Source organism: Scyliorhinus canicula, chromosome 7 (genome assembly GCF_902713615.1).
Source record: "Scyliorhinus canicula chromosome 7, sScyCan1.1, whole genome shotgun sequence".
Classification (NCBI taxonomy): Eukaryota; Metazoa; Chordata; class Chondrichthyes; order Carcharhiniformes; family Scyliorhinidae; genus Scyliorhinus; species Scyliorhinus canicula.
The window spans coordinates 125,485,777-125,546,724 of NC_052152.1; the positions used below are offsets into that span (position 1 = coordinate 125,485,777).

Consider the following 60,948-nt stretch of genomic DNA (forward strand, 5'->3'; position numbering starts at 1 on the left):
CTGAGGAGGATATCAAGGTCGCAGGAGTGTACCGGCAGACAGAAAGGTGGGTTGAAGTGTGTCTACTTCAATGCAAGGAGCATACGGAACTTGGAGCGTGGATTGGTACTTGGGACGACACTGTTGTGGCCATTACGGAGACATGGTTAGAACAGGGACAGGAATGGTTGTTGGAAGTTCCGTGGTGTAGATGTTTCAGTAAGAGTAGGGAAGGTGGTAAAAGAGGTGGAGGAGTAGCATTGTTAATCAAGGATAGTTTAACAGCTGCAGAAAGGCAGTTCGAAGGGGATCTGCCTACTGAGGTAATATGGGCTGAAGTTAGAAATAGGAAAGGAGCTGTCACATTGTTAGGAGTTTTCTATAGGCCCCCAAATAGTAATAGAGATGTGGAGGAAGAAATTGCAAAACAGGTTATGGATAGGTGTGGAGGTCTCAGGGTAGTTGTCATGAGTGACTTTAACTTTCCAAATATTGATTGGAACCTCGATAGGTAGAACAGTTTGGATGGGGCAGTTTCTGTACAGTGTGTGCAGGAGGGTTTCCTGACACAATATGTGGATAGGCCGACAAGAGGGGGGGTGGGGGGGGCACATTGGATTTGGTACTGGGTAGTGTTAGATTTGTTTGCTGGAGAGCACTTTGGAGATAGTGACCACAATTTGGTGTCTTTCACTATTGCAATGGAGAGGGATAGGACCATACGGCAGGGCAAGGTTTATAATTGGGGGAAGGGTAATTATGATGCGTTGAGACAAGAATTAGGGAGCATAAGATGGGAACATGAAACTGTCAGGGAAAGGCACAAATGAAAAGTGGAGCTTGTTCAAGGAACAAATAGTGCGTGTCCTTTGTAGGTATGTCCCTGTCAGGCAGGGAGGAAATGGCCGTGTGAGGGAACCATGGTTCACAAAAGAGTTTGAATGTCTTGTCAAGAGGAAAAAGGAAGCCTATGTCAGGATGAGAATACAAGGTTCAGTTGGGTCGTTTGAGGGTTACAAGGTAGCAAGGAATAAGCTTAAAAAAAAGGGCTGAGGAGAGCTAGGAGGGGGCATGAGAAGTCCTTGGTGGGTCGGATCAAGGAAAACCCCAAGGCTTTTTACTCTCATGTGAGAAATAAAAGAATGACCACGGTGAGGTTAGGGCCGGTCTAGGACAGTAGTGGGAACTTGTGCATGGAGTCAAAAGAAATAGGAGAGGTGTTGAATGAATACTTTTCTTCAGTGTTCACCAAGGAGAGTGGCCATGTTTTTGAGGATGAGAGTGTGATACAGGTGGGTAGGCTGGAGGAGGTAGATGTTCTGAGGAAGGATGTATTAGCAATTTTGAAAAACCTGAGGGTCGACAAGTCCCCTGGGCCAGATGGGATATATCCTAGGATTCTTTGGGAGGCAAGGGATGAGATTGCAGAGCCTTTGGCTTTGATCTTTGGGTCCTCACTGTCCACAGGGATAGTGCCAGAGGACTGGAGAGTGGTGAATGTTGTTCCTCTGTTCAAGAAAGGGAATAGGAATGACCCTGACAATTATAGGCCAGTTAGTCTTACTTCGGTGGTCAGTAAGTTAATGGAAAAGGTCCTGAAGGATAGGATTTATGACCATTTGCAAAGATGCAGCTTAATCCAGGATAGTCAACACGGATTCGTGAAGGGCAAGTCTTACCTCACAAATTTGATTCAATTGTTTGAGGAGGTAACTAAGTGTGAAGATGAAGGTAGAGCAGTTGATGTCGTATACATGGATTTTACGCAGGCGTTTGATAAGGTTCCCCATGGTCGGCTCCTGAAGAAAGTAAGGAGGCGTGGGATAGAGGGAAATTTGGCCAATTGGATAAGTAACTGGCTATCACATAGAAGACAGAGGGTGGTGGTGGATGGAAAATGTTCAGACTGGAGACCAGTTACCAGCGGTGTACCACAGGGATCAGTGCTGGGTCCTCTGCTATTTGTGATTTTTATCAATGACTTGGAGGAGGGGGCTGAAGGGTGGCTCAGTAAATTTGCTGATGACACCACGATTGGTGGAGTAGTGGATGAGGTGGAGGGCTGTTGTAGGCTGCAAAAAGACATTGATAGGATGTAGAGCTGGGCCAAAAAATGGCAGATGGAGTTTAACCCTGATAAGTGCAAGGTGATTCATTTTGGTAGAAAAAATTTGAATGCGGATTACAGGGTCAACGGCAGGGTTCTGAGGAATGTGGAGGAACAGAGAGATCTTGGGGTTCATGTCCAGAGATTTCTGAAGGTTGCCACCCAAGTGGATCGAGCCATGAAGAAGGCGTATAGTGTATTAGCGTTTATTAACAGGGGGCTTGAGTTTAAGAGCCGCGGGGTTATGCTGCAATTATACATGACCCTTGTGAGACCACATTTGGAGTATTGTGTGCAGTTCTGGTCACCTCATTATAGGAAGGATGTGGAAGCATTGGAAAGGGTGCAAAGGAGATTTACCAGGATGTTACCTGGAATGGAGAGTAGTCTTATGAGGAAAGGTTGAGGGAGCTAGGGCTTTTCTCTTTGGAGCGGAGGAGGATGAAAGGTGACTTAATAGAGGTTTATAGGATGATGAGGAGGATAGATAGAGTGGACGTTTAGAGACTATTTCCTCGGGTGGATATAGCTGTTACAAGGGGGCATAACTATAAGGTTCGGGGTGGGAGATATAGGAGGGATGTCTGAGGTAGGTTCTTTACTCAGAGAGTGGTTAGGGTGTGGAATGGACTGCCTGCTATTATAGTGGAGTCGGACACTTTAGGAATTTTCAAGCGGTTATTGGATAGGCACATGGAGCACACCAGAATGACAGGGAGTGGGATAGCTTGATCTTGGTTTCGGACAATGCTCGGCACAACATTGAGGGCTGAAGGGACTGTTCTGTGCTGTACTGTTCTGTATTCTGTGTTCTATCCAAACCTCTAGCAGTAGGTGTCTCCCAGTCAATGCAGGTGAGGTTAAAATCATCCACCACACCAACCCTGTTGCTTTTACATCTATTAAAAATCTGTCTAAATATCTGCTCTCCATCTCTCACTGGTTGTAGTGAGCCCCCAACATTTTGACTTGCACCCTTCCTATTCCTGAGGTCTACCCATGTTGCATCGCTGCATGAGCCCTCTAAGGTGTCCTGCAATACAGCTGTGATATTCTCCTTAATTAGTAGTGCAACTCCCCTACCCCTTTTGCATCCCCCTCTATCTCACCTGAAGCATCTAAATCCTGGAATGTTTAGCTGCCGATCTTGTCACTCTCTCAACCAAGTCTCTGTAATGGCAACAACATCATAGTTCCAAGTATTAATTCAAGTTCTAAGTTCACCTGCCTTATCTGTTATACTTCTTGCGTTGAAACAAATACACTTCAGATCGCCAATCCCGCTGTGTTCAGCAACCTCTCCCTGCCTGTCCTTCCTCTTAGTCTTACTGGCCTTATTCTCTAACTCTTCCTCAGTTATTTCACCTGCTGGCCTACTGCTCTGGTTCCCAACCCCCTGCCACACTAGTTCAAATCCTCCTGAATGATGCCAGCAAACCTTCTGGTCAGGATATTGGTGCCCTTGCAGTTTAGGTGCAATCCATACTTCTTGTACAGGTCCCATTGCCCCAGAAGAGATCGCAATGATCTAAATATCTGAAACCCTCCCTCCTACACCAGCTCTTTAGCCACGTGCTTAGCTGCACCATCTTCCTATTCCTAGCCTCACTGACATGTGGCACATTGAGTAATTCTGAGATTACAATCTTAGAGGTGTGTTTTTTTTTATCTTACTACCTGTCTCCCTGAACTCGCCCTGCAGGACCTTGTCACTCTTCCTGCCAATGTTGTTGATACAAATGTGTATCTTTGGCTGTTCATCATCCCCCTTCAGAATGCCCCATTCCTGTTCAGAGATATCCTCGACGCTGGCACCAGGAAGGCAACAGACCATCCTGGAGTCTCTTTCATGTCCACAGAAGCACCTATCTGTGCCCCTGACTATAGTGTCCCCTTTAACCATGTCTATTCTGCGCTTTGACCCTCCCTCCTGAACAACAGAGGCAGCCGTGGTCCCACCACTTTGGCTGCTGCTAGTTGTTTTCCACTGATAGGCCATCTGGCCCTACCGTACCCAAAACGGTATATTTGCCAGAGAGGGGGCAGCCACATGGGATTCCTGCACTGACTGCATACCCCGTCTAACCATCACCTATCTATCTGCCTGCAACCTGGGTGTGACCACATCTCTAAATCTGCTGCCTGTGATACATTCCGCCACCTGCATGCTCCTAAGTGTATCCAATGCTTCGCCAACTGATCCATGCAGTTTGTGAACTTCCATTGGTGGGGTTCCTAGGTATCTGCTGCATTTCTCCTTTTAGATGGTAGTGGTCATGGGTTTGAAAGGTGCTGCCAGAGGATTCCTGATGAGTTCAAGCAGTGCATCGTCCAGAAGGTACACACCGTGCAGTGGTGGAGGGAGTGAATGTTTGTGGAAGGGGTAGCAATCAAGCAGACAGGTTTGTCCTTGGTGGTGTCAATTGGCAACCACCCACATACCCACCGGAACCCTCTCAAACACTCCTAATATTAAACATCTTCATCTCAAAGGAGAAACAACAAACAATCAATGAATCCCTAAAGTGCAGAAGGAGGCCATTTGACCCCTCGAGTCTGCAGCGACCCTTTGAAAGAGCACCTTACCTTGGCAAACACCCCCACCCTATCTTCATAATCCAGTAACCCCACTTAACTTTTTGGACACCAAGGGTCAATTAGCATGGCCAATCCACCTATCTTTGGACTGTGGGAGGAAACCGGACCACACGGAGGAAACCCACACACACACGGAAGAACGTGTAACTCCAACAGTCACCTGAGGCCAGAATTACACCTGGACCCCTGGCACTCATTAATAAGAGTTCATTAACAAATTCTAACACCATCCCCTTCCTCCAGAAAATTTTCAAATGTCATTTTGAGGTCATTCCACCCTCAGTGGCCACCTTTAGGGGCAGCACGGTAGCATGGTGGTTAGCATAAATGCTTCACAGCTCCAGGGTCCCAGGTTCGGTTCCCGGCTGGGTCACTGTCTGTGCGGAGTCTGCACGTCCTCCCCGTGTGTGCGTGGGTTTCCTCCGGGTGCTCCGGTTTCCTCCCACAGTCCAAAGATGTGCGGGATAGGTGGATTGGCCATGCTAATTTGCCCGTAGTGTCCTAAAAAGTAAGGTTAAGGGGGGGGTTGTTGGGTTACGGGTATAGGGTGAATACATGGGCTTGAGTAGGGTGATCATTGCTCGGCACAACATCGAGGGCCGAAGGGCCTGTTCTGTGCTGTACTGTTCTATGTTCTAAGCTGCTTGTGACCAAGTGAAGTTTATTCAAGTTCACATCATTAGATTTTGCATCAAAACATTCATTTATTTTCATAAGTTTGTAAAACTTTTAATTTAATATCAATAAATGAGGAAAAGTCTTGAGATGACTCAACACATATGGAGATAGGGCTGGGGAATGGGACTAGCTTTGTGGCTCTTTCAGGGGCCAGTGCAAAAACAATGGGCTGAATCACCTCCTTCTGTGTTGTAAAATTCTATGATTCTATATTCTATTATTTTATATTCTATGATTCTATATTCCCATATATTTGACTCTATACTCTATGATTCTATATTCTACGATGCCATATTCTATATTCCATTTATTTGATTGTATATTCTATGATTGTATATTCTACGATTGTATTCTATGATTCCATATTCCATGATTGTATATTCTATGATTCTATATCCCCATTTATTTGATTGTATATTCTATGATTGGGCAAAGAAGTGGCAGATGGAATACAATATGGAAAAGTGTGAGATAGTGCACTTTGGTAGGAAGAGTGGTGGTATAGACTATTTTCAAATTGGGAAAAGGCTTAGGACATCAGAAGCACAAAGGAACTGAGGAGTCCTAGTTCAAGGTTCGCTTAAGGTTAACTTGCAGGTTCACTAGGCAATTAGGAAGGCAAATGCAATGTTAGCATTCAGTCCCCAGAGAGAACAAAAGCTGCGAAAGGTCAAACAGCAGCGAAACTAACATCAGAGGATGAACTGTAGATGTGGGGAAGGGGAAGGAGGAAGCAAAGAGGAGAAAGGTAAAGGAAAGGTGGATAAGATTGGGGGTGAATTAAATATTTATTAAGAAAGAAAGAAATGGTAAAAGACAGTTAAAATGAAATGGGATGAAAACAAATGAGTCGAGGTGGTAGAGGTGATCATCTGAAGTTGTTGAATTCGATGTTCAGGTGTGCCTAACCGGAAGATATGTTGTTCCCCCAGTTTGCGTTGAGCTTCACTGGAACATAGCAGCAGGCCAAGAACAGTCATGTGGGCATGGGAGCAGGGTCTTTTGTTAAAATGGCAAGTAACAGGAAGGTCAGAGTCCTGAATGCGCACAAACCGAAGATGCTCAGCAAAGTGATCACCCAGTCTTTGTTTGGTCTCTCCGATATAGTGGAGACCACAGTGGGAGCAGCGAATGCACACATCTACAGTTCATTCTCTGATGTTAGTTTCTCTGCTGTTTGCCTTTCACATCTTTTGTTCTCTCTGGGGACTGCCATTAGGTTTATGTGGCCATTAGCACCCAGTTTCCCTGGGTTTCTCTGGCTATGACTCATCTTTCATTCACACTCCACAGTATAAATATTTCCCACTTTCTCTGTCTGTTAGCTTTGACAAAGAGTCATTGGACTCGAAACGTTAGCTCTTTTCTCTCCCTACAGATGCTGCCAGACTTGCTGAGATTTTCCAGCATTTTCTCTTTTGATTCAGATTCCAGCATCGGCAATAATTTGCTTTTAACAAGCCTTGATTAAAAGGCAATGCAACTCAATGGGCGGAGTGGCCTAATTCGATCCCATATTTTATGGTCTTTTATTCTATGATGTTTGAACAAGTATTGGAAATAAGAGAATAATAACTGGCCAGGTCTAATGTCAATCAAGGTGCAGGGGCGGGGGTTCGCTGTCCATTGGTCAGTTTGAATCTCCCGGGCGAAATGGTCACATCCGGGCCACCGAGTCTGAATCCGGGTGGACTGTGCCAATGACATGATTGGGGGGGGGGGGGGGGGGGCGCGTTGGAACTTTCATTCCACTGCCCACACCCCACTGCGCTCAATGACCGGGAGGGGGTGTGACCGGACACTGATTTTCCCTCTCCCAAACCGCCCCCTCCCCCTCAACGGCCCCGGGCGGAGATAATCGGAACTCCCCCCCCTCCCCCCCCAGGCCCAATTTAGTGCAGTCCCGGGAGCGGAGTCCGGAATCCAGAGATAGCGGGAGACCCGGAAACCCCGACCCGGAAACGACCCGGACCCAGAGCACCCCCCACCCCGGAAACCTGGACCCAGAAACCCAGAACCCCCCCCCAATCCGGAGAATCTCCCCCCCAAACCAACCCCCCACCCGGATCCCAGAGAACCTGCCCCCGGACCCGCTCTCCAGGGCCGGAAAATCTCCACCCGGTGCCGGACAGACTCCTGCACCTGCTCTTCCCGGGCCTCCATGCTGCTCCGCCGGCCTCTCCTGCTCCACCTGCCGCTCTTCCTCTGGTATCTCTTCACTCTACACCGGGATGTGCTGCTCAGCTCCGGCGGGAGGCTCCTTGGAGCCGCCACTTACGGCGGTCGCTGGAAATATCTCACATTCATCAACATGGTAAAGGCCTAGGGCTGGATTAGAACTTGGGGCCGGGGGGAGCAACCAAACCGGGTCACAGTCTGGTCACGGAGATGGTAGCCAGGATGTGGAAATGCCGGCGTTGGACTGGGGTGGGCACAGTAAGCATACAACACCAAATACACCTGTTGGATTTAACCTGGTGTTGTAAGATCTTACTCCCAAAGAGCAGAGTGTAGACGGAGCTTTACTCTGTATCCAACCCCATGCACTCACTCTCCTGGAAGCATTTGATGTGAAAAGTGGAGAGGCAGCTTTCCTGCATGGAACCCTGTACTGTGCCTTCCCTGGAAGTGTTGGATGATGACAGTGTTTCCTTCCACAAGTGCTGAAAGACGTGCTTGTTAGGTGAATTGGACATTCTGAATTCTCCCTCAAGGCAGCACAGTAGCACAAGTGGATAGCACTCTGGCTTCACAGTGCCAGGGTCCCAGGTTTGAATCCCCACTGGGTCTGCAGAGTCCGCACGTTCTCCCTGTGTCGGTGGGTTTTCCTCCCACAGTCCAAAGACGTGCAGGTTAGGTGGATTGGGCATGATAAATTGCCCTCAGTGACCAAAAAGGTTAGGAGGGGTTATTGGGTTACGGGGATAGGGTGGAAGTGAGGGCTTAAGTGGGTCGGTGCAAACTCGATGGGCCAAATGGCCTCCTTCTGCACTGTATGTCCTATGTACCCAAACAGGCATCGGAGTGTGGTGACTAGGGGATTTTCACAGTAATTTAATTGCAGTGTAAGCCTACTTGTGGCAATAATAAGGATTATTATTGTGTGTTTGTCAAGGCACCCCTCAAAAGTCACTGTCGGACCTGCTTCCACCACCTCTTCTAGCAGAGAGTTCCAGGCACCTACTACCCTCTGTGTAAAAAGCTTCTCTCGCACAACTCTAAACTTTGCCCTGTGCACCTTTAAGCTATGTCCCCGAGTTATTGACTCTGCCACCCTGGGAAAAAGCTTCACTCTGTCCATGCCCCTCATAATTTTATAAACTCCTATCAGGTCGCCCCTCAACCTCCACCATTCCAGTGAGAACAAACCGAGTCTATCCAACCTCTCCTCGTAGCTAATGCCCTTCATACCAGACAATGTCTTGGTAAACCTCTTCTGTACCCTCTCCAAAGCTTCCACATCATTCTGGCAGTGTGGGACCAGAGTTGAACACTATATTCAATGTATGGCCGAACTAAGGTTCAATACAACTGCAGCATGACTTGCCAATTTTTATTCTCTGCCCTGGCCGATGAAGGCAAGCATGCCGTATGCTGCCTTGACTACCTTTCTGCCTGCGTTGCCTCTTTCAGTGACCGATGGACCTGCACACCCAGATCTCCCTGCCTGTCAATACATGAAATGAAAATCGCTTATTGTCGTGAGTAGGCTTCAATAAAGTTACTGTGAAAAGCCCCTAGTCGCCACATTCTGGCACCTGTTCGGGGAGGCTGGTACGGTAATTGAACCATGCTGCTGGCCTGCCTTGGTCTGCTGTAAAAGCCAGCGATTTAGCCCAGTGTGCTAAACCAGCCCCTAAGGATTCTGCCATTTACTATATATTTCCCACCTGTATTGGACCTTCCAAAATGCATTACCTCACATTTGTTTGGATTAAACTCCATCTGCCATCTCTCCGCCCAAGTCTCCAACTGATCTATATCCTGCTGTGTCCTCTGTCAGCCCTGATCACTGTCTTCAGTTCCACCAATCTTTGTGTCGTCCGCAAACTTACAACCCAGTTGCATTTTCCTCCAAATCATTTATATACACAACAAATAGCAAAGCTCCCAGCACTGATCCCGGCCGAACACCATGAGTCACAGCCCTCCATTCAAAAAAGTACCCTTCCACCGCTACCCTTTGTTTTCTATGACGGAGCCACCTCCGGGCAAACACTAACAATGACCCTCTCGAGGTGAACTTGATTTTCTCTAAGCCCAGGAAACTCACCTTGTCTGACAGCCAGGCTTCCGACTTCAGGAGCATTGAGTCTCCAAACTAGGAGTATCCGTCTCCGGGCTACCAGGGAAGCAAAGGCCAATACGTCGGCCTCTCTCCTTATTCTTCTGGGGCCTCTGAAACTCCAAAAATCGCCACCTCAGGTCTCATTGCCACCCTTGTGTTCAATACTGTAGCCATGACGTCCTTGAACCCCTGCCAGTATCTCCTAAGTTTTGGACATGCCCAAAACATGTGGACATGGTCTGCTGGTCCTTCCAGATACTTTACACACCTGTCCCCTACGTCGAAGAATCTGCTAATCCGGGACACTATCATGTGGGCCCGGTGGTCGACCTTAACTTGAATCGGGCCAAGCCTGGCACATGTTGCAGTCCCATTAACCCTGCTCATCGTGTCCGCCCACAGGCCTTCCTCAATCTCCCCTCCCAATTCCTCCTCCCATTCATGTCTCAGTTCCTCGGTCTGTCTCTCCTCCGCCCCCATGAGCTCCTTGTAAATATCCGAGACACTTCCCTCCCCCACCCATCCTCTAGACATTACCCTATCTTGGATCCTCCTTGGTGGCAAGAGTGGAAAAGATGGCACCTGCCTGCGCAAAAAGTCCCGCACCTGAATATACCAAAATTAATTCCCTCTCGTCAACCCAAACTTGGCCTCCAGCGCCCTCAAGATAGGGAAGCTCCCACCCAAAAACAAATCTCCCATCCGCTCAATCCCCATCCTCCGCCATACCCAAAAAAACCCCGTCCAACCTCCCAGGAGCATACCGATGGTTGTCACATATTGGGAACCAGACCGATGCTCCCGTTGCTCCCACATGCCTCCTCCACTGTCCCCAGATCCGAAGGGTCGCCACCACGACAGAATTAGTGGAGAAGTGCGCTGGCAGGAACGGCAGAGGTGCCGTCACCAACGCTCCCAGACTGGTACTCCTACATGAGGCTGCCTCAACCCGCTCCCAAGTCGACCCTCTTCTCCTCCTCCTCTCCCCCTCCCCCAGCACCTGATCATGGCTATGTTAGGCGCCCAATAATAGTTGCTGAAATTCGGCAGTGCAAGTCCCCCTTGCCCCCCGGTTCCACTCTAGCATCACCCTCTTCACTCGCGGGGACTTGCCCGCCCAAAATCTTCCTTACCCTCTTAAAAAAGGAACGTGGAATGAAAATGGGGAGACACTGGAACACGAATAAGAACCTCGGGAGGACTGTCTCCCAGCTAACGACAGCGGGAGCGCATCCCACCTCCGGGACTCCCCTCGGATTTGATCTACCAGCCGGGACAAGTTCAGCTTGTGTAGTGGACCCCAATCCCACGCCACTTGTATTCCCAGATACCTGAAACTGTCCCCCAACTAGCCGGAACGGCAGCTCCCTCAGCCGGTCCCCTTGGCCCCACTCCTGAACTACAAACATTTCACTTTTTGTCATATTCAATTTGTACGCTGAAACCTGGCTGAATTGCCCCAAAGTCGGCATGATTCCATCCATCCCTGCCATCGGGTCCGAAACGTACAAGAGCAGGTCATCTGCGTACAATGAAACTCTATGCTTCAACCCCCCTCCCCGAACCAGCCCCTTCCAACCCTCTGAAGCCCTCAGAGCAATTGCCAGCAGCTCTATAGCTAGCGCAAACAGCAATCGGGAGAGGGGGCACCCCTGTCTCGTCCCGCCGTGGTCTAAAATAGTCGGAAGTCGTCCTGTTTGTCCTCACACTCTCCTCCGGGGCCTGATATAGCAGCCTGACCCGGTCGATGAAACCCACCCAAATCCAAACTGTCCCTGAACCTCCCATAAGTAGTCCCACTCTACCCGGTCAAACGCCTTCTCCCCGTCCATTGCCACCACTGTCTTTCCCTCTGGGGGCATAATGATCACATTGAGCAATCTTCTTATATTCACCACCAGTTGCCTACCTTTAACGAACCCTGTTTGGTACTCCCTAATAATACTCGGCACACAATCCTCAATCCTAGTGGCCAAAACCTTTGCCAGCAGTTTAGCATCCACGTTAAGAAGGGAGATCGGCCTATGAGACCCACACCACTCGGGGTTCTTGTCCCGTTTTAAAATCAAGGAGAAGGTAGTTTGCGACATTGTCTGGGGCAGCACCCCTCTGTCCCCTGCCTCATTAAAAACCTTGGCCAGCAGCGGCCCCAATATCCCAGAGAACTTTGTATAAAATTCTACTGGGTACCCATCTGGCCCCAGGGCCTTGCCTGACTGCATGGCCTTTAAGCCCTCAAATATCTCCTCAGCTCTGATCGGGGCGCCCAGCCCTTCTACCAGCTCCGTGCCCACTTTTGGGAACGTCAAGCCGTCTAAGAAGCGTCTCATCCCCTCCGGCCCCGCGGGGGGGGCTCCGAGCTATAGAGTTTGCTATAAAAGTCCTTGAAAGCCCTGTTCACACCTGTCGCATCCCCTACCAAGTTACCGCCTCCATCCACCACTTTACCTATTGCCCTAGCTGCCTCCCTCTTTCTGAGCTGCAGAGCCAGCATCCTGCTGGCTTTCTTTCCTTGTTCATATACAGCACCCCTCGCCTTTCTGAGCTGCTCTGCTGCCTTACCCGTGGACACCACCCCAAACTCCGCCTGCAGCCTCCTCCGTTCCCTCAAGAGCTCCGCACTCGGGGTCCCCGCATACCTCCTGTCAATCTGCAGGATCTCCGCTAACAGTCGGTCCGTCTCTGCCCAATCCATCTTGTCCCTGTGAGCCCGGATTTAAATCAGCTCCCCTCTCACCACTGCCTTGAGCGCCTCCCACACCACCGCTGCTGAGACTTCCCCCATATCACTGACCTGCAGGTAGTTTTGTAGTCACTTCCTCACCCTCTCGCACACCTCTTCATCCGCCAGCAGTCCCACATCCAGCCTCCAGCCAGCCTGGAAGCTCTCTTCACTCACCTGTAGCTGAACCCAATGCGGGGCATGGTCGGAAATGGTGATTGCCGAATACTGTGCACCCACCACCCCTATCAGTAAATCTCTACTCAGTATAAAAAAAATCGATCCAGGAGTAGACCCTATGGACGTGGGAGAAAAAGGAGAACTCCTTCCCTGTCGGCCTTCTAAACCTCCGCGGGTCGACCCCCCCCCCCCCCCCCCCCCCCCCCCCACACACACCCATCGGCTCCATTAAATCCCACAGCTCTTTTCCCATTGCTGACACTGCCCGTTTTTGAGCACGACCCGTCCAGGCCTGGATCAATAACTGTAATGAAGTCTCCTCCCATAACCAGCTTGTGGGAATCCAGGTCGGGTATCTTCTCCAGCACCCTCTTTATGAAATCTGCAACATCCCAGTTTGGCGTGTATATGTTGACCAGGACCACCTTCCTCCCTTCCAGCTTACCGCTAACCATAACGTAGCATAAGAACATAAGAACTAGGAGCAGGAGTAGGCCATCTGGCCCTTCGAGCCTGCTCCGCCATTCAATTAGATCATGGTTGATCTTTTGTGGACTCAGCTCCACTTTCCGGTCCGAACACCATAACCCTTAATCCCTTTATTCTTCAAAAAACTATCTATCTTTACCTTAAAAACATGTAATGAAGGAGCCTCGACTGCTTCACTGGGCAAGGAATTCCATAGATTCACAACCCTTTGGGTGAAGAAGTTCCTCCTAAACTCAGTCCTAAATCTACTTCCCCTTATTTTGAGGCTATGTCCCCTAGTTCTGCTGTCACCCGCCAGTGGAAACAACCTGCCCGCATCTATCCTATCTATTCCCTTCATAATTTTAAATGTTTCTATAAGATCCCCCCCTCATCCTTCTAAATTCCAACGAGTACAGTCCCAGTCTACTCAACCTCTCCTCATAATCCAACCCCTTCAGCTCTGGGATTAACCTAGTGAATCTCCTCTGCACACCCTCCAGCGCCAGTACGTCCTTTTTCAAGTAAGGAGACCAAAACTGAACACAATACTCCAGGTATGGCCGCACTAACACCGTAAACAATTGCAACATAACCTCCCTAGTCTTAAACTCCATCCCTCTAGCAATGAAGGACAAAATGCCATTTGCCTTCTTAATCACCTGTTGCACTTGTAAACCAACCTTCTGTGACTCATGCACTAGCACACCCAAGTCTCTCTCAACAGCGGCATGTTTTAATATTTTATCGTTTAAATAATAATCCCGTTTGCTGTTATTCCTACCAAAATGGATAACCTCACATTTGTCAACATTGTATTCCATCTGCCAGACCCTAGCCCATTCACTTAACCTATCCAAATCCCTCTGCAGACTTCCAGTATCCTCTGCACTTTTCGCTTTACCACTCATCTTAGTGTCATCTGCAAACTTGGACACATTGCCCTTGGTCCCCAACTCCAAATCATCTATGTAAATTGTGAACAATTGTGGGCCCAACACGGGTCCCTGAGGGACACCACTAGCTACTGATTGCCAACCAGAGAAACACCCATTTATCCCAACTCTTTGCTTTCTATTAATTAACCAATCCTCTATCCATGCTACTACTTTACCCTTAATGCCATGCATCTTTATCTTATGCAGCAACCTTTTGTGTGGCACCTTGTCAAAGGCTTTCTGGAAATCCAGACATACCACATCCATCGGCTCCCCGTTATCTACTGCACTGGTAATGATCTCAAAAAATTCCACTAAATTAGTTAGGCATGACCTGCCCTTTACGAACCCATGCTGCGTCTTCCCAATGGGACAATTTCTATCCAGATGCCTCGCAATTTCTTCCTTGATGATAGATTCCAGCATCTTCCCTACTACCGAAGTTAAGCTCACTGGCCTATAATTTCCTGCTTTCTGCCTACCTCCTTTTTTAAACAGTGGCGTCACGTTTGCTAATTTCCAATCCACCGGGACCACCCCAGAGTCTAGTGAATTTCGGTAAATTATCACTAGTGCATCTGCAATTTCCCTAGCCATCTCTTTTAGCACTCTGGGATGCATTCCATCAGGGCCAGGAGACTTGTCTACCTTTAGCCCCATTAGCTTGTCCATCACTCCCTCCTTAGTGATAACAATCCTCTCAAGGTCCTCACCTGTCATAGCCTCATTTCTATCAGTCGCTGGCATGTTATTTGTGTCTTCCACTGTGAAGACCGACCCAAAAAACCTGTTCAGTTCCTCAGCCATTAGCGGTTCCTTAGCGACCTCCCCCATCCAAAACAATACTCTCCACCTCAAACTGCACCCGCTTGTTCACCAGAATCGCGATCCCCCTGGTCTTAGTATCTAGCCCTGAGTGGAATACCTGACTAACCCAGCTCTTCCTCAACCTAATCTGGTCCGCAACTTCTGGTGCGTCAATTGCAACATTATCACATCTGCCTTTAGAGCCCTAAGATGCGCAAACACTTTTGCCCTCTTCACCGGCCCATTTAGCCCTCTAACGTTCCACGTGACTAGCATAGTTGGGGGGAAATGCGCCCCCCCCCTTGCCGGTCAGCCATCCCCTTTCCTGGGCCTGCCCCCAGCCCCTGCCCCGCGCCTCTGTAGCCCCGCCTCCTGGCAGCGCCCATCCCCGACCTCTTCTCCGCTTCTAAAATCAAATCCCTCCCTCGTCGTTTTGTATCTGTCTTGCCAGGTCACCTCTGATCCCATGTGATTTCACCTTCTGTGCCATTCTGCCATGAAGGACCTTGTCAAAGGCCTTACTGAAGTCCATACAGATAACATCCACTGCCCTACCTTCATCAGGTCATCTTCATCACTTCCTCGAAATACTTGATCAAGTTACTGAGACACAACCTCCCTTTCACAAAACCATGCTGCCTCTTGCTAATGCATTCATTTGCTTCAAAATGGGAGTGAATCCTGTCTCGAAGAATCCTCTCCAATAATTTCCCTACCACTGACGCAAGTCACACCAGTATGTAATTTCCTAGATTATCCTTGCTACCCTTCTTAAACAAAGGAACAACATTAGCTATTCTCCAGTCCTCTGGGACCCCACCTGTAGCCAGTGAGGATACAAAGATTCCTGTCAATGACCCAACAATTTCCACCTTTGCCTCCCTCAGTAATCTGAGGTAGATCCCATCAGCCCTGGGGACTTATGTTTTTCAAGACACACAGCAGTATCAATGTGATCTCAATGTGACCTAGACTACATACTTTCCCCCAGACTCATCATCTACACGTCCTTTTCTTTGGTGAATACTGATGCAACGTACTCCTTCAGTACCTTACCCCTTTCTTCTGATTCCACGCATTGATTTCCCCCCCTGTTCCTGACTGGGCCAACCCTGGCTACCCTCTTGCTCTTCATATACGTGTAAAAGCCTTGGGATTTTCTTTAATTCTGTTTGCCAATGACTTTTCGTGACCCCTTTTAGGTCCTTGCTTAAGTTCCTTCCTACTTTCCTTATATTCCTCATGGGCTTTGTCTGTTCCCAGCCTTCTAGCCCTTACAAATGCTTCCTTTTTCTTTTGGACTAGGCTCACAATTTCCCTTGTTAACCAAGATTTCCGAAATTTGCCACACTTATCCTTCCTCACAGGAACATGCCGGTCCTGAATTCCTATCAACTGACATTTGAAAGCCTCCCACGTGCCGGATGCTGATTTACACTCGAACATCCACCCCTAATCTAGATTCTTCAGTTCCTGCCGAATATTGTTATAATTAACCTTCCCCCAATTTACCACCTTCACCCAAGGACTACTCTTCTCTTTAGCCAACAGTACCGTAAAATGTTATGGTCACTGTTCCTGAAATGCTCCCCTACTGAAACTTCAACCACCTGGCTGGGTTCATTCCCCAATACCAGGTCCAGTATTGCCTCTTCCCTAGTTGGACTACCTATGTATTGTTTCATGAAGCCCTCCTGGATGCTCCATATGAACTCTACCCCAGCCAAGCCCCTAGAAAGAAATGTGAGAGTACCTTTAAGAAATAGGTGTTGGAAATGGATGTTTATCAGTGATGTCAGAGTGTGGGTGGAGCTGGGCTGTCAGCTTTTTACTTTCGTTTTAGGCTGTTTGCTGCAGGGTGTGTTTTAGTTTCATTTTTGTATTGGAGCTGACGCAAGACCAAGCAGGTGGACTGCTGTACTCTCTGCCATCAAAAGACAATCACTTGATCATTTGGTGAATTGAAAATTATAAATATTCTCAATAGTGAATGTAAACCTAATGTGCTTCTGTTAAAAGGTGTTTTTTATGTCTTCTGGATGTTGTTTGGGAAGTTATTAAGGATTACTTAGTGTATTCTTTGGAGGTTGTATTTGAATTAATGGTTGCGAAAATGTTCACTATGTTTTAAAAAGGTGAACTTGAGTTCATAGAATAAACGTTGTTTTGCTTTAAAAATACTTTTCCATTTATGCTGTACCACACCTGTAGAATGTGCCATGTGCTCCCCATACCACAATTTTTTAAAAGTTGTGGGTCAGGTGAACTCCATGATACACTTTGGGGTTCTCTAAACCCTGGCCCATAACAATATAGGGGAAGTTAAAATTACCCACTAAGATTTTGACTGTGTCAGTTGAGGGATTTTGAAACCATCAATTCAAGGTTACCAGCTGCACTTGCAATTGCTGGAACTCAGTAGAAATTAAAGTTAAAACTTGTCAGGTGCAAATAAGAAATGTTTTATTTGTCTTTTATTGATTACAACTTGAAAGTAATTTAAAAGGCAATTCGTAGACAATTTGAAGCTTTCAAAGAATCACAGGAATTATCTTCTTAGTCAAACAGCTCAGAAACATAATTTTTAAAAGTCAAAGTCTGAAAATGAAATATGAATACAGGGAGACAGTGAATAGTTCAGATCAAAGTATAGATGCTTCTAACCTACCAACAAAAACTATCCTAAAACTCTTTCTCTCTCTCTCTAACCCTCTCTCTCTCTAACCTAACCCTAACCCAAAATGGCGGCAAAGTCTTCTATTGTTATACTGTTTCATATCTGTCTTAAGTGATCTGATCACACCCCAATATAATCCTAATTGGTTTGGGTTAGACTCAAACACATTTGATTTGATGACAAGCTGTCCATCTTCAATATGTAACATTACTTCTTAATTGTTGCCTGTCTGCCTACTTGTGCATGTTAAGGAATGCGATATTGTGCTTTATCAAAGCCAGCAAAAACTGGTTTTATGCTGACCTGACTACTGCAATAATGGAGACCTCATGCTATCTCGTCATGCCATGCTGGACATGACTCTGAAAATATAATTCAAACTGTCTATTTCAATCTAGTAAAGTAAATTATGCTGCTTTTATAAAATTGTTGTTTTGAGAATGTTGGAATCAAATATATATTTGATTCGATGTTCTAACTGCCCATTTATTAAAAACAAGGCAACAAAATGTTTCAGCTTGTATAAGTCATGGGTTGTGATTCGCTCTAATTTTGAATGGCGTGAGAACAGTAGAACCTTCACTCCTGCCACCTCGTTGCCATGGATTCAGCCCTTGTCCTTGGAGAAATGTAATGAAAAGTGTTTGTCTTATCAGACTTCTGTGTTACTTTAAAACTATGACAATGAGTTTGCAAAATATGTGTTTTCTTTAATTTTAAAACTGGGGCTTAATATTTACGCTCAAACAGCTATCTTTTACCTATATTAGGTGTATTAGAAATACCTGGCTTCTACACCCACCACAACAATCCTGTTCTTTTTACGCCTTTCCACAATTTGCCTACATATCTGCCCCTCTATCTCCTGCTGGCTGTTGGGAGGCCTGTAGTAAACCCCAACATTGTGACTGCACCCTTCCTCTTCCTGAGCTCTACCCATTTTGCTTTGCTGCATGAGCCCTCTGAGGTGTCCTCTTGCAGTAATCTGTGATGGTCTCCTGAACCAGTAGTGCAACTCCCCCACCCCTTTTACATTCTGCCTGAAACATTCAAATCCTGGAACATTTAGCTGCCAATCCTGTCCCTCCCTCAACCAAGTCCTGATGTGTTTTGCAACATCACCCTGCATGCTCTTCCTCTGAGTCCAACTGGCCCTATTCTCTAGTTGCCTCTTTTTTTTAGTGCTTTACTCTGGGCCTAACCCCATGCTGTACCTGTCCTGAGAGTGTTTGAGGGGACAGTGCCGAGGGAGCTTTACCGTATTTTACCCCAGGCTGAACCTGTACTGGGAATGTTTGATTGGGACAGTGTGTAGGGCGTTTTACTCTGTATCTAACCCCGTCCTGAACATTTCCTGTGAGCATTTGAGAGGAACAATGTGGAGGGAGCTTTACACTGTATCTGACCCCGTGCTGTAACTGTCCTGTGAGGTTTTGATGTGGACAGTGTAGAGGGAGCTTTACTCTGTATCTAACCACATTCTGTACCTGCCCTAGGAGTGTTTAATGGGATAGTGTAGAGGGAGCTTTATTCTGCATCTAACCCCGTGCTGAACTTGCCTAAGAGTGTTTGATTGGGTCAGTGTCGAAGGAGCTATACTCTATCTAACCCAGTTCCGGACTTGTCTTGGGAATGTTTGATGTGGCCAGTATAACAAAGACCAATACAGGATGGGAACTCGCCCTTTGGCCCTCCAAGACCATGATACCAACCTTTGCCAAAACCAGCAGCACTACCTTGTGCCGTAAAGATTGTGACAGTGAATTGTGAAGAAGATGCAGGGGCCCTATAGCAAGATCTGGACAGGTTGGGTGAGTGGGCAAACCAATGGCAGATGCAGTACAATTTGGATAAGTGAGGTTATTCGTTTAGGAAGCAAAAACAGATTACTACCTGAATGGTTGTAAATTGGGAGAGGGTAGTGTGCAGCGGGACCTGGATGTCCTTGTGCACCATTCGCTGAAGGTTAGCATGCAGGTGCAGCAGGCGGTAAAGAAGGCTAATGGTACGCTGGCCTTCATTGCGACAGGTTTGAGTATAGGAGCAGGGATTTGTTGCTGCAATTGTACAGGGCCTTGGTGAGGTCACACTTGGAGTATTGTCTGCAGTTTTAGTCTCGTTTTCTGAGGAAGGATGTTCTTGCTCTCAAGGGAGTGCAGCGAAGGTTTACCAGACTGATTCCAGGGATGGCGGGACTGTCATATGAGGAGAGATTGACTAGGTTGGGATTGTTCTCGCTGAGTTCAGAAGAATGAGGGGGGATCTCATAGAGGCTTATAAAATTCTAATGGGACTAGACAGGGTAGATGCAGGGAAGATGTTTCCAATAATGGGTGAACCAGGGGTCACAGCCTGAGGATTCAGGGTAAACCATTTTGGACAGAGATGAGGAGACATTTCTTCACACAAAGAGTGGTGAGCCTGTGGAATTCATTACCACAGGAAGTAATTGTTGCTGAAACTTTGAATATATTCAAGAGGTGGCTAGATATTGCACTTGGGGAGAAAGTGGGATAGGCTATTTAGTTGGATGATCAGCCATAGTTGTGATAAATAGTGGAGCAGGCTCGAAGGGCCTAAAGACCACTTACACTACTGCTCTTATCTTCTATGTATCTATGTAGGCACATGAACAGATGGGGTGTAGAAGGATACAGGCGGTTGGTCTAGATAGGACATGTGATCGGCGCAGGATTGGAGGGCCAAAGGGCCTTTCCTGTGCTGTATTCTTTGTTTCTAATCCCCTTGGCCTCACAACTCTCCCCTTTCTCTGCACCATCAGGTTATTGTTAGCTAGACCCCTTGTCTAGTGTTAAATGCTGGTGAAGCTGATTGATGTCATTTTCTCTCTAGATTCTGCAGACCACATATTTTGGAGTGTGTGTCCTCAGAGACCTGGTGTGGCTCCTCCCTCAGCATGGTAAACGTGTGCAGCGATTTTGCTTGAGGATCAGTGCTCTCCAAGACTGGCTTTTTGCAGCCCTCGCTTTCCCCATCGGCTTTGTACGTATTCACCATCGACAAAAATCCACATGGGTCTGGGGTTGAGTTCCAGAGTCGGGGGCGGTCTGGAAGTCTCAGTGTTGGGCCCATGGCTCTCAGGATCCCAGGCCTGGGGGGGGGGTCCCAGGGTCTTGACGGTGGGTCATTCTGGGGTCGGGTCCATGGGGTCCTCCAGGGGTTCGGATCCAGAGTTCGGGTCCAGGGGTCATCCCGGGGTCAAAGTTGGACCGAAGGTATAGAACATAGAAAAATACAGCACAGAACAGACCCTTCGGCCCACGATGTTGTGCTGTACTTTTGTCCTAGATTAAGAACCTCCATAATGGGGTAGACCCAGATTGCTGACCTGTGACAAATCCAGAATACCCTGAAACCAGGAAAAGGCAGCAGAGCCCACACAGAGATTAGCATCTCTCTCGCTATGCCTGGAATCCTCATGTTCGGGACTCAAGAGAAATCTTAAATATATACACAGCTTATATCAGTGATGGAGGTTCACGTGACAATGGATAAATCAGTATCTGGCTGGAGTTGGCAAGTTGACCCTTTTCTTCTCTTCCAGTTTGTTGTTGTAAGTTTCTGGCTCCTTTACGCCTTTGACCGAGAGCTTGTTTACCCAAAGATTCTCGACCAGATCATCCCCACTTGGATGAATCACGCCATGGTGAGTATTGTGTGTGTTTGGAGGACTCCGTCGCGCCATTTTGAATCACAGTTCCTCTCCCTTACTGTTTGTAGTCTGACTTGGAAAAAGTGTTGGTAATTTCTGTGTTTCACTTCCAGGAATTGCCCTTGCTCTCTGTGCGGGCACCCCCCCCCCCCCCCCCACCCCAACTTGATGTGCCCTTGCACCCTTTGCATCCTGCCCCCCCCCCCCCCCCCCCCAACGCCCTCTCACTTCTGCCCTGGCACCCCCTCCCACATGCTGTCTCCTGATCCTGACTGAGTGTTAATGATTCTACATTTTTCCCTCCAGCACTCGGTGGTGTTGCTGCTGCTGATGTTGGAACTGATCCTGGTGCCACATCGTTGGCCCAGTCACAAGAGAGGCATGGGCGTGCTCATTAGTTTTTGCTGCTCCTATTTACTGTGGTGAGTTTCTCTCGGTTGCCAACTTCAAGCGAGTGCCAATGGAATCAGGCCCAGCTGCACACCGTGCCAGCTAATAGTTGTGGGGACACTGGGATTGTGGTCGCAGTGGTTTGGGGACAGGGAGTGGATACAGCAGTTGGACTCTGACCAAGTGATTGTTTTCTCTCGCTCTCTCTGTCCCTCTCCTGTTCCAGACCAGGAAGAGATGTGGGAACAGGAATAGACAACTTTATGCGTGTTCAGATGGTGGTTGAAAACATTGTATGCATGAAGGATTCTTGTTGGTTTGTTGAGGCAGTTAAAGGTTGAAAATTGCTGGTGTTTAGTCAAAAGCAGGCTTGGCCAATCTTTTCACTTGGAGATGGTCACATTACAATTTTTTCTCATTCGAGGGGCCAATAAGTAAATTTTGGAAAGATAAGGTTTGACGCAACATTAAAGATATATTGCAAAAAACACATTCTCAATCTCTCCCACTCTCTCTGTGTGTACACACAGTCTTCTCTTTCAAGCTCATTCTCATCTCAAACACGCACACAGTCTTCTTGCGCTCTCACATTCTCATTTCACTCTCTCTGTCACACAGTCTACTCTCTCAAACATTCTATCTGTCTCTATGTTACACTCTGTGCACACAGTCTGCTCTCACATTCAGTCCGTGCACGCCCAAAGCCGCCTCTCTCTTGCGTTCTCACCCCTCTATCTTTCTCTGTCTCTCAACGCGCACACACAGCAGTCTCCTCTCTCTCTCTCTCACACAATCTCATTTCTCACTTCCTCCTTCACACTTGGTGTACGCACACAGTATCCTCTCGGCTTCTCCCTGCCCGTGGCGCCCTCTTCCCCTCCCCTCACCCCCCCCCCCCCACCTGCGGCGCCCCCTCTCTCTTCCCCCTCCCCACTCCCGCGACGCCCCCTCTCTGCTCGATGCAGCGCATTGATGAATTTATACCATATACCGTGCATTCCATCGACTATGTACAGGACAAGGTTGAACACAGTTTTACATGGGTCCGTCTTTCAGCTTTATCCATTGTCACGTGAACCTCCATCACTGATGTAAGCTGTGTATATATTTAAGATTTCTCTTGAGACTTGAACATGAGGATTCTAGGCAGAGTGCATAGTGAGAGGGATGCTAATCTCCGTGTGGGCTCTGCTGTCTTTTTCTGGTTTCAGGGTATTCTGGATTCGTCACAGGTCAGCAATCTGGGTCTACCCCATTATGGAGGTTCTCAGCCCTGTTGGCATGGGCATCTTTCTCGTAGCAGCTGTACTGGTGACCATCGCTCTGTACGCTGTGGGTGTGAAACTGCATCATTGGCGATGGGGTAAGTAACATTGATTTGAGTTTAACCTTTTTCAGGCTCATTCCCAGGATAGACTCCATTCACACAGACTGACCCGTGCTATCCCTATCCCAGGACAGGTACAGCATGTGGTTAGATAGAGAGTAAAGTTCCCTCTACTCTCCCCATCAAACACTCCCGGGACAACTACATCATGGGGTTGGATACAGAGTAAAGCTCCCTCTACACTGTCCCCATCAAACACTGCCGGGACAGGTACAGCACGGGGTTGAATACAGAGTAAAGCTCCCTCTACACTGTCCCCATCAAACACTCCCGGGACAGGTACAGCACTGGGTTGGATACAGAATAAAGCTCCCTCTACACTGTCCCTATCAAACACTCCTGGGACAGATACAGCACATGGTTAGATACAGAGTAATGCCCGCTCTGTACTGTCCCCATCAAACACTCCCGGGACAGGTACAGCAGTATTTAAATGTACAGACGTCTAGAATGATAACATGCAGAGATGCAACAGAAATGGGAAAAGCCCCTCAGCACTAACTGATGGTTGGTGAGGGTTTGGTGCTCTGCGATGTCTGGTGCTGGGAATTGAAGCTCAGTCGCTGTTGAGCATCACCCACTCTTTGGGTAGTTGAGTGATTGATGTATTGTAGAGATGTATTGTGCAGGCACAGTTACGGCATTCCCAGAACAAGTGGGCAACAATGAGTGAGAGAGGCAGGTCTCTGGAGTGGCTGAGCCAGTAATGCTGAAGCTTAGCATGTAGTCAGTGGCTATGAATGGATGTGTGGGTGTTGCTGATGGACCACTGGTCACTGTCCTCTGACTGGCTATTGCTGCTTATTGTACTCGGCTCTTGCTGCTTATTGTGCTTACTGTGCTTCTGCTGAGCTGCTTTCAGTGTCGCAGGAGTGAAGGCAACCTGCCGCCCACACAGTCTGGTATACAGCACGTCAGGATCATAACCAGGAGTTCCTGCCAAGGTAAGCACCTACCCCATACCCGTAACTCCCTTTCCCCAACCCTGGACCCTACCCACCTTTCCTTAGCCTAATGGCTCCCCGAGCCCTCCGCGGCGCCCCCGAGCCCTCCGCAGCGCCCCCGAGCCCTCCGCGGCGCCCCCGAGCCCTCCGCGGCGCCCTTCCCCCCCCGCCCAAATTCCCTACTTTCCGGCTCTAACTGGGTCTCTGATTGCTTTGCGTTCATTATGGTTTGTCTGTACCTAACACCCCTACCATTCCCCAAACCCTTGATTACTGTTTATGTTCCCCAACTTTGTGCAAGGCTTGTTGATTTCCCAACAACCCAGACTGCAGAGGGTATTGAGGGAGAGGGGAGACCCAGGGCAGTGGGTTAACGAAGACTGGGGTAAGAAGCAGTGGGAGGGAGCCACAATGGGCCCTGGCTGGGGGCCTGAGCTGGAGTTCCTACTTGGCCTGTTGCTTGTGGACAGTAGCTGAGAACAGGATCGTTGTAGACTCAGGATATCGAGTGTTGTCAATCGGCACCGGAGATGCCAATCCTGTTGCTCTTTTAACTGGATACTGATATGGCAGTTATTAATGATAATAATGCTTTTCAGAGTCGCCAGATATCAAATGATACCACCGCAAGGTTTTACCGGATATCGATCAAAGACCAAACAACCAGTTAGTTAGTTCAAGTTCAATGATAGTTTATTTACACACAAGAATTACTTCGACGTGCAACATAAAACACTACAAGCTAAATTAGACCAAACACTACAACAACCTGTACTTAACTTCAGGCACCCGGCTTTATGCAGAGGAACAAGGCCTTTGTTCGGATCTTGCGTGGCTGAGTCTGGAGAAGTGACTTTGTTTCTACTGGGCGCATCCATCTGGTAGCAATTGTTGGTTTTGAACTTGTCTTCTGGTCATGAGGTTAGAAACAGGAAAGGAGAGGTCACCCTGTTGGGAGTTTTCTATAGACCACCTAATAGTTCTAGGGATGTAGAGGAAAGGATGGCAAAGATGATTCTGGAAAAGAGCGAAAGTAACAGGGTAGTTGTTATTGGAGACTTTAACTTTCCAAATATTGACTGGAAAAGATATAGTTCGAGTACATTAGATGGGTCGTTCTTTGTACAATGTGTGCAGGAGGGTTTCCTGACACAATATGTTGACAGGCCAACAAGAGGCGAGGCCACATTGGATTTGGTTTTGGGTAATGAACCAGGCCAGGTGTTAGATCTGGAGGTAGGTGAGCACTTTGGAAACAGTGACCACAATTCGGTGACCTTTACGTTAGTGGTGGAAAGGGATAAGTATACCCCGCAGGGCAAGAGTTATAGCTGGGGGAAGGGCAATTATGATGCCATTAGACATGACTTAGGATGTGTAGGTTGGAGAAGTAGGCTGCAAGGGTTGGGCACACTAGATATGTGGAGCTTGTTCAAGGAACAGCTATTGCATGTTCTTGATAAGTACGTACCAGTCAGGCAGGGAGGAAGGGGTCGAGCGAGGGAACCGTGGTTTACCAAAGAAGTGGAATCTCTTGTTAAGAGGAAGAAGGAGGCCTATGTGAAGATGAGGCGTGAAGTTTCAGTTGGGGCGCTTGATAGTTACAAGGAAGCGAGGAAGGATCTAAAGAGAGAGCTAAGACGAGCAAGGAGGGGACATGAGAAGTCTTTGGCAGGTAGGATCAAGGAAAACCCAAAAGCTTTCTATAGGTATGTCAGGAATAAAAGAATGACTAGCGTAAGAGTAGGGCCAGTCAAGGACAGTGGTGGGAAGTTGTGTGTGGAGGCTGAGGAGATAAGCGAGATACTAAATGAATACTTTTCGTCAGTATTCACTCAGGAAAAAGATAATGTTGTGGAGGAGAATGCTGAGACCCAGGCTATTAGAATAGATGGCATTGAGTTGCGTAGGGAAGAAGTGTTGGCAATTCTGGACAAGGTGAAAATAGATAAGTCCCCGGGCCCTGATGGGATTTATCCTAGGATTCTCTGGGAAGCCAGGGAAGAGATTGCTGAGCCTTTGGCTTTGATTTTTATGTCATTATTGGCTACAGGAATAGTGCCAGAGGACTGGAGGATAGCAAATGTGGTCCCTTTGTTCAAGAAGGGGAGTAGAGATAACCCCGGTAACTATAGGCCGGTGAGCCTCACGTCTGTTGTGGGTAAAGTCTTGGAGAGGATTATAAGAGATACGATTTATAATCATCTAGATATGAATAATATGATTAGGAATAGTCAGCATGGTTTTGTCAAGGGTAGGTCACGCCTCACAAACCTTATCAAGTTCTTTGAGAAGGTGACTGAACAGGTAGACGAGGGTAGAGCAGTTGATGTGGTGTATATGGATTTCAGTAAAGCGTTTGATAAGGTTCCCCACGGTCGTCTATTGCAGAAAATACGGAGGCTGAGGATTGAGGGTGATTTAGAGATGTGGATCAGAAATTGGCTAGTTGAAAGAAGACAGAGGGTGGTGGTTGATGGCAAATGTTCAGAATGGAGTTCAGTTACGAGTGGCGTACCACAAGGATCTGTTCTGGGGCCGTTGCTGTTTGTCATTTTTATAAATGACCTAGAGGAGGGCACAGAAGGTTGGGTGAGTAAATTTGCAGATGACACTAAAGTCGGTGGAGTTGTAGACAGTGTGGAAGGATGTTGCAGGTTACAGAGGGACATAGATAAGCTGCAGAGCTGGGCTGAGAGGTGGCAAATGGAGTTTAATGTAGAGAAGTGTGAGGTGATTCACTTTGGAAAGAATAACAGGAATGCGGAATATTTGGCTAATGGTAAAATTCTTAGCAGTGTGGATGAGCAGAGGGATCTCGGTGTCCATGTACATAGATCCCTGAAAGTTGCCACCCAGGTTGATAGGGTTGTGAAGAAGGCCTATGGTGTGTTGGCCTTTATTGGTAGAGGGATTGAGTTCCGGAGCCATGAGGTCATGTTGCAGCTGCATAAAACTCTGGTACGGCCGCATTTGGAGTATTGCGTACAGTTCTGGTCGCCTCATTATAGGAAGGACGTGGAAGCTTTGGAACGGGTGCAGAGGAGATTTACCAGGATGTTGCCTGGTATGGAGGGAAAATCTTATGAGGAAAGGCTGATGGACTTGAGGTTGTTTTCGTTAGAGAGTAGAAGGTTAAGAGGTGACTTAATAGAGGCATACAAAATGATCAGAGGGTTAGATAGGGTGGACAGTGAGAGCCTTCTCCTGCGGATGGAGGTGGCTAGCACGAGGGGACATAGCCTTAAATTGAGGGGTACTAGATATAGGACAGATGTCAGAGGTAGGTTTTTTACGCAAAGAGTGGTGAGGCCGTGGAATGCCCTACCTGCAACAGTAGTGAACTCGCCAACATTGAGGGCATTTAAAAGTTTATTGGATAAGCATATGGATGATAATGGCATAGTGTAGGTTAGATGGCCTTTAGTTTTTGACTTCCCATGTCGGTGCAACATCGTGGGCCGAAGGGCCTGTACTGCGCTGTATCGTTCTATGTTCTATGCTACACTTGGTTTTAGGCGTAGGTCAGGGCCAAGAGAGACCGAACACATGGCTGTGTCTCTTTTTATCTTTCTGGGATTTTGCGCTCTTTTGGGTGGTCCCTCGCTTTGGACCCAATAATTTGGCAGGCTTCGATTACTGCCTTCGATTTTGGCCAATAAAGGGGCGGGTGCCTTGATGGCGGCGTGTGTCCTGAGTGGTCATTGACCTTAGTTTTTTAACCTCCCTGAGCAAAGGGTGTGGCACCGATGAGTCTGTTTCAGTATCTGTTACCTGAGTATAGGTCTTTTGTTCTGGGAAAATGGGCCATTAGAATGCAAAGTAGCTGGGGGTTTTGATAGAGTCTAGTTATCTGAGTTGCCAATATACATAAGCTCTGAGCGCCTGAGTCCTGGGTTGACCATATTTCCCATGGTCCTTTGCATGTGGCCATATTTCCCGGGATCCTTTGTAAGTGGCCATCCCAGATGGCTACAGGGCATAGCAAGATCATAACATCATCAGATTAATATGGAACAGACAAAATACAAAATTACAGACGGGTGGAGAAGGTTTAGAATTAGATAGAAAGACAGAAGCTGAACAAGGGAACACGATATTCATTGGATCTGATGGCTGGGGATATTGTGAGGCAAGGTATAAATGAATCCTCAAGTTATTAAATCATTCAATGCATTTTTTTTAATGAAATGTTTTTGTTGATTTTCATCTTTTTATGGTACATATTCTGGCATTCACTGAAAGGTAAATGCTTTCAAATTTGCAGAGCTCCCAAAACAGAAAGAGAAAATATACATATTCAAACAAGGAATCTTATGATTATTTACATCCCCCCCCCTCCCCAGCCCCCCGGTGGCTGTGGACCCTATCTGGCCATTCCACCCTGATTGGGCTCCCAATGTTGGCCCTGGTGTGTATCGTGCAGCATGCTGGTGTTCTTCCCTTTTCTCCTCTTGTCCTCAGGCTCGTCCTCTGCAGCTGTGCTGCCTGTATCTAGTGATCACCTCTGGGAGGTTTTTCCCCTCCCTTCTCCTCCTTCCCCCTGCTCTATTGGTTGCTGGCTGTGAGCAAGTCTTGGAACAAGTTGGTGAATGGTTTCCACATCTTGTGGAACCCCTCTTCCGAACCTCGGATGGTGAATTTTATTTTCTCCAGTTGGAGTAATTCTGACAGGTTGGACAGCCAGTCTGCAGCTTTGGGTGGTGCTGCTGATCGCCAGCTGAGCAGGATTCTTTCTCCCCCCCCCCCCCCCCCCCCCAACATGAATAGTTCTGGCTGTTCTGAGACCCCGAAGACCATGTCTCTTGGGCTTGGCTGCACTCTCACCCCCACAGCTTTGGACTTTGCCTCAAAATAGGTTGTCCAGAACCCAAAAAGTCTTGGGCAGGCCCAGAGCATGTGGATGTGGTTGGCCGGGCCTCCCTGGCACCGTTCACATTTGTCCTCCACCTCCGGAAAAACTAGTTCATTCAGTTTATGGTTAGGTGTGCTCTGTGTACCACCTTTAGCAGTACTAGGCTCAGCCCTGCACATGTGGAGGTGGAGTTCGCCCAGTTTAGTGCTTCAATCCAGAGTTTCCGTCCCCTACTTCAATGCTTAGTTCTTCCTCCCATTTTTGTCTCATCTCGTCCAGGGGGAACATATCACCTCCAACAGTCGTCCGTACAGGTCACTTAGTTCCCTTTTCCTGAGTCACCTGCATTCGATAGTTCCTCTACCAGTGAGTGTCTTGGCATCCGTGGGTACGTTGTTGTTTCCCTATGGAGGAGGTTTCTGATTTGTATGTACCTTAATTCATTCCCTTTGGGCAACTGGAACCTCTCCGCTAGTTCCTCAAAAGTCGCTAAGTCTGTCATCTCTGTACATGTCGCCAACTGTCAGTGTCCCCTTGTCCTATCTCCAACTTTTAATGGTGACATCGATTGTTGCGGGCATGAACCTGTGGTTGTTACAGATGGGGGCCATGGTGGACATTTTGGTCAGGCTGAAGTGTTGTCTCAGTTTGGAGTGTGTGGCTGCTACCACTGGGCTTTTGAGTGTTTGGTTGATGGGGATGGGAGTGCTGTCATGACGAGGGCCCGGAGGGATGTACCTATTCAGGAACTCTCTTTCATCTTCCACCCATTCTGCTTCCATCGCCCATAGCCTCACTCTTTCTGCTGTGGCCACCCTGTTCTACCAGTGGTAGAACTGTAGGTTTGGCAGCGCCAGGCCATCCATATTTCTTTTCCTTTGTGGGACCTGTGTTTGGATCTCGTTTTTGGACCTGTCGGGTTCCATTTGTGGATCCGTGTCCAGTCGTGGGCAATTTGGATCCCCAGGTAGCAGAATTTGTTTTGTGCTTGTTTGAATGGTAATCCCTCCAGTTCTGTGTCCCTCTCCTTGCAAGTTCACCGGGAAGATTTCACTTTTGCTCAAGTTGGGTTTGTCGCCCGAGAAGGCTCCAAACACCTTCAAGAGCTTTATGATCCCTTCCATACTGGTTTGGGGGTCGGAAATGTAGGGGAGCAGGTTATCGGCAGAGAGTGAGACTAAAATGCTATCTGCCCACTCTGGGTACCTCTCCAGCTTTTTGCCGCTATGAGGGCTCGATTGCCAGGGCGAACAGCAGCGGGGACAGCGGGCAACCCTGCCTTGTGCCTCTTTTACAACTGGAAGTATTTAGAGCTGGTGATGTTTGTCTGCACGCTCGCCATGGGAGCGTTAAGTTTCACCCAGGAGGTGAAATCACATCCAAGCCCAAACAGCTTCAGTCCCTCTGAGGTACTTCCACTCCACTCTGTTGATGGCCTTTTTTGCAACCAGGGAGATGATCACTTCTAGTGTTCTCTCCCATGATGGATTCATTATCACATTCAGTAGGTGCCTGATCTTCAATGTTAGCTGCCTGCCCGTGACAAAGCCTGTTTGGTCCTCTGCGACCACCTCGGGTACGCAGCTTTCCAGCTGTCTGGGCAGGATTTTTGTTATTTCTGCATCTACATTGAGCAGCGAAACGGGTCTGTGGGACCCACATTCAGTCAGGTCTTTGCCTTTCCTGAGTTTCAGCGATATTGAAGCTTGCGGCAGTGTTGGTGGCAGGGGGCCCTTTACCAGCAAATTTGTGAACATCCCCTGCAAGTGCGGAGCTAGTGCTGGTGCAAATCTTTTGCAGAAACCCGCCTGAATCCATCTGACCCCAGCGCCTTCCCCACCTGCATGAGTTTGATACTCCCCATGACTTCCGCCAGTTCTAATGGTACCTTCAGGCCCTGTCTCTATCTTCCCACCCAATTGGCATGTCCAGTCCGTCGTGGAGGTCAAAGTCCAGTTGTAGCTCTTTCCGCGCCTCCAGAAGCTCTACGGTCGGGGCTGCGGGTTACCGTCGGTCCACCTCCAGTATGGAGTCGACCAGTTGTTGCATCAATTCCCTGTCTCTACCCACTTTGCAAGTGATAATCTCTCCTCTGATTACAGCCTTCAGCGCCTTCCAGAATGTGGGGGGTGAGATCTCCCTGTTTTGGTTATTGGTAATGTATCTGTCTATGGCCTGTGATATTGTTTCGCAGAAATCCTTACTGGCAAGGAGGGCCGTGTCCAACCTCCGTGGGGGACACTGGGCTGGCCTTTCTCCAGCCTCACATCCATGTAGTATGGAGTGTGGTCAGAGATCAGAATTACAGAGTACTACTCTGCTCTTATAACCCCTGGAAGCACTGAATTCCCACTACAACGAAGTTGATCCTGGTAAATACTTTGTGTACCTGAAAGGAGGAGGAGATCTGGGCAGCACGGCAGCACAAGTGGATAGCACTGTCTTCACAACGCCATGGTCCCAGGTTCGATTCCCCGCTGGGTCACTGTGGGGAGTCTGCACATTCTCCCCGTGTCTGCGTGGGTTCCCTCCGGGTGCTCCGGTTTCCTCTCTCAGTCCAAAGACGTGCAGGTTAGGTGGATTGGCCATGATAAATTGCCCTCAGTGACCAAAAAGGTTAGGAGGGGTTATTGGGTTACGGGGATAGGGTGGAAGTGAGGGCTTATGTGGGTCGGTGCAGACTCGATGGGCCGAATGGCCGCCTTCTGCACTGTATGTTCTATGTTCTCCCCTGGGTGTGTGAACCTCCATGGATCCATTGCCCCCATCTGTCCCATGAACGTACCAAGTTCTTTCGCCATGTTAAATATTTTTTCCCGATTTAAGGTTTGACCGTCTGTCCGTGGGTTCTGTACACAGTTAAAGCTCCCCCACCCCCCATGGTGAGTGTTTATGTCAGGGATTTTCGCCATGGTCTTCTTTATAAATTCAGTGTCGTCCCAGTTGGGAGCGTACACACCGCTGACCATTACATAGGTCCCCCTGGGTATGTAACCTCCTTCATCGCAATAAACACTGTCCTCATATTGAGCAGTGAAGCCACCCCCTTGGCTCTCATCCCATAGCATGAATGGTACGTCTGTCCCACCCAGCTCTTCCTTACCCGCCATTGGTCCTTCTCCCTCAGCTGTGTTTTTTTTGGAGGAAGTCTATGTCAGCCTTCATACTTTTCAGGTGGGCAAACACTCTGGATCTATTCACTGGGCTGTTAAGTCCCCCTGACGATCCAGGTGACTATTCTGATGGGGGGGGGGGTTTCTGTCCCCCTTGTGGATGCGCCCCTACACTCCGGGGTTTCCCTTTGGTCGGTGGCCATGCAAAATGGCCACGGTCAATGTGGGCACCTGTGCTCCGGGTTTCCCTTTGTCCAGGGGCAACCCAAAATAGCTACCACCTGTGTATCTGCCATGTGGGTGAACCCCTGCACTCCAGGGTTGCCCTTTGTGTGGGGACCCACCAAAGTAGCTGTTTGCAGTGCCTTTGTGTTCCTTGTTGCTATGTACGATCCGTCAGAGCCAGCATAGATGCTTTCCCCACACCCACTCCTCCAATCCTATCTCCCCCCCCCCCCCCCCCCCCAGCAATCGTCAGACATCCTCTCCCCGACAGGAGATCTGCCATGGCCCCTCTTTCATTCATACCGCCTGCCTTTGGCTTTCCCGCTAGTGTGGTGTCTCCCCTCCTGTGGTTGGCCTAACCTCCAGTTGACCCGCTGCCTGTCTGTTCCCCCTTCCTCCTCACGTCCTGCGCCCTCCTGCTCTTGCCCCCTCCTTTCTGAGAATTAGCTCTCACATGCAAACTGAAGCGGTGCAGTCCTGCACAAATAGTCTTTCACAGTCCCAGTCTATCAGGGTGTCTGCTTCATCGCTGACTCTACTGCTGAATTCCAAGCCCGTGTTTATGGATGAATTAGTTCACGTCCGTAGGTGTGATGAAGTAATGCTGCCTGCCCTGGAAGGGAGCTTAGCTGGGTACAGCATACCGAATTTCACCCCGTTTTTGTACAGGACTGAATTCTACTCGGCGCTGTCCTGGATAAATCCTGATTTGGTGACCTTCCCAGATGCAGGACCTTGTCTGCCTGGCTCAGTTGAGGATTCTTTCCCGATCTTGGTACCAGTGTAATTTTGCGATTATGACCCTTGGCTGATCCCTGGCTCTGGGCTTTGACTGGAGTGACCTGTGGGCTCTGTCTATTTCTGGTGGCTTGGGGAAGCTGTCTCTCCACATCAGGTTTCCCAGCATCTGGGCCACATATTCTGTGGTGTTCCCGCCCTCGGTAGGCCCACTATGTGTAGGTGTTGGTGCTGCCTGATCTTCATAGAATCTACAGTGCAGAAGGAGGCCATTTGGCCCATCAAGTCTGCATCGGCACTTGGAAAGAGCACCCCACCCAAGCCCATACCTCCACCCTTTCCCCACAACCCAGTAACCCCACCTAATCTTTCTTGGACACTAAGGGCAATTTTTCATGGCCAATCCACATAACCTGCACATCTTCGGACTGTGGGAGGAAACCCACTCGGACACGGGGAGACCCTGCAGACTCCGCACAGACAGTGACCCAAGCACTCTGCTGCTGCTGCTCAGCATAGCCAATCTTGATGATGTTGGAAGTGGGTGAGGGGGTATCATCACCGGAAGTCAATCATTCGATACATATTTTATAATCCAAAGAAGCTACATAGTTTTAGAGAGATTGAAATTCAAGAAAGATATCCAACAGCCTGGAGTACCAGTTGACTCTTTTATAAATGAATTGAACAGATTGGCTGAAGGTGGTAACCACAGTAATCTTAAGTCAGAACTCATAAGGGACATAATTTTCATCAGAGTGGCTGCCGATGACTTTCAGACATACTACAGGCCAGGAAGATCTGACTCTAGAAAAGGCTGTCCAAATAGTCAACCAGTCTGAAATCAGCCAACAGTACTCATCCACTTTTATGTAATGAAAGTAAGCCATGGTACAGAGCAACCCCAACTGTCCAGTTAGTGAAGCAATAAAAGGGCAGAGACTCCCGGTCAAGGAAAGCATATAGTGATCCCAAAACCATGTGACCATATCAGCACGATGGAGCCAAATGAACTCATGGGCTGAGGATTCAGAAATTAGGAAAAATGGAGTTGGGGTCTGGAAATGAGGAGCAGCTGGTCTGAGCATCTGGAAATGAGGGAGAGCCAATCTGAGGGTCCAGGAATGAGGGGAAGCCAGGTTGGGGTGCGGGAATGAGGGAGAACGGGGCTGAGGATCCAGGAATGAGGGAGAGCCAGGCTGAGGTTCTGGGAATGAGGGAGAGCCGGGCTGGGGCTGCAGGAATGAGGGGAAGCCGGGCTGAGGGTCCGGGAATGAGCGAGTGTTGGGAATGAGGGAGTGCCGGGCTGAGGGTCTGGGAATGAGGGAGTGGCGGCCTGGGGGACTGGGAATGAGGGAGTGCCGGGCTGAGGGTCTGGGAATGAGGGAGTGGCGGGCTGAGAGTCTGGGAATGATGGGGTGCCGGCCTGAGGGTCTGGGAATGAGGGGGTGCCGGGCTGAGGGTCTGGGAATGAGGGAGTGCCGTGCTGAGCGTCTGGGAATGAGGGAGTTTCCGGGCTGAGGGTCTGGGAATGAGGGAGTGCCGGGCTGAGGATCTGGGAATGAGGGAGTGGCGGGCTGAGAGTTTGGGAATGAGGGAGTGCCGGGCTGAGGGTCTGAGAATGAGGGAGTGCCGGGCTGAGGGTCTGGGAATGATCGGGTGCCGGGCTGAGGGTCTGGGATTGAGGGAGTACCGTGATGAGGGTCTGGGGATGAGGGAGTGCCGTGCTGAGGGTCTGGGAATGAGGGAGTGCCGGGCTGAGGGTCTGGGAATGAGGGAGTGCCATGCTGAGGGTCTGGGGATGAGGGAGTGCCGGGCTGAGGGTCTGGGAATGAGGGAGTGCCGGGCTGAGGGTCTGGGAATGAGGGAGTGCCGGGCTGAGGGTCTGGGAATGAGGGAGTGCCGTGCTGAGGGTCTGGGGATGAGGGAGTGCCGTGCTGAGGGTCTGGGAATGAGGGAGTGCCGGGCTGAGGGTCTGGGAATGAGGGAGTGCCATGCTGAGGCTCTGGGGATGATGGGGTGCCGGGCTGAGGGTCTGGGAATGATGGGGTGCCGGGCTGAGGGTCTAGGAATGAGGGAGTGCCATGCTGAGGGTCTGGGGATGATGGGGTGCCGGGCTGAGCGTCTGGGAATGAGGGAGTGCCGGGCTGAGGGTCTGGGAATGAGGGATTACGGGGCTGAGGATCCGGGAAGGAGGGAGAGCCTGGCTGAATACCGGAAATGAGGGATAGCTGGACTGATTATCCGGGACAGAGGGAGAACTGGGCTTGTTGTCTGGGAATGAGTGTGAGCCAGTCTGGGAACGAGGGGGAGCCTGGCTGTGGATTCAGGAATTAGGGAGAGTGAGATTGAGGATCTGGAAATGAAGAGGACCGGGGCTGATTGTCTGGGAATGAGGGAGTCAGGCTGATTGTCTGGGAATGAGGGACTGTCAGGCTGAGGGACAGTTGGGCTAAGGAAACCGGAATGAGCTAAAATGGGAAAGAGAACCGGGCTGAGAGTCTGGAAATTAGGGAAAATGGGGTTGAGGGCACAGGAATGAGGGGGAGCCGACTGTGGATTCGGGAATTAGGGAGTCAGACTGAGGATCTGGAAATGAGCAGCGGGACTGAGGGACAGAAGGGCTGGGGGTTCAGAGAATGAAGGGCAACGTGGCTGAGGGTCCGGAAACGGGGATCGGGCTGCGGGTCCAGGTGTATGGGGTAGCTAGACTGAGGGTCCGGGAATGAGGGAGAGCAGGGCTGAGGTTCTGAGATTGAGGGTTTGTGGAGCTGTGCCTCCTGGAATGAAAGGGTTGAGGGTCCGAGAAAGAGGGGGAGCGGGGCTGAGGGTCCGAGAAAGAGGGGGAGTGGGGCTGAGGGTCCGAGAAAGAGGGGGAGCGGAGCTGATGGTCCGAGAAAGAGGGGGAGCGGGGCTGAGGGTCCGAGAAAGAGGGGGAGCTTGGCTGAGGGTCCGGGAAAGAGGGGGAGCGGGGCTGAGGGTCTGAGAAAGAGGGGGAGCGGGTCTGAGAAAGAGGGGGAGCGGGGCTGAGGGTCTGAGAAAGAGGGGGAGTGGGGCTGAGGGTCCAGGAATGAGGGGGTGGAGCCGATCTGAGGAGCGGGGAATGAAGGGGTGGGATGGGCTGAGGGTCTGGGAATGAGGGGCTGGGGCTGGGCTGAGGGTCTGGGTATGAGGGGGTGGGGCTGGGCTGATGGTTTGGGGCCGGGCTGAGGGTTTGGGAATGAGGGGGTGGGGCCGGGCTGAGTGTTTGGGAATGAGGGTGTGGGGCTGGGCTGAGGGTCTGGGTATGAGAGGCTGGGGCTGGGCTGATGGTTTGGGGCCGGGCTGAGGGTTTGGGAATGAGGGGGTGGGGCTTGGCTGGGGGTCTGGGTATGAGGGGTGGGGCTGGGCTGAGGGTTTGGGAATGAGGGAGTGCCGGGCTGAGGGTCTGGGAATGAGGGAGTGCCGTGCTGAGGGTCTGGGAATGAGGGAGTACGGGGCTGAGGATCTGGGAATGAGGGAGTGCCGTGCTGAGGGTCTGGGAATGAGGGAGTACGGGGCTGAGGATTTGGGAATGAGGGAGAGCTGGGCTGATTGTCTGGTAATGATGGCGAGCAGGGCTCAGGATCCGGGACGGAGGGAGAGCTTGGCTGAATACCGGAAATGAGGGATAGCTGGACTGATTATCTGGGACAGTGGGAGAACTGGGCTTGTTGTCTGGGAATGAGTGTGAGCCAGTCTGAGCGTCTGGGAACGAGGGGGAGCCTGGCTGTGGATTCAGGAATTGGGGAGAGTGAAATTGAGGATCTGGAAATGAAGAGGACCGGGGCTGATTGTCTGGGAATGAGGGAGTGTCAGGCTGATTGTCTGGGAATGAGGGAGTGTCAGGCTGATTGTCTGGGAATGAGGGAGTTTCAGGCTGAGGGACAGTTGGGCTAAGGAAACCGGAATGAGCTGAAATGGGAAAGAGAACCGGGCTGAGAGTCTGGAAATTAGGGAAAATGGGGTTGAGGGCACAGGAATGAGGGGGAGCCGACTGTGGATTCGGGAATTAGGGAGTCCGACTGAGGATCTGGAAATGAGGAGCAGCGGGACTGAGGGACAGAAGGGCTGGGGGTTCAGGAATGACAAAGGGGGAGAGCAGAGCTGACAAGCTGGAATGAAGGGCAACGTGGCTGAGGGTCCGGGAACGGGGATCGGGCTGCGGGTCCAGGTGTATGGGGTAGCTAGACTGAGGGTCCGGGAATGAGGGAGAGCAGGGCTGAGGTTCTGAGATTGAGGGTCGGTGGAGCTGTGCCTCCTGGAATGAAAGGGTTGAGGGTCCGAGAAAGAGAGGGAGCGGGGCTGAGGGTCCGAGAAAGAGGGGGAGCGGGGCTGAGGATCCGAGAAAGAGGGGGAGCGTGGCTGAGGGTCCGAGAAAGAGGGGGAGCGTGGCTGAGGGTCCGAGAAAGAGGGGGAGCGTGGCTGAGGGTCCGAGAAAGAGGGGGACCGGGGCTGAGGGTCCGAGAAAGAGGAGGGCCGGGGCTGAGGGTCCGAGAAAGAGGAGTGGGGCTGAGGGTCCGAGAAAGAGGGGGAGCGGAGCTGATGGTCCGAGAAAGAGGGGGGAGCGGAGCTGATGGTCCGAGAAAGAGGGGGAGCGGGGCTGAGGGTCCGAGAAAGAGGGGGAGCTTGGCTGAGGGTCCGGGAAAGAGGGGGAGCGGGGCTGAGGGTCTGAGAAAGAGGGGGAGCAGGGCTGAGGGTCCGAGAAAGATGGGAAGCGGGGCTGAGGGTCCGAGAAAGAGGGGGAGTGGGGCTGAGGGTCCGAGAAAGAGGGGGAGAGGGGCTGAGGGTCCAGGAATGAGGGGGTGGAGCCGATCTGAGGAGCGTGGGAATGAAGGGGTGGGATGGGCTGAGGGTCTGGGAATGAGGGGCTGGGGCTGGGCTGAGGGTCTGGGTATGAGGGGTGGGGCTGGGCTGATGGTTTGGGGCCGGGCTGAGGGTTTGGGAATGAGGGGGTGGGGCCGGGCTGAGTGTTTGGGAATGAGGGTGTGGGGCTGGGCTGAGGGTCTGGGGCTGGGCTGATGGTTTGGGGCCGGGCTGAGGGTTTGGGTATGAGGGGTGGGGCTGGGCTGAGGGTTTGGGAATGAGTGGATGGGGCCGGGCTGAGGGTTTGGGAATGAGGGGGTGGGGCTTGGCTGATGGTTTGGGAATGAGGGGGTGGGGCTGGGCTGGGGTCTGGGTATGAGGGGCTGGGGCTGGGCTGATGGTTTGGGGCCGGGCTGAGGGTTTGGGTATGAGGGGTGGGGCTGGGCTGAGGGTCTGGGTATGAGGAGTGGGGTCGGGCTGAGGGTTTGGGAATGAAGGGGTGGGGCTGGGCTGGGGGTTTGGGTATGAGGGGCTGGGGCTGGGCTGATTGTTTGGGGCCGGGTTGAGGGTTTGGGTATGAGGGGTGGGGCCGGGCTGAGGGTTTGGGAATGAGGGGGTGGGGCTTGGCTGGGGGTCTGGGTATGAGGGGTGGGGCTGGGCTGAGTGTTTGGGAATGAGGGGGTGGGGCTGGGCTGGGGGTCTGGGTATGAGGGGGTGGGGCTGGGCTGATGGTTTGGGGCGGGCTGAGGGTTTGGGAATGAGGGGGTGGGGCCGGGCTGAGGGTTTGGGAATGATGGGGTGGGGCTGAGCTGGGGGTCTGGGTATGAGGGGCTGGGGCTGGGCTGATGGTTTGGGTCGGGCTGAGGATTTGGGAATGAGGGGGTGGGGCTTGGCTGGGGGTCTGGGTATGAGGGGTGGGGCTGGGCTGAGGGTTTGGGAATGAGGGAGTGCCGTGCTGAGGGTCTGCGGATGAGGGAGTGCTGTGCTGAGGGTCTGGGAATGAGGGAGTGCCGGGCTGAGGGTCTGGGAATGAGGGAGTGCCGTGCTGAGGGTCTGGGAATGAGGGAGTACGGGGCTGAGGATCTGGGAATGAGGGAGTGCCGTGCTGAGGGTCTGGGAATGAGGGAGTACGGGGCTGAGGATTTGGGAATGAGGGAGAGCTGGGCTGATTGTCTGGTAATGATGGCGAGCAGGGCTCAGGATCCGGGAAGATGGGAGAGCCTGGCTGAATACCGGAAATGAGGGATAGCTGGACTGATTATCTGGGACAGTGGGAGAACTGGGCTTGTTGTCTGGGAATGAGTGTGAGCCAGTCTGAGCGTCTGGGAACGAGGGGGAGCCTTGCTGTGGATTCAGGAATTGGGGAGAGTGAGATTGAGGATCTGGAAATGAAGAGGACCGGGGCTGATTGTCTGGGAATGAGGGACTGTCAGGCTGATTGTCTGGGAATGATGGAGTGTCAGGCTGATTGTCTGGGAATGAGGGACTGTCAGGTTGAGGGACAGTTGGGCTAAGGAAACCGGAATGAGCTAAAATGGGAAAGAGAACCGGGCTGAGAGTCTGGAAATTAGGGAAAATGGGGCTGAAGGCACAGGAATGAGGGGGAGCCGGCTGTGGATTCGGGAATTAGGGAGTCAGACTGAGGATCTGGAAATGAGGAGCAGCGGGACTGAGGGACAGAAGGGCTGGGGGTTCAGGAATGACAAAGGGGGAGAGCAGAGCTGACAAGCTGGAATGAAGGGCAACGTGGCTGAGGGTCCGGGAACGGTGATCGGGCTGTGGGTCCAGGTGTATGGGGTAGCTCGACTGAGGGTCCGGGAATGAGGGGGAGCAGGGCTAAGGTTCTGAGATTGAGGGTCGGTGGAGCTGTGCCTCCTGGACTGAAAGGGTTGAGGGTCTGGTAAAGAGGGGGCGCGGGGCTGAGGGTCCGAGACAGAGGGGGAGCGGGGCTTAGGGTCCAAGAAAGAGGGGGACCGGGGCTGAGGGTCCGAGAAAGAGGGGGAGTGGGGCTGAGGGTCGGAGAAAGAGGGGGAGCGGGGCTGAGGGTCCAGGAATGAGGGGGTGGGGCCGGTCTGAGGAGCGGGGAATTAAGGGGTGGGGCTGGGCTGAGGGTCTGGGTATGAGGAGTGGGGTCGGGCTGAGTGTTTGGGAATGAAGGAGTGGGGCTGGGCTGAGGGTTTGGGAATGAGGGGGTGGGGCTGGGCTGGGGGTCTGGGTATGAGGGGCTGGGCTGATGGTTTGGGGCCGGGCTGAGGGTTTGGGTATGAGGGTGGGGCTGGGCTGAGGGTTTGGGAATGAGTGGATGGGGCCGGGCTGAGGGTTTGGGAATGAGGGGGTGGGGCCGGGCTGAGGGTTTGGGAATGAGGGGGTGGGGCCGGGCTGAGGGTCTGGGAATGAGGGGGTGGGGCTGGGCTGAGGGTCTGGGTATGAGGGGGTGGGGCTGGGCTGATGGTTTGGGGCCGGGCTGAGGGTTTGGGAATGAGGGGGTGGGGCCGGGCTGAGTGTTTGGGAATGAGGGGGTGGGGCTGGGCTGAGGGTCTGGGTATGAGGAGTGGGGTCGGGCTGAGTGTTTGGGAATGAAGGGGTGGGGCTGGGCTGAGGGTTTGGGAATGAGGGGGTGGGGCTGGGCTGGGGGTCTGGGTATGAGGGGCTGGGCTGATGGTTTGGGGCCGGGCTGAGGGTTTGGGAATGAGTGGATGGGGCCGGGCTGAGGGTTTGGGAATGAGGGGGTGGGGCTTGGCTGGGGGTCTGGGTATGAGGGGTGGGGCTGGGCTGAGGGTTTGGGAATGAGGGGGTGGGGCTGGGCTGGGGGTCTGGGTATGAGGGGGTGGGGCTGGGCTGAGGGTTTGGGAATGAGGGGGTGGGGCCGGGCTGAGTGTTTGGGAATGAGGTGGTGGGGCTGGGCTGAGGTCTGGGTATGAGCAGTGGGGTCGGACTGAGGGTTTGGGAATGAGGGGGTGCGGCTGGGCTGAGGGTTTGGGAATGAGGGGGCTGGGTATGATGGGTGGGGCCGGGCTGTGTGGTTGGGAATGAGGGGGTGGGGCTGGGCTGGGGGTCTGGGTCTGAGGGGCTGGGGCTGGGCTGATGGTTTGGGGCCGGGCTGAGGGTTTGGGAATGAGGGGATGGGGCTTGGCTGGGGGTCTGGGTATGAGGGGTGGGGCTGGGCTGAGGGTTTGGGAATGAGGGGGTGGGGCTGGGTATGAGGGGTGGGGCCGGGCTGAGGGTTTGGGAATGAGGGGGTGGGGCCGGGCTGAGGGTTTGGGAATGAGGGGGTGGGGCTGGGAATGAGGGGGTGGGGCTGGGTATGAGGGGTGGGGCCGGGCTGAGGGTTTGGGAATGAGGGGGTGGGGCTGGGTATGAGGGGTGGGGCCGGGCTGAGGGTTTGGGAATGAGGGGGTGGGGCCGGGCTGAGGGTTTGGGAATGAGGGGGTGGGGCCGGGCTGATGGTTAGTCCAAAGTAAATGTTGATTTTGTTTTTGTTCAGCCCCTCACTCGTCACCATTCACTTGATTGGTCAGTGCATATAAGTGGGATCACTCAGAACCAGTGTGTGATGGGATCACAATGATATTTTAATCTAATTGCTATCCATATGAGCTTCTTCAGATGTTTATTAACAAGTTTGAATTTTATATCCACAGGACACCGGGATCAGTGTGGGAGTGAATCTTTCTGCGTCAGTCAAGAGCAAGTGGTGGGGAGCAGACCGAAGCTGGCCAATATGACTAGCAGTCAGAAACACAGGGATCTTGACCTGCCTCTCTGCCCTGAACCCCCTTCTCCCAATACACCAACCGGCTCCCAGTCCCTCAGCAACCTTCCCCCACTGTCAGATCCTTTCCAACAGAAGCTTCTAGATCTTCAAAAGGAGGGCTTTGAACATTTGGCAGGGAAGTTGGACCAGGTGATAGACCTGGTGGAAAGTATCGCCCAGTGCCTGAGTGCCCTTACCCAAGGCCAGGCCCAGCCAGCCGAGCCTGAGATTCACTCTCCATCTCCTACCAGTGTTACTCTCAGAGCTAACCTGACCACTGCTGTTCAGAGCCAGCCTGCTGGTGTCTTCTCTGAGGAGCCAGAGGTGGACATTGATACTCCAAAGGAAATCAACAATCCAAAACACACTCGCCTCCCCTTCAAATCTCAGCTGCCCAGCCTTAGAAAGGCGATGAAAGGTATCTCATCAGCGAGTTCAGGAGAACAGGCAGAGCACAGTTCCCCCAAGCTCGATTCGTAACCTGTGATAAATTCACTTACCTCTCCAAGGCTCTGACTAGGGACATATAAATTGGCCTCAGCACCATTGGGTACCTTGTGAGTGAGGTTTGGGGAGTTCACCTATTCCCAGTTAATTGGATGAGGACTGGAATATACACCCTAAACAGGGACATTCCAAATATTTTGTTTTTAATTTCTTTATTGGTTATAAGGATATGAGAGATGGGGAGAAAATACAGCCTGTTGGGTGGGTGGGGGAGAGATTTGGAGGGAGGGGTGGAGGAAGATAGGGTCAAGTGTGTTGGAGATGGCTGGAGGAAGAGGCTGGTAGTGGAGATGTTTGAGCTGCTGAATCCTGCGGGGTATTGGCCAGAGTTAGTGATTCATTGGTTCTGAAGCCGAGTGTCTGAGATTACATCTGGAGACTGGAGTCATTACTCAGGGTGACCTCCCACCATGTCGCGGTGAGAGGAGGGTGATCTCTCCCACCATGTCGAGGTGAGAGAAGGATGATCTCCCCCACCATGTCGAGGTGAGAGAAGGATGATCTCCCCCACCATGTCGAGGTGAGAGAAGGATGATCTCCCCCACCATGTCGAGGTGAGAGAAGGATGATCTCCCCCACCATGTCGAGGTGAGAGAAGGATGATCTCCCCCACCATGTCGAGGTGAGAGAAGGATGATCTCCCCCACCATGTCGAGGTGAGAGAAGGATGATCTCCCCCACCATGTCGAGGTGAGAGAAGGATGATCTCCCCCACCATGTCGAGGTGAGAGAAGGATGATCTCCCCCACCATGTCGAGGTGAGAGAAGGATAATCTCTCCCACCATGTCGAGGTAAGAGAAGGATGATCTCCCCCCCCCCCCCCATGTCGAAGTAAGAGAAGGATGTTCTCATTTATGCTAACCACCATGCTACCGTGCTGGGAGGATGATCTCTCCCACAATGTCGAGGTGAGAGAAGGATGATCTCTCCCACCATGTCGAGGTGAGAGAAGGATGATCTCTCCCACCATGTCGAGGTGAGAGGAGGGTGATCTCTCCCACCATGTCGAGGTGAGAGGAGGGTGATCTCTCCCACCATGTCGAGGTGAGAGAAGGATGATCTCTCCCACCATGTCGAGGTGAGAGGAGGGTGATCTCTCCCACCATGTCGAGGTAGCCAGTTGCTCTGCTCAGAGAGGTGTCAGACGTAGAGGTATCAAAACCACATATTTGGTCCAAGTTTGTACAAGATGTGTCAGGTCAGTATCTGGCACAGAGACCGTTCCTACTTTTTATTAAACTTCATGTAAAGCATCCAAATAAAATACTCAATACAAATTACGTGCGTGTTATTTCAGCATTTAATGTACTGACTGACTGTCGAACCACAGAAAGCTTACGGTTCAGAAAGAGATCACTCAGCCCATCCTGTCTGCATTGGCCAAAAAGCAAAAAAAAGTCAGCCGCTCGTTTTAATCCCTCGTTCTAACACCTAGTCCATGGATGCGGCATTCCAGACCCAGGTACCTTTTAAATGAATTGAGTGTTTCAGCCTCAACCATCAACCTAGGCAGTGAATTCCTGATACCCACCACTCTAGGTGAAAAGGTTTTTTCTCATGTTCCTCTAATCCTGCTACCAGTCACCTTAAAGCAATGCCCGTGGTAAGACCCCTCAGCTAGGAGGAAACAGGTTTTTACTGCCTAGGCACCTCATAATTATGTTCACCTCAATTAGGTCACCCCTTAGCCTCCTCTGTACTAAGGAAAGCAGCCCGAGCCTATCCAATCTCTCCTCGACTGCAATTTTCAAACCCTGGCAACATTCTTGTAAATCTCCTCTGCACTCTCTCCAGAGCAATTCTATCCTTCCTGCAGTGTGGTGACCAGAATGCAATACTCCAGCTGGGACCTAACCAGCATTTTATACAGTTCATTACATCCTTGCCCAATAATGCTTGAATAATATTCAATACCTTGCCCAATAAAGGAAAACCTCTCCTCGTAATCCAACCCCTTCAGATCTGGGATTAACCTAGTGAATGGCCTCTGCACACCCTCCAGTGCCAGGTAAGAACAAGAACAAAGAAAAGTACAGCACAGGAACAGGCCCTTCGGCCCTCCAAGCCTGTGCTGACCATGCTGCCCGTCTAAACTAAAATCTTCACTTTCTGGGTCCGTATCCCTCTATTCCCATCCTATTCATGTATTTGTCCAGATGCCCCTTAAATGTCACTATCGTCCCTGCTTCCACCACTTCCTCCGGCAGCGAGTTCCAGACACCCACTACCCTCTGTTTAAAAAAAAACATGCCTCGTACATCTCTAAACCTTGCACCTTAAACCTATGTCCCCTAGTAATTGACCCCTCTACCCTGGGGAAAAGTCTCTGAGCATCCACTCTGTCTATGCCCCTCATAATTTTGTAGACCTCGATCAGGTCATCCCTCAACTTTCGTCGTTCCAGTGAGAACAAACTGAGTTTATTCAACCGCTCCTCATAGCTAATGCCCTCCATACCAGGCAACATCCTGGTAAATCTTTCATGCACCCTCCCTAAAGCCGCCGCATCCTTCTGGTAGTGTGGCGACCAGAATTGAACACTATTAAGTGTGGCTGAACTAAGGTTCTATACAGCTGCAACATGACTTGCCAATTCTTGTACTCAATGCCCCGGCCAATGAAGGCAAGCATACCGTATGCCTTCTTCACTACCTTCTCCACATGTGTTGCCCCTTTCAGTGACCTGTAAACCTAGATCTCTCTGATTGTCAATACTCTTGAGGGTTCTACCATTCACTGTATATTCCCTACCTGCATTGGACCTTCCAAAATACATTACCTCACGTTTGTCCGGATTAAACTCCATCTGCCATCTCTCCGCCCAAGTCTCCAAACGATCTAAATCCTGCTGTATCCTGTGACAGTCCTCATCGCGATCCACAATCCCACCAACCTTTGTGTCGTCTGCAAACTTACTAATCAGACCAGTTACATTTTCCCCAAATCATTTAATGAAATGAAATGAAAATCGCTTATTGTCACGCGTAGGCTTCAATGAAGTTACTGTGAAAAGCCCCTAGTCGCCACATTCCGGCACCTGTTCGGGGAGGCTGGTACGGGAATCGAACCGTGCTGCTGGCCTGCTTGGTCTGCTTTAAAAGCCAGCGATTTAGCCTTGTGAGCTAAACCAGCCCCTGTAGTTATATGTACTACGAACAGCAAAGGTCCCAGCACTGATCCCTGCGGAACACCACTAGTCACAGCCCTCCAATTAGAAAAGCACCCTTCCATTGATACTCTCTGCCTTCTATGACCTAGCCAGTTCTGGATCCACCTTGCCAGCTCACCCCTGATCCCCGTGTGACTTTAAAGGAGACCAAAACTGAACACAATACTCCAGATGTGGCCTCACTAACACCGTATACAATTGTAGCATAACCTCCCTAGTCTTAAACTCCAAAACTCCATTTGCCTTCTTAATCACCTGTTGCACATGTAAACCAACTTTTTTGCAGCTCGTGCACTAGCACACCCAGGTCTCCGCACAGCAGCATGTTTTAATACTTTATCATTTAAATAATAATCCCTTTTGCTGTTATTCCTACCAAAATGGATAACCTCACATTTGTTAACATTGTATTCCACCTGCTAGACCCTAGCCCGTTCACTTAACCTATCCAAATCCCTCTGCAGACATCTTTGGGTTGTGGGGGCGAAACCTATGCCAACACTGGGAGAATGTGCAAACTCCAGAGCCGGGATTGAACCTGGGACCTCAGTGCTGTGAGGCAGCAATTGTGCCACCGTGCTGTCCATCATGGTACCCACCTTGGCCAAACCCTCATCACTTCTTTGTGCCGTATCCCTCTATCCCCATCCTATCCATTTATTTGTTAATATGCCTTTTGAATGGCGTTAATGTATCTGCTCCCCTGGCAACACGTTCCAGGCACTGGGCACCCTCTGTAAAAGAAACCTAGCTCACACATCTCTAAACTTTGCCCCACGGATCTTAAACCTATGCCCCCTGGTGACTGACTCATACACTCTATCCATGCTCCTCATATTCTTGTAGACCTCTTATCAAGTCACCCCTCAACCTCCGTCATTCCAATGAAAACAGAATGACTCTATTCAGCCTCCACATAGCTAAAACCCTCCAGACCAGGCATCATTCTGGTAAACCTTCCTATGCATCCTCTCCAAAGCCTCCATGTCCTTCTGGTAGTATGGCTACCAGAATTGTGCGCAATATTCCAAGTACAGCCTTACCAAGGTTCTGTACAAGTGTAGCATAACTTGCCAGTTTTTATACTCGATGCCCCGTCCAATGAAGGCAAGCATTCCATATGCTTCCTTTACTGGGGCAGCACAGTGGTTAGCACTCTGCTTCACAGCGCCAGGGACCCGGGTTTGATTCCCGGCTTGGGTCACTGCCTGTGCGGAGTCTGCCTGTGTCTGCGTGGGTTTCCTCCCACAAGTCCCAAAATACGTGCTGTTAGGCGAATTGGACATTCTGAATTCTTCCTCCGTGGACCCGAACAGGTGCCGAAGTGTGGCGACTAGGGGCTTTTCACAGTAACTTCATTGCAGTGTTAATGTAAGCCTACTTTGTGACAATAAAGATTATTATTATTACATCCACCCTCACTCGGACAAATTCACTCACTCACACTTTCACTCCACAAACTCACTCTCACTCCCCCACTCTTTCTCACACTCACTTCCCCACTCTCACACTCAAGCTCACTCTCTCTCACACACACACACACTCGTCTACTCTCACCCACTCACTCTCTCCCACTCTCACGCACCTACCCACTCACTCTCTCCCACTCTCACGCACCTACCCACTCACTGTCTCTCACCCTCACTCACGCCTACTCACACCCACACACTCACTCATACACACATTGACCCACTCACTCACCCTCTCACAAATGGACACATCTCTATTACCCACTCACCCCCCACCCACTCACTCTCACACACACACACTCTCGCACACTTGTTCACTTTCACGCCCACTCACTCAACCACACACACACCCTCTAACGCACACACTCACTCAACCACCCTCTCAATTTCTCACATTCACATTCTCTCACACTCACTCATCCACCCATTCTTGCACAATCTCTCACACCCTTACCCACTCATTCACCCACTTGCACTCATTCACACCCTACCACCTACTCACGCACTGACTCTCCCTCCCACACTCACCAACTGTCGCTTGCTCTCTCACATACTCACTCACACCCGCACACTCTCACTCTCACACACACAACCTCTCACTCATCCACCTACCAACTCACTTTCTCTCTCACACATGTTCTCACACTTACTCACCCACCCTCTCATTTTCTCACACTGACATTCTCTCATACTCATCCACCCATACAATCACTCGCTCACACACACACCCATCCACTCACCCTACCACCTACCTATTCACTCATACGCACTCACTCTCTCACACCCACTCAATCTTGCTCACATACACCCTCTCACACATTCACTCATCCACTCACTCTCATTCATTCACCCACTCACTTTCACACAATCTCTCACCCTCGCTCTCACACACTCATTCATCCACCACACTCACTCACCCACCTACCCACACGCACACTCACCCACCTATCCACTCACATACACACACACACAGTCTCTCAATCACCCTCTCACACATTCAATCTCTCTCACACTCACCCTCTCACACATTCTCTTCATCCATCCACTCTTACACCCTCACTCGCTCTCTCTTACCCACATACATACATACAGCAGCTGATTGTCCCAGGGAATGAGCTGCTCTGAAGTCTCACTGCTGCATCCAGAAGTGGGTGCCAGAGATCTGTGTGTTTGTGTGTGTGTGCATGAGGCCCTTTGTCACTGGGGGCGTGGGGGTCTATCTGAGTTGGTGTCTCTGAGTGGAGGTATCTTTAGTCACTGTGGGTGGGGTGTCTCTGTTTGGGTGGTGGTCTGTGTTGGTTGGGGTCTCTGGGTACCTGGAGGTCTCTGTGACACTGGGTTACTGAGTTTTATCTCTTCTGCAATTATGCTTTCGTTCTCATCGCCTGTTTGTGTTCAACTGGAAGATGTTTTCCTGAATGTGCATGTTACTCTGTGTTTTGCAGTCTTTTCGGATATTTGATGAGCTTCAATAGGTTTGATCCCGACTGATCTCAGCCAATTGATTTTCTCCCCTATCCCACCACCAGTCTAGTCATTTCCCGAGATCAGATTGTCCAGCCATCCAACTTTGCAGCGTAGCCCCCAAACACGGATCTATTCCCACATCTCCAGCACAATCATCCTGAAGCTGTGCAAATGAGTGGTGTTCGGCTGAGGTATGTTCAGAGTCAGGGCCCTGGTTGTCTCAGTGAGTTACAGGGAACATTGTCATCATTCTTAGGTTTAGCCATCATCAGTCATGGTGTGTGTCCAGAGCCTCGATTTGGATGATATTTGACCCTGAACCTGTTCTGGGAGTGTTTGATGGGGGCAGTGCAGAGGGAGTTTTACTCTGCATCTGACCCTGTGCTGTACCTGTCCTGGGAGTGTTTGATAGGGAGAGTGCAGAGGGAGCTTTATCCTGTATCTAACCCCATGCATTACCAGTCCTGGGAGTGTTTTGTTATGGGCCAGGGTTTAGAGAACCCCAAAGTGTATCATGGAGTTCACCTGACCCACAACTTTTAATCAATGGTGGTTATGGGGAGCACACAGGCCGACTCTGCAGGTGTGATGCAACAGAGATCTATAGTACTTTTAAATTAAAACAATGTTTATTTATGAAACCAGTTAATACGTTATAAACCCACAGTAAACATCTTAACAACTATCAACATCAATAAATCCCCCAAAGAACACAGTACTCGATAAGTAATTCTTAATGTTTCCTTGCAACATCCATAAGACATCAGGTTTAACTTCTCTACTGAGAGCAGTTACCACTTTGAAATCACCAAATGAACGTTCTTTAGCTTAGAGATTCATACACATCTTGCTGTGACTGCAGCTTCTCCAAATCTAAAACAAAACTAAACAGACCCTGTAGCTGCGAGCCCAAAGCGAAAGTAAAAGCAGACACAGCCCAGCACCACCCACACTCTGACATCGCTGCAGTAATAAAAACCCATTTCTTAAAGGTACTCTCACATGACAATTTGATGGGGACAGTGTAGAGGGAAGTTTACTAAGTAACCCAGTGCTGTACCTGCCCTGCAAGTGTTTGATAGGGACAGTGTAAAGGGAGCTTTATTCTGTAGCTAACCCCATGATGTACTTGTCCTGGCAGCGTTTAATGGGGACAGTATCGAGGGAGCTTTTCTTTGTTGCTAACCCTATGCTGTACCTCTCCATAGAGTGTTTGATGTGGAAAGAGGGAGCTTCGTTCTGAATCTGTAATGGGAACTATGCTGCTGTTCATAGTGAGACGTCTTGCAACACCAGGTTAAAGTCCAACAGATTTGTTTCGATTCATTTGCTTTCGGAGCACTGCTTCCTCAGGTGAATGAAGAGGTGGGTTCCAGAAACATATATATGGACAAAGTTAAAGATGCCAGACAATACTTTGAATGCGAGCATTTGCAGGTAATTAACTCTTTACAGATCCAGAGAGAGGGGTAATCCCAGGTTAAAGAGGTGTGAATTGTCTCAAGACAGGACAGTTGGTAGGATTTCGCAAGCCCAGGACAGATGGTGGGGGGGGGGGGGGGGGGGGGTGAATGTACTGCAACATGAATCCAAGGTCCCGGTTGAGGCCGTACTCATGTGTGCGGAACTTGGCTGTATGTTTCTGCTCGCTCGGCGATTCGGCGTTGTCCATTTAGGTCCTCTCTCATCCCTTGTGGATCCGCACATAGATGACCTTGTTTATCCTTAAGAGACCCTACCCTCTCCCTAGTCACTCTTTTGCCCTTTATGTATCGGTAAGGGCTCTTTGGGTTTTGCTTTGCTTTGCCTTATCTGCCAACATAATCTCATGTCCCCTTTTTGCCCTCCTGACTTCTCTCGTTTCACTGAAACGACTACACAATGACATCAATAAGTTCCATTCCACTATCAGACTCACCATGGACTACTCTCCAAAATCGGTTACATTCTTGGACACACTCATCTCCATCAAGGACGGTCACTTCAGCACTTCGCTTTACCGCAAGCCCACGAATAACCTCACGATGCTCCACTTCTCCAGCTTCCACCCTAAACACATTAAAGAAGCCATCCCCTGTGGACAAGCACTCCGTATACACAGGATCTGCTCAGACGAGGAGGAGCATAACAGACATCTACAGATGCTGAAAGATGCCCTCGTATGAACGGGATATGGTGCTCGACTCCTCGATCGACAGTTCCAACGCGCCACAGCAAAAAAGCGCACTGACCTCCTCAGAAGACAAACACGGGACACAACTGACCGAGTGCCCTTCGTCGTCCAGTACTTCCCCGGAGCGGAGAAACTACGACATCTTCTTCACAGCCTTCAACACGTCGTCGATGAAGACAAACATGTTGCCAAGGTCATCCCCACACCCCCACTACTTGCCGTCAAAACAACCGCGCAACCCCAAACAAACCATTGTTTGCAGCAAATTACCCAGCCTTCAGAACAGTGACCATGACACCACATAGCCCTGCCATGGCAATCTCTGCAAGACATGCCAGATTATCGACATGGACACCACCATTACATGTGAGAACACCACCCATCAGGTACGCAGTACATACTCGTGCGACTCGACCAATGTAGTCTACCTCATACGCTGCAGGAAAGGATGTCCCGAAGCGTGGTACATTGGCGAGACCATGCAGACACTGCGACAACGAATAAACGGGCATCGTGCGACTATCAACAGGCAGGACTGTTCCCTTCCAGTTGGGGAACACTTCAGCAGTCAAGGACATTCAGCCTCTGATCTCCGGGTCAGCATTCTACAAGGAGGCCTTCAGGACGCGCGACAACGCAGAATCGCCGAGCAGAAACATATAGACAAGTTCCGCACACATGAGTACGGCCTCAATCGGGACCTTGGATTCATGTCGCATTACATTCAGCCCCCACCAACAAGCCTGGACTTGCAAAGGCCTACCGACTGAACTGGCTTGGGACAATTCACACCTCTTTAACCTGGAGTTACCTCTCTCTCTGCATCTTTGATGATTTGATTGCCTGCAGGTGCTCGCATTCCGGGGCATCTCTGACTGTGTCTATATAAACATTTCTGGAACAAGCCTTTCCATTCACCTGAAGAAGGAGCCGTGCTCCGAAAGCTCGTGTTTGAAACAAACCTGTTGGACTTTAACCTGGTGTTGTAAGACTTCTTACTGTGCTCACCCCAGTCCAACGCCGGCATCTCCACATCATTATTTTATAGACCTCTATAAGATCACCCCTAAGCCTCCTATGCTCCAGAGAAAAAAGTCCCAGCCTCTCCTTATAAATCAGACAATTAAGTCCTGGTAGCATCCTTGTAAATCTCTGCTGTGTTCTTTATAGTTTAACAATATCCTTCTTATAATAGGGTGACCAGAACTGAACACCGTATTCCATGTCTGGCCTTACCAATGTCCTGTGCAAGACGTCCCAACTGCTGGATTCAATATCCTGACCAATAAAACCTAGCATGCTGAATGCCTTCTTCACCACCCTATCCACCTGCGACACCACCTTCAAGGAGCTATGAACCTGTACTCCTAGGTCACTTTGTTTTGTAACTCTCCCCAACTCCTTAGCATTAATTGAGTAGGTCCTGCCCTGATTTGATCTACCAAAATGCATAACCTCACATTTATCCAAATGAAGCTCCATCTGCCATTCATCGGCCCACTGGCCCAATTGGTCAAGATCCTGTTGCAATCCCAGATAACCTTCTTCACTATCCACTATGCCATCAATCTTGGTGTCATCTGCAAACCTACTAACCATGCCTCCTACATTGTCATCCAAATCATTTATTTATATATATATATATATAAAACAAATCAATGGACCCAGCACCGATCCCTGAGGCACACCGCTGGTCACAGGCCTCTAGTTTGAAAAACAATCCTCCACACCCACCCTTTGGCTTTGGTCACCAAGCCAATTTTGTATCCAATAGGCTACCTTACCCTGGATTCTACGAATATACCGAGTCATAATGATCTTTATTGTCTGTTGCCTTCCCCTGGTGAGCCATCTCCCCCAACAGCATCCAAAACGGTATACCTGTTTTGGAGGGAGATGACCGCAGGGAACCCACGCACTGCCTTCCTACTCTTCCTCTACCTGTTGGTCACCCATTCCCTATCTTCCTCAGTACTCTTTATCGGCGATGTGACAAACTCGCTAAACGTGTTATCCATGACTTCCTCAGTATCGTGAATGCTCCAAAGTGAGTCCATCCGCAGCTCCAAAGCCGTCAAGCAGTCTAACAGGAGCTGCAGCTGGACACACTCCACATCGCTGAACTCCCACATCGCAAACGAGGAGCATGACACAGGTCTGGGATCTCCTGCCTTTAACTTATATAACTACAATGCCCACCAAAAAATAGATAAATGAAAAGAGAAGAAAAACTACTTACCAGTCACCACTACTTACCAGATAGATTCAAATTTAGCAGGTCCCCTCTTGGCCAATCAAATCACATCCCTCCTGTGACATCACTCTTCAGTTTCCCCAGTCTAATCCTCAGATTCACCGTTTACCCCACTTACCTTCCCAAGATGCCGTCAGTCCAACTGCTCATCTCTGCTCTACTTCTGATAAGGAAAACTGCGTCCACGAGGTAGGTTTTTAAACTCCACGCTTACCTTCCCAAGATGCCGTCGGTCCAACCGCTCATCTCCGCTCCTCTCCTGATTCCAAACTGCTGTATTTGACCCTCTGGTATCTAATATTAGATTGCAGACTGAGCATTGCTCCTATTTTTTGTTTCTGTAATTGTTTTTCTTCTGGTTCCTTGCAGGCACCGTGGAATCTCTGAGGAAGTGGGAGTGATCGGCTGAGAATTGGAATTTAAAATGAGGATGTTGACTGTAGCATTGTTGTTGGGATCTTGCTGTTGAATCCATGACCATTAATGGCCTGATCACAATGAAATATCTCTTCTTTCTGGTCTGCATCTCTGATTAATCCCAAGGTGATTGAATTCTGTTAGAGTATTCCCTGCAGCATTCATGTAGATCAAGCAATGCCTCGTCTGATTAATGCCCTATCAGCTAATAGTGGACATGACAACAGTAAGATTTACCTGTTGGCACTGGATCAGTGATCACTGTTCAGTGATTTCAGTGAGTCCAGAACTGATTTCAATGATTCCCTGTCTGATTTTCCGGATGCCCAATCTAATTTCAGTAATTCCCAGCCTGATTTTAGTGATTTGTTGTCTGATTTCAATGATTCCCGGTCTGATGTCATTGATTTCTGCACTGATTTAAATGATTTTCTTCCTGATTTCAGAGAATCCTGGTTTGATTTAAGTGAAACCCGGTTTCCGTGTTTCCCATTCTGATATCAGTGGTTCCCGTGTCTGATTTCAGTGATTCCTTGTCTGATTGCCCTGATGCCCAGTCTGCTTTTTGTGATTCCCAGTCTGAATTTAGTGACTTGTGGTCTGATTTCAGTGATTCCTGGTCTGATTTTTGTGATTCCCAGTCACTGCTGAATACACCATGAACCAAATTCCTATACCCAGTAACTGACAGCAGCTGCCCTCGATAGTGAGCAGTTAATAATGAGCGATGGGCAAAATAGGATCTGTCAAAGTCGCGTCCCAGAACCGGAGTTTGAATGGTACCCTATTAATGCAAGGGCTAGTCTACATTCTGACCCATCCAAAATCCAGTTCCATTCATAACCCAAATCATCTGGAAGTCAATTACTGTGGAAGGGAGTATAGGTGATTTATTAATGTACCCACATCATTGCCCCTGATCTAGGGGCCTAAGGTCATAAGCAATAGGAGCAGGAGGAGGCCATTCGGCCCTTCAAGATCAATCCAGCCTTTAATAAGATCATGGATGATCTGAGTGAGGTCTTAACTTCATTTCCTTGTCTGTCTGCAGTAAACTTTGTCAATCTGAAATCTGTATAACTTAGCCTTGAATATAATCGATGACCCCACTGCTCTCTGAGGAGGGAGAGAATTCCAAAGATTATTGACCCTGTGAGAGAAGAAATTCCACCTCATCTCCATCGTCAATCTTAAATTTTCCCACTACTTTTTGCTCAGGCGATAATGAATGTTGAAAATTCCTCTCTTTTGCCCTTTGGTTTCTGTTATTCTTGGGATGATTTTTGTGTATTGTACAATAAAGGCAGATTTCATATGAGAAACTATGATCTTTGTGAATAACAAACTATTCTAGAATTCACTCACTGAATTGAGAAACTACTAAGTGTGTGTGCTTGTTCCCAGTGTTATGGGAGCGGTGTTTTCAGAACCTCAAATGTATCATGGAGTTCAACGAACCCCCACTTTTACGGATTGTTGCTTTTGAAGCACACGGCTTGTCCTCCAGGTGTGGTATTACAATTATGGACAGTTGGGTTTTTAAACACAAAACAGTGTTTATTCCATGAATTCAATTTAACCTTTTAAATAAACATTGGATCACTTAACACCCCTTACTTCAAAGATAACCCCAAAAATAATACAACACTAAATAATCCCTCAAAATGTTCCTTCAACCCTCCAAAAGACTTCACCTTTAACAACAGAAATGAGGTTACATTCAATATACTTAGTGTTTGGATTTTCAGACATCAAGAGACCAGTTCTGTGTTTTCTTCTTGCAGCTTTTTGCAAAACACACAAACAAAATCCAGCTTTCTCCTCAAACCTGAAACCAAAAGCAGAAGTGAGCTCAGCTCAGCTCCCCCCACCCTCTGACATCACTTCAGTAATATGAGCTGCGCTGTTTCTTAAAGGTACATTGCTTAAACATCCATTTCTTAAAGGTACTCTCACATAACACCTCCCCCAAGAAAAAGAAAATAAGCCATCAACTTCAAGATGGTTTCATTTTTCTCTTTTGCACCATCCACTAAGAAATGTATACAGTAAATATTCCTTTTTGTTTTAAAAAAAGCAACACACGCAAACAGGTATAATAATATAGTCCATTTTTCTTTGTTCTTTTTCCTCCAACCAAAATCCTTCCATTCATAGAATTTACAGTGCAGAAGGAGGCCATTCGGCCCATCGAGTCTGCACTGGCTCTTGGAAAGAGCACCCCACCCAAGGTCAACACCTCCACCCTATCCCCATAACTCAGTAACCCCACCCAACATTCATCACATTCGTGACAAAGCATCGGCTATCACATTTACCCGTCAGCACCAAACGCAAAGTCTCCTTCTCAATCGTTGAATACTTTTTCTGGTGAGAATTCAATTTCTTTGAAAATAACCAACAGGCCACTCTAGCCCTTCGTTGTCATCTTGTAGAAGCACCGCACCTACGCCCACATCACTCGCATCAACAGCCACTTTGAATGGTTTGGTATAATTTGGGATGACTAACACAGGAGCAGTGGTTAACACAGCCTTCAGGCCGTCAAATGTCTGTTGACACAGTCCATCCGTGTACAGTCCACACTGTGCCCGATCCCCGTGTACAATCCACACTGTGCCCTATCCCCGTGTACAGTTTACACTCTGTACCTGCTCCCTGTGCACAGTTGTCACTGCAATGTCAATGCATTTTACCTGAGACCCAGGAGTCTGATTTGTTTTTTAATGTGCACAACATACTGCAATGTTCCTGGTGCAGACTGACCAAACAACACGCCCATGTATTACTGGTTTAGACGGCAAGGGTGTCTGCCCTGGGTTCTGTTGATGGCAACTTGTCCTGGATGGAGGGATAGGTATAGATAGTGTATAGTTAGCTGCCCAGTAGCACATACAGAGGGCAGGGGTCGAGGCTGTGGGTGTGGGAAGGCAGCGGGATGGGGTGGTTCAGTGGGAACTGGGGGGGGGGGCAGTGGGGATGGGAGTTTTCAGTGGCGACGGGGTGATCAGCGGGGACTGGGGCAGTGGGGACTGGGGGGCAGCGGGGACTGAGGGGCAGCGGGAACTGGGGGGCAGCGGGGACTGGGGAGCAGTGGGGACTGGGGAGCAGCGGGGACTGGGGAGCAGTGGGGACTGGGAAGCTGGGGGCAGCGGGGACTGGGGGGCAGCGGGGACTGGGGAGCAGCGGGGACTGGGGGGCAGTGGGGACTGGAACTGGGGGGCAGTGGGGACTGGGGGGGTTCAGCAGAGATTGGGGGGCAGCGGGGACTGGGGGCAGCGGGGACTGGGGGGGTTCAGCAGAGACTGGGGGGGGTAGCGGGGACTGGGGGTAGTGGGGACGGGGGGTTCAGCAGAGATTGGGGGGCAGCGGGGACTGGGGGGGTTCAGCAGAGACTGGGGGGGTAGTGGGGACTGGGGGGTTCAGCAGAGACTGGGGGGGTAGCGGGGACAGGGTGGCAGTGGGGATGGGAGGGTTTCAGCGTGGAAATGGTTGGCGAGGGGGACGGGGCGGTGGGTCAGGGGATGGGTGGGGGAATATATGCCATAGGATGTGCCATCACCGCAGAATAAATAAATACTAATGAGCTGGGTCTCGGACATCTCCGTCAACTCAACAGTTCTCTATTTCGGGTGTCTCTGCAGCCACTTCTCATTTCTATTGGAGTTTCTGATCCTTTGGATTTTGTGAACCAAACTAAAGTTTGTCTCCGACCCCATGCTCCCCATTTTGTTGGTGTCAGTTATCTGATGTGTCCTAGCCTCAGGGAAGCAGTGGGGCACTGGGCCTGTTGTGGCGAGGGAGGTAGGCAACGCACTGTGCACGGGGACTCTTTCTGCATCTTGGCTTGAACGGCTATTGGGGTGCTGCATGAGTGCATGTTTGCCGAGGCTCCTTTTCCAAACACCACTTCCTTGGGGCGAAGTACAGGTGGCTCCTTGGCCCAGGTCTTGAGCTGACTGGTTCCTGTCAGCTGGGAGTTGGAGCGATGCTGCTTTACGCTGGGGCAATGTGAGAAGTTTTGATACACATAAGGATGGCAGGTACCGTTACAATAAGGGTACTGTAACCAGCAGTGACTGCAGATACTCGCTGTACTGCAAACTGTGTCAAGTGACAGGTCCCCATGACTGTTCAGCAGCTTCTTAACCATCAGACCGTCTTTCCTGCCCCTCGCAGGATTTCTGACAGTGTTACAGCTTCTGGGGGCAGTGTTGCAGCGCAGACGGATAATCTTGTTTCTCTCTGTCTCCTCTGTCTTCAGTTGTAGCCACTCGAGTTTGAGCAGTCGTGCCACAAAGTTGTCCTAAAGGCTGGGCGGTAACAAGGCTTCTCGTGTTGTTGGCTATCAGAGACAGCTCTCGCAGATTCCAGTTGGCATACGGCTGTGGCAAAATGTCTGGGTAGCTAAAGTCCACGCAGTTCAAAGTCTGTGACAATGCCAACTCCATTGCGACTATCACATCAACTCGGAGCTTCAGATCTGGAGGGGTCGAGATAAAGGGAATTCTCTCAGAATCGGAAAGATTGCTCGCACTGTCCTCATTGCTGCCAGGTAGTGCTGGTGGCACATCAAAGTCCCAAAACAGTGTATTTATTGAAGGGTAGCAGCCAGAGTTATGGCAGGAGGTGCTGATGTTTTGTACTTGCTGTCTGCTGGATTTGTCCATATCCTGCACTGAGCAGCCTGGGGACTCAAGCGGAGCAACTGGTCTAAAGTCAGAAGGTGAGTCTCTGATCACAGTGGGGAAATGATTGAATCAATTTTAACAGGTTTAACTGTCATTTAGGATTGATGAGGACAGTCAGCTATTTGTTAAGAGATGATATTGTATGACTAAGTGGATTGAACTTCTTGCTGAATCAACAAGGAGAATTAATGAGGGCAGTGCAGTTGATGTTTCTGCAAGACTTGTGAGAATTTCTCACGTGGCAGACCGGTTGAAAAAATAAAAACAGGATCCAGAAGAATGTAACAAAGTGGGTACAATATTGGCTGGAAATAAAGGGTAGTTGTTTTTGCTGTTTCCAGTGGGATTCCGTGGGGCTCAGTATTCTGTTCCCTGCTTTTTGTCATATTCATTAATGTCTTGTCGAGGGAATGATAAGCAAGTTTTTAGATAATACAAAATTGGCCGTGCAGTTGATGATGAAGACGACAATTGTAGACTTTGGGAAGTTATCACTGGACTGGTCAGGTGGGCAGAAAAGTTGCAAATGGAATTCAACTCCGAGAATTGTGAGGTGATACATTTGGGACGGTCACACAAGGCGAAGAAATACACAATAAATGGGAGTACTGAGAGGTGTAGAGGAAGTGAGAGACCTTGAAGTGAGTATCAGTAGAACCCTGCAGGTAGCAGGTTGATAGGTGGTTAAGGCAAATGGAATCCTTTCATTTATTTGCCGAGGCAGAAAATATAAGAGCAGGGAGATTATGCTGGAACTATATAAAACATTAGCTTGGCCACAACTGAAAGGATATAATTGCATTGGGGTGGTTACAGAGGACATTAACGAGGATGTCGGCAGACTGGGAAATTGAAGCGGAGGAAATGTTTGATCAACCAGAAGACATAGGAGCAGAATTAGGCCACTTGGCCCATTGCGTCTGCTCTGCCATTCAATCATGGCTGATATGTTTCTCATCCCCATTCTCCTACCTTCTCCCCATAACTCCTGGTGCCCTTAATCATCAAGAACCTATCTATCTCTGACGTAAAGACACTAAGTGATTTGGCCTCCACAGCCTTCTGCGGCAAAGAGTTCTACAGATTCACCACCCTCTCTGGCTGAAGAAAATCCTCCTCATCTCTATTTTAAGGGATCATCCCTTCAGTCTGAGGCTGTGCCCTCAGGTTCTAGTTTTCCTACAATAATAATAATCTTTGTTACAAGTAGGCTTACATTAACACTGCAATGAAGTTACTGTGAAAAGCCCCTAGTCGCCACATTCCGGCACTTGTTTGGGTACACAGAGGGTGAATTCAGAATGTCCAAATGAGTTAACAGTACGTCTTTCGGGACTTATGGGAGGAAACCAGAGCACCCGGAAGAAACCCAGGCAGACACGGGGAGAACGTGCAGTCTCCGCACATACAGTGACCCAAACCGGGAATCGAACCTGGGACCCTGCCGCTGTGCAGCAACAGTGCTAACCGCTTTGCTACTGTGCCACTCATAGTGGAAACATTCTCTCCATGGCCACTCTATCCAGGCCTCTTAGTATCCTGTAAGTTTCAACAAGATCCGCCCTCAACCTGCTAAACTCCAATGAGTACAGACCCAGAGTCCTCAACCGTTCATATGACAAGCTCTTCATTCCAGGGATCATTCTTGTGAACCTCCTCTGGATCCTTTCCAAGGCCAGCACATCCTTCCTTCGATATGGGGCCCAAAACTGCCCAATATTCCAAATGAGATCGGACCAGAGCCTTCTATAGCCTCAGAAGTACATCCCCCGTCTTGTATTTTACACTTCCGACATGAATGCTAACATTGCATTTGTCTTCATCGAATTTACAGTGCAGAAGGAGGCTATTCGGCCCATCGAGTCTGCACTGGCTCTTGGAAAGAGTACCCTTCCCAACCACACACCTCCACCCTATCCCCATAACCCAGTAACCCCACCCAACACTAAGAGCAATTTTGGACACTAAGGGCAATTTAGCATGGCCAATCCACCTTACCTGCACATCTTTGGACTGTGGGAGGAAACCGGAGCACCCGGAGGAAACCCACGCAGACACGGGGAGAACGTGCTGACTCCGCACAGACAGTGACCCAAGCCGGAATCGAACCTGGGACCCTTGGAGCTGTGAAGCAATTATGCTAATCACTATGCTACCGTGCTTCCTAATTGCTGATTGAACCTGCATGTTAACCTTAAGAGAATCTTGAACTAGGACTCCTAAGTCCCTTTGTGCTTCTGATTTCCTAAGCTTTTTCCCATTTGGAAAATAGTCTATGCCTCCATTCTTCCCATCAAAGTGCATAATCTCACATTTTTCCACCTTGTATTCCATCTGCCACTTCTTTGCCCACTCTCCTAGCCTGTCCAAGTCCTTCTGCAACCCCCTGATTGGCTGGGATTGTTTTCCTTGGAGGCCGAGGGAAGATTTGACTGATGTCAGTGTAGACTCAATGGACTGACTACATTGTAGGGATTCCATGGATTCTAGGAGATGTATAAAATTGTGAGGGGTCTGGATAGAATGGATTAGACAGAATTGTTACAATGGATAGGCCATTCGACCTATCCTGTCTACACCAGCTCTCCAAATGGGCATCATGACTTACTGCCATTCCCTGCCTTTCCCCGAACCCCAGCACATTGTTTCCATTCAAATAATCACCCAATTCCCTCTTGAATGCCTTGATTGAACCTGCTTCCACCACATTCTCAGGCAGTGCATTCCAGACCCAAACCACTTGCTGTATGAAAACAATTTTTTTCTCACATCACGTTTGCTTCTTTGGCAAATCAGTTTAAATCTGTGACCTCTCATTCTTGATCCTTTTGCAAGTGGGAACAGTTTCTCCCAATCTACTCTGTCCAGCCCCCTCATGAATTTGAGCATCTCGATCCAATCTCCTCTCAGCCTCCTCTTCTCCAAGTAGAACAGTCCCAACCTCTCCAATCTGTCCTCATAACTGAAGTTTCTCATCCCTGGAACTATTCTTGTAAATCTCTTTTTCACTCTCTCCAATGCGTTCACATCCTTCCTATGGTGTGGCATCCAGAACTGTACACAATATTCCAGCTGAGGTCTAACTAGTGTCTTGCACAACTTCAGCAAAGCGTCTGGATTAAGGAAAGTTAGGGCCAATATAATAGGATTATACAAGTAATCCAAATCAGAATAGAGTTAATGCAAGTGTCATAAAGTTAAGGCATGGCAGTGCAGCTCAGCCGAGTGGAATGTGTGTCTTGTAATATGTGTGAAGACATGGGCACTACTGGTGACCTAGGTGACCACATGTGCAGGAAGTATGCCAGCTGCAAAAAACTGAGCTCCAGGTTTCAGGGCTCGAGCGGCGGCTGGAGTCACTGTGGCACATTCACGAGGCTGAGAGCTACGTGGACAGCACGTTCAGAGAGGTGGTCACACCACAGGTTAGGAGCCTGGAGGCAGAGAGGGAATGG

At 49.8% G+C, this 60,948-nt stretch overlaps 2 protein-coding genes across 5 annotated transcripts; one reads left to right on the forward strand and one right to left on the reverse strand.

Annotated features, from left to right (window-relative positions):
* Nucleotides 1-7,103: 7,103 nt before the first annotated feature.
* Nucleotides 7,104-54,125, forward strand: LOC119969345 (androgen-induced gene 1 protein-like). Of its 4 annotated transcripts, none has more exons than XR_005461338.1 (7): nucleotides 7,104-7,676; nucleotides 20,296-20,445; nucleotides 21,008-21,109; nucleotides 21,422-21,537; nucleotides 22,717-22,868; nucleotides 41,233-42,863; nucleotides 42,966-43,133. XR_005461338.1 is itself a non-coding variant. In XM_038802873.1 (7 exons), exons 1-7 carry the CDS (start codon nucleotides 7,524-7,526, stop codon nucleotides 49,173-49,175), a joined length of 735 nt encoding a protein of 244 aa, XP_038658801.1. In that variant the 5' UTR covers nucleotides 7,118-7,523; the 3' UTR covers nucleotides 49,176-49,210. The 4 variants fall into 4 exon arrangements, 3 of the variants coding, with proteins under 3 accessions (XP_038658800.1, XP_038658801.1, XP_038658802.1); XM_038802873.1 differs by lacking the exon at nucleotides 42,966-43,133 and adding an exon at nucleotides 49,167-49,210 and having other exon boundaries at nucleotides 7,118-7,676; nucleotides 41,233-41,285; XM_038802872.1 differs by having other exon boundaries at nucleotides 41,233-43,133.
* Nucleotides 54,126-56,286: 2,161 nt separating this feature from the next.
* LOC119969347 lies at nucleotides 56,287-58,467 on the reverse strand. Its single transcript, XM_038802875.1, is given in 2 exon segments — nucleotides 56,287-57,106; nucleotides 57,108-58,467. Coding segments are annotated over 2 exon segments (927 nt in total). The 5' UTR covers nucleotides 57,473-58,467; the 3' UTR covers nucleotides 56,287-56,544.
* Between the last annotated feature and the right edge of the window lie 2,481 nt (nucleotides 58,468-60,948).

Excerpts from the sequence above, each read along its gene's own strand:
- LOC119969345 (XM_038802872.1), top strand. The coding sequence starts at position 7,524 with ATGCTGCTCCGCCGGCCTCTCCTGCTCCACCTGCCGCTCTTCCTCTGG. Across the intron at positions 7,677-20,295 it reads ATCTCACATTCATCAACATG|ATTCTGCAGACCACATATTT; the intron begins GTAAAGGCCTAG and ends TTTTCTCTCTAG. Across the intron at positions 21,110-21,421 it reads CTTGGATGAATCACGCCATG|CACTCGGTGGTGTTGCTGCT; the intron begins GTGAGTATTGTG and ends TTTTCCCTCCAG.